At 41.2% G+C, this 72,089-nt stretch overlaps 1 protein-coding gene across 3 annotated transcripts; it reads left to right on the top strand.

Annotated features, from left to right (window-relative positions):
- The first annotated feature begins 13,020 nt into the window (after nt 1-13,020).
- On the top strand, nt 13,021-64,192 carry Ire1 (serine/threonine-protein kinase/endoribonuclease Ire1). 3 transcript variants are annotated; one of them, XM_076210459.1, is made up of 20 exons: nt 13,021-13,602; nt 25,143-25,263; nt 25,401-25,443; nt 26,505-26,653; nt 30,124-30,351; nt 31,313-31,438; nt 31,696-31,819; nt 33,294-33,493; nt 34,069-34,248; nt 34,824-35,002; nt 37,998-38,197; nt 39,234-39,369; nt 39,819-39,966; nt 40,078-40,271; nt 40,978-41,096; nt 41,406-41,556; nt 41,790-41,981; nt 49,740-49,925; nt 56,218-56,238; nt 58,965-64,192. In XM_076210459.1, the coding sequence occupies exons 1-20, from the start codon at nt 13,459-13,461 to the stop codon at nt 59,697-59,699; spliced, it is 3,576 nt and encodes a 1,191-aa protein (XP_076066574.1). In that variant the 5' UTR covers nt 13,021-13,458; the 3' UTR covers nt 59,700-64,192. The 3 variants fall into 3 exon arrangements, with proteins under 3 accessions (XP_076066574.1, XP_076066591.1, XP_076066582.1); XM_076210476.1 differs by having other exon boundaries at nt 56,218-56,272; nt 58,965-59,026; XM_076210467.1 differs by lacking the exon at nt 56,218-56,238.
- The last annotated feature ends 7,897 nt before the right edge of the window (nt 64,193-72,089 follow it).

Below are 72,089 nucleotides of genomic sequence, written 5' to 3'. Positions count from 1 at the left end.
GTTTCCCTCACCACGTGGAACATCTGTCTCTCACACATCAATATATATATATGTGTGTGTGTGTGTATGTATATATATGTGTGTGTGGGGTGTGTGAAGGTAGATAGGTAGGTGATTAGATAGGCACATCAGCTAAACACCTGGATATATTCTTTATGGCGCGATTGCGTGTTTCACACGTGTTAGATCAACTGCGTACAACTGTTGAGTGATGGTGGTGCCAATGGTGGGTGTTTAGGGAAGCAATGAACAGATCCACGTGTACACTTTTCCTTTCCATAATTTATATTTTGATATTTATTAAATTGTAGTAGTGTCAATAACTATAGTTAACCTCGGATATGTAAAAAAAAATGTAATCAGTACTTTATGAGTTTTTCTTTATTTTATTTTATTTTATTATTATTATTATTATTTTTTTACCAAATCACTCAATATGTTGGGTGTAGTTCATGAGTATTGACTGAAATCAAACGAAAACAATTAATTCGTTAGGAAAGAGGCGTTAGATGTTTGTATTACTGTATAAGTACATAGACACAGTAATACTTTAAATAGTAATTTTGTAGTTTATGTTCCGCAGAAAAAGTAAAAAACTTAAAAACAGATACGAAGATGAATTTAGTGATACAAATTCGCATTTCTTGTCAATACATGAATCAATTCTGGCAGCGTTAGCTAAGACAAAACCTATAAAGTGTGTCAACGCAGAGAAGGGGGAATTATATTTTATTTTCATATTTGTTGAAAGCCTCGTACCCTTGGAGTTAGATTAAACAAACACTAAACTTGACGTATGAATTTTGAAATTGTGACCATACCAACATTTACCACAAGAACTGTGGATTGGACTTAAATTCGTAATCAAATGATGGGACGATTAGACACTTTGCAATTTAATTTATCACGCACACGGAGCTGGAGAAGAGTAATTACCAAACAAATTTAGGTTTGTGAAGGAAATAGACAAGAACTTATTTACCAACAGAATGGTTAATTAACGAAGGGAACAGAAAGAACCACGTAGAAGATTAGATAAAGTTATGGATAGGGATGGCAGGTGGTAAGGGACTTTGAACTTGCCTCGTGTAGGCCTTATGATTTCTTGTAGTCTCCCGTTTTCTTTCTCTATGTTCAAACCAACGTCAATGGTAAGTTCGTTGCATTCTAACAATAACGTATCAGTCTGCTTTCGCGATATTTTGAAAGCTCTGAATGAGAAACATGACATTAGCTCTAAATATAAATACATTGCATTTCTTAATTTTCTACAAAAATAGTAATAATACAATGTGGGATGAGACTACACAGCATACTAATCTGATGAGATACAGATTGCCGTAGTGAGCAGTCGACAGCGTCAACGCCCCTGCAAACCGCGACCTCAGAACAGTTATCCTAATTTCGTTGAGGATCATGGGAAGCACCACTTCCGTCTTGTTCTCCTTGCTTTAAAACCATTGTTGTTAACGACGATGCTGAATAGAATTCAGAATTTGTGTTATTCGGAAACTGCTAGGAAAGAAAGAAAAAAATCAGCGCACAAAGTAATGCAAACGTGACAGCTAAGCTTAACATCCCCCGACGACTGGAGACGAAAATCCAGAATTACATTTTAGAGCTCAAGATAAAAAATAGTAATAAAATAGACATAGATAAACAAATAAATGAACAAATAATAAACAAATGAAAACCGAATTCTAGAAATTTGAAATTTGAGAAATTCAGAATTTAAGACGTTATGGATATTACAAAATTAAGACTTAGAAGTTCCGTTTTATTTTAGAGCAATTCCGAATTTTAGGAATTCATAATTCTTCAACTCTGAAATTTAGAATATCGAGTAAGAAAATCCAATTTTTAAGAATTCTGAATTTTGGAGTTCTACACCATTTCACCTTCAAGTTCAGAATAATACTGATGATAATGATGATGATGATTATGGTGATGATGGTGACTGTGATAATTATGATGATATGGATAAATAATAACAACAAAAATGCTATTGATAATATTAGCAACAATGATGATAATAATAATTTAATAATGATAATGATAATAATAATATTAATAATAATAATAATAATAATGATAATAATAATAACAATAATAATAGTAACAATACGTACATATACCAAGGCCTTTTCCCCCTTGCAAGGGAGGTAGCCAAAAAGAAAAAGGCATAAAATCATTCCCACCCATTCCATCCCTAATTACACTCCACTCCCCTCCACCCTCCCTCTTATCTTAGCATCTCCTGGATGACGGGTCATCCCTGCACCTTGTCCACTGCCCTGGGTCAGAGGCAGTGTTGCAAGTCACAGCACATCCACAGCAAGGCCGCTTCATTAAATCGGCGACCCCCCCTCTCCGTCCCCCCATGCAGTAATAATAATAATAATAATAATAATAATAATAATAATAATAATAATAATAATAATAATAATAATAATAATAAAAATAATAGTAATAATAATAATAATAATAATGATAATAATAATAATAATAGTAATAATGACAGTAATAGTAATCGTAATAATACATACATACATATACCAAGGCTTTTTCCCCCTTACTAGGGAGGTAGCCAAAAAGGAAAAGGCATAAAATCATTCCCACCTATTCCATCCCCGAAAACACTCCACACCCCTCCACCCTCCCTCCCATCTTAGCACCTCCTAGATGACGGGTCATCCCTGCACCCTGTCCACTGCCCTGGGTCAGAAGCAGTGTCGCAAGACACAGCACATCCACAGCAAGGCCGCTTCATTAAATCGGCGACCCCCCCATATAAAGGAGAGGACGGGGAGACATCCCTTCGGGCTGCGTCAAAATTTTGCTCACACACACTACCTCACCCCCCATCCCCCCGTCCATTCCACCTCATGCATCACAACATCTTCCATACACAACCATTCTCCATTCACCCCTGTCTTCTGTCCTCTCCCGTCCTTCCTCAACAGACATTCCCCTCTTCCCCAAAGCCCCCTTCATCCCATCCATCCATCTCATCCTAGGACGTCCCCTCATGTTCACTCCCTCCACATCTGCCTTCCATCTGCTTGTGGCAGGATCGGAGGAGGGATTGAGGAAGTTAGTGACAGAGTTTGGGAGAGTGTGTGATAGAAGAAAGCTGAAGATAAATGTGGGTAAAAGTAAGGTGATGAGATGTACAAGGGGTGAAAGTGGCAGTAATCTGGAAGTGAGTATTAAGGGAGAGCAACTGGAGGAAGTGGATAGTTTTAGATATTTGGGTGCAAATGTGGCAGGAAAAGGTGGAGTAAAGATGGAGGTAGAATGTAGATTGAGAGAACCGAGTAAATGCCTTGGTGGATTAAAAAGTGTAATGAGGAATAGAAATTTGGGAATGGATGCTAAGAGGAGACTGTATGAAGGAGTGATTGTGCCAACAGCACTGTATGGAGCAGAAACATGGAACATAAGAGAGGAAGAGAGAAGGAGCTTGAATGTGTTTGAGATGAAGTGTCTGAGAAGTATGATGGGGGTTACTAGGCTAGATAGAGTGAGAAATGAGGAGGTGAGGAGGAGAACAGGGGTGGAAAGGGAGCTGGGAGATAGGGTTGATGAAAGAGTATTAGGATGGTTTGGACACATGGAAAGAATGAGTGAAGAAAGACTAGTAAAGGAGGTGTGGAAGGCAGATGTGGAGGGAGTGAACATGAGGGGATAGTAATAATAATAATGATAGTAAAAATAGCAGTAATAATAATAATAATTATAATAATAATAATAGTAATAATAATAATAGTAATAACAACAACAACAATAATAATAATAATAATAATAATAATAATAATAATAATAATAATAATAATAATAATAATAAAGAGCACATAGTCTAACAGCAAATTTTTAGATTGGATGTAATTTAGTCTTATATGAATATCATATTTTTTAAACTAGTATTTAATTATTTTGAATATAAGTTCATGTGTTTGACTGATGAATCCACACACTATGAATTATAGTTATTTTCATTTGGATTTCAGGTTATTTGTTATTTAATGTTATTCAATTATTCTGCATATAGCTTCGACTATTTTAGACTGAAATTCATATATTTCATATTAAGACTTTAATTACTTTATACCATAATTCTACTTTAAGTTATATTTCATACTATACTTTATGTTTCAAATCTTTTATATACCATAATTTTACTCTGAAATAAAAAAAAGTATATAAAGATGAAAAGGTGTAGAACAATAATGAATAGATTAAAAACGGATACAATACGTTTTAAAATTTATATTTTCTATAAACTGTTTTAAAGATAAACTTAATCTTTACGGTGCTACTATAGCGTGAGGTCTACCTCCCGTTAGTATTAACCCATTCAACTCCGATGACAAGATGTCTTGTCATTTGGTCAAATAAAACAAAAAATCATAAAACACCAAAATGTTTGATCAAACACCAGAAAAATATGACGTCAGTCCTCGCTTCGCTGCGAGCGAAGCGAGGACTGACACATGTTTGATTGGACAGGTGAGGGGAGCGTCCCGAAGGAGGAACGCGGGTCACGTGGTAGTCCTCAGTCTGCACCTGGATAGGCGACATATGGCGGTAGACCTCACGCTACATCTTTACAACTTTTTAAATGAAAAACTGAATAAGAATAAACGAGAGAAACATGCACTGATCCTGAAGGTTAGAAAATAAGCATTTGTGATCGATGGTAGTTTGAGGAGAAATCACACAGGTTAAGACAAGTGAAGGGAATTTGGGGGGGATTTTATTTTGGCTAACGCCACGTAACTCTTCATCTGGTGCACGGCGAGGATGGAATGCGACCGTAGTGAAGAGGTCTAAAAGTCTTGTTTGTCGTCAGCGGCGACATGAGAGGTCTGGATTCACGTGGGCAGTTGATTCCGTGCTCTCGCTTTGCGGACAGCTCATATACAAGTGTGCAGAGACAACACCTGGACAACACCTGTCGGGTACAAAAGAGCGTACGTTGACATCACGCCAACCTCCCGTTCACGGGGATGGTGAAGACTGCACAGGTTCCTGGAAATATCACAAATACACGCATACGCACATACACGCACGCACACAGACAGATATGAGCTCTGAGCTCTCTTTCGGGAGGGAAATAGTTACCGATCATGAGTCCAACACGTGATCTAAGACCATGGTGGTGAATCACACACACACACCCACATCAGCTAAACACCTGAATATTCTTTTATGACGTCATTGCGTGTTCACACGTGTTGGACTTGGCATCATTGAAAGAAAGAAAATGGTGGTTTGGTAGTAGTGTTCTTGTTAGGGAGCAAATAAAACTGACATAAAACGTTTCTTGGTTTGGGACAGGAGAGACAAAAAACTAGATATGATATTTGAAAAAAAAAAAAAAAAAACAGAATTCCACTGGCGTACCTCCTTTCCTGTACATCGCAATTATGCAAATGAAAAGGTACATTCATGAGAGTTCATTACATGGTCATTGGCCTGTCTCGTGAGGACGATACAGTCTTTGTGAAAATAAACAAATAAATAAATAAATAAATAAACAAGTTAATTAATTGATAAATAAATAAATAAATAAATAAATAAAAGGTGTCAAGAAATGCAATTTTCCATAATGATGGTCTAACTCCTGGAATAGCTTGGAGGCTAATATGGCCCAAGCTGAATTTATAACCGATTTCAAAGCTAAGTGTGATAGAGAAAAAGAAATAGGATTCTACAAGTATATACCCTTTCATGTTTATTACGATTATATAAATTGTGAGAGAGGCAGAGGGGAAAGCACACAAATAGAACGAAAGTTTATTCTTTAACTAGTTTCCCACTATGGTGCTTCTTCAGAAGTGCGAAACTAGTTAAAGAATAAACTCTCGTTCTATTTGTATGCTTTCCCCTCTGCCTCTCTCACAACCTGTCAAGATGTCGTCAGATTATATAAATACATATAGTAGGAAACACACACACACATTACCCATAGATCGGTCATATATGAGCTCTGAGCTCTCTTTCGGGAGGGAAATAACTGTCAATCACGAGTCCAACACGTGATCCAAAGACTATGGTGAATCACACACATATCACTGGTGTAGCCTCCTGTATAAGGAAAAAATATATACGGTTGGGGGAATACAAAGAACAGCGACCTAGTTGGTTCGTAACCTTGCAGATAGAACGTGCAAAGAATGATTGAAAATTTTGACCTCATCACTGGAAAGCACATGAAGGAGGAAGAGGTAACGGCAGCAGTGCTCAAGAGACTAAAGGGAATAGATTGAAACGGACCGAGTTCGTTGCTCGTGGGAACAATTTAGATGAATAAATGAATGATTAAATGAATACATAAGTAGATAAGAATGTAGATAGATAGATTATAAACAAATACATAAATAAATGCATAAGCAAGTGCACAAATAGATACATAGATACTTAATTGCATAAATACATAAATACATAATTACATATACATAAATGAATAAATTAATAAATGGATACATGAATAAATGAATAGATGAATAAACGAATAAGTGAATAAATGAATACACTAATAAACGAATAAATGAATAAACGAATAATTAAATAAATAAATACCAGTGCACTAGTTATAGAGGACTTGTCTATTACTCTGCGCTTCCATCCACGAGGTGGAAAGGATATGGAAAGGACGATGAACGGTTTTTGGATAGGTGTATACTTTGACTCAGTTATCCCCCTTATAATGATGAAAAAATGAAATCACATGCAGATTGGAAAATATAAATGTGGATGTCTTTTGGGAGGCCTGTTGAGGGCTATGGGAGTCAGTGTCGACCAAAATACCTCCGCCCAAAACCCAAACCCAAAATACCTCCTAAAACGCCCGTAATACCTCCAAATGAGACGTCCTTCACAAATCAAAGGATAAACACTAAACACTAATATTATCATCTTAAAGCATAGGCATATATAATAGACTGAATTAAGTATTATAGTTTTATATATTCAACAGGGATCACTGAAGCATAGAGATCAAATGAGGTCCTGAAATAATTTTCCTTCAAACGTATTCGTTGTTATCGACTGGTGGACAGCTGGCTCGGAGTCAACCATGATGTAGTTCGGTTCTGGAAACATTCCTTCTCTTCACATTATCTTAGCAGACAGCATCTCAACGTATATTTCTTTTTTTCTTTCGTTCAAGCAGTGCATTCACGATGGATATGGATGTTGTTGATAATGGCACGCGGATGACATATGATTATACTTGCTCGAAAAGTGAGGTTCATACTAATGGTATCATCTGTGAACTACTCTGATGTAGTACCCATTTTTTCGATGGCCGCATCTGATGAAAACACGACAATCCTCATCCCTTCTCTGTTGTTGTCGAACTGCAGGAATAGTTTTCTTTTTTTTTCGTCGCCTGTTGTGAACCATCTAACAATTAACACAAATCCTACGAGACTGCTTGGTTCTTTCGGATAGTTTATTTTTTTCACGTCTTATGGCTTTTTTACACGCATCTTTATTGTGTAACCGATCTTTCACATCATTGCTTCTGACTTAAGATATGACATCAGAGTATAGATTTGTACTGGCTTGTTGTGTGAAGTTGCTGCTTTCGTTTTCATCTCTAATCTGGGTCTTGATACTCGAACAGCTGTTGCATCCGGACAGTGTTTGTGCCACTTTCGACAGGATTCTACATTTCTGCGTTTGTCGTAATATTCCCTCTGCATTTATCATCTTTCTTTCTTACCCATGACCATCTTATTTTTCTATCTCTTTCATAGTGTTTGACATACATACGGCCATTCAAACATAATTTGTGGCCGCCTTACGCTGACTCTAGAATTTCAACCTGCACTGTGGACTTTGTTTAACTACAGTAAGATAAAAATCGGACCCATGTTCATCTTTATATACCCTGTACCCTAAATGAAATCTACTCATTCAGTAATCAACATTGTTTAATAACATCTACGGTCTATTTTAATCTTTATCTCAGTTGCCTTTTTGTTTAAAATTGATCCTTGTAGCAATGTGACTTAGGGTGATACTACTTTTTATCAAATTCATCTGTATTAATTATCACGCATGGTTATTTTTCTCAAAGGCCAATTTGAGATCTCATGCCATCTTTAGCGAGTGAACTGAAGTCAACATGAATGATATAATTTACTTATGTTCTAATAATACAACGCATTAATTAATAACTTTTGTTCTAATAATTCAACAAATTCATAAATAACTATCCTTTAACCTAAAAACTTTTTGCTTAAATAGATCAAAGCAATAAATACTTCAATTAATAGGTACACAAACTATTCAATATCATGCACAATTGTTTTTCTAAATCGCAGGTCAGCATGTGAACGTCAATAGATCGATTGTTTTCCTATAACCTTTGATCAATTTTTGCCATTGAGGAATAAATTAATCCTTTGATCAAAGACTGTCAAAATCAAACTTGATACTCCGATATTCTAAAGGATTAATGCACATTAAAATTAATAAATGTATATTGCAAAACATGTCATATGGAGGTATCATGGGCGTATTAGGAGGTATTATGAGTGTTATAGGCGGTATTATTGGCGTTTTAAGCGGTGTTATGTGCGTATTAGGAGATATTACGAGTGTTTTAGGCGGTATTATTGGCGTTTCAGGCGGTATTATGGGCGTTTTAGTAGGTATTTTGAGTGGAAGTATTTTGACCCGGATTCTATGGGGGTCCTCCTAAATCCTCCTATGCCCTGACTTATCTATATACATAAAAAAGAAATAAAGTTTTTCAGTTTTGAAAATTTCCTGACGTTTTTATGACCACCTTCCAAAATCAGGCAAAAATGTCCCATTGTGTAAGGATTCTGATTGGCTGAGAGACTGGTGACGTCATGGCAACGGAGATAACTGATTGGTCGAGAGTGGTGACGTCACGGCAATGGAGACGACTGATTGGACGAGAACACTGACGTCACGGCAATGGAGACGATTGATTGGCCGCGAGCGAAGGGCAGGAAGCACAAGAATAAGTTTCCTCAACTTTGCGCCTCACTCAAAAAACCTCAGTAACATCCACAATTAAGAGATTCCATAGGAAAATAATGGGGTTCAACAATATTCATGAGTACGATCTCATAATAGATTTCGAGGAAGAAATTAAAGAGGAAGAATCGGAAAAGTTTATGAAACATTATTTTGCAGGATACAAGAATTTTACTAAGAGTGGTGGTTATGACGAAGAAATTAAAGAGGAAGAATCGGAAAAGTTTATGAAACAAGATTTTACTGGATACAAGAATTTTACTAAGAGTGTTGGTAAAAGCTGTCACGAAGAATACCAAAAGTATTACATCGATCAGAAATACAATGATTATATCAAAAACCGCAAACTCAAGGAAAAACAGTTTTTTTTAAACTTTACGCCTCACTCAAAAAAAAAAAAAAAAAAAAAAACTCAGTAACAGCCACAATTAAGAGATTCCATAGGAAAATATTGTGGCTCAACAATATGTTACGAAATAACAAAAATTATGTGTACTCTTGGAAGATCTTTAAGTTCCCAAGCCATAGGAGCTTCCCACCGATTACTTCGCTCGACTTGCACTTGGAAAATGAGACAATTCCCCTTCAAATTAAGTTTTGCTATGACAATTAATAAGTCGCAAGGGCAAACTTTTGACAAATGTGTGTTATTGTTGGATTCGTCCGATTGTTTTGCCCATGGACAGCCCTATGTGGCATGTTCAAGGGTTACAAATTGGGACTCATTAATTATCTTTCGAGGTTACCATAAGGTTAATGGTGAATGTGAGGTGAAAAATCCGACAAACGTGGTATATAAAGAATTTTTTTCTTTCGGACATGCCATCCATTAGGAAGGGAGAGTCTTTAGTGGAAGGTATCGACAGCGAGCATGTAATTCCAGAAGAGGAACCTGAATTGGGATCCGTTGAGATTCCTGCTTCAGCTTACAATATTAGTGAAGAAGCCGCAACGGCAATGATCCTGTCTGATTACGACTATGCCGTCGACAAACCGGAATCAGATGTGTCGGTCCCCCTTAAGGTTTGGGAAAGGACTTTCCAAGAAAAAGAAGAATTGAAGAAGGAGCCTTGGGACATTTTCTATGTCTATGTCTATGTCCATGTCTATATATATATATATATATATATATATATATATATATATATATATATATACATATATATATATACATATATATACATATATATATATATATATATATATATATATATATATATATACAAAATTAAACCATTTCAAAAGTGACACATTTTAAAAATGTTACATGCCATGGACGATCATCGTTGAGCCGTGTACGATCATCGATGAGCCGTGGACGATCATCGTTGAGCCGTGGATGATCATGGTTCAGTCAAGGTCAAGAACGATCATTGTTGAGCCGTGGACGATCATCGTTGAGTCAAGAATGATCATCGTTGAGCCGTGGACGATCATAGTTGAGCCGTGGACGATCATCGTTGAGCCGTGGACGATCATCGTTGAGCCGTGGACGATCATCGTTGAGCCGTGGACGATCATCGTTGAGTCAAGAACGGTCGTCGTTGAGCTATGGACTATCATCGTTGAGCCGTGGGCGATCAACGTTGAGCCGTGGACGATCATCGTTGGGCCGTGGATGATCATCATTGAGCCGTGGATGATTATCGTTGAGCCGTGAACGATCATCGTTGAGCAATGGACGAACATCGTTGAGCCGTGGATGAACATCGTTGAGTCAAGAACGATCATCGTTGAGCAATGGGCGTTGTTGAGTCAAGAATGATCATCGTTGAGCCGTGGACAATCATAGTTGAGCCGTGGACGATCATCGTTGAGCCGTGGATGATCATCGTTAGGCCATGGACCATCATCGTTGAACCGTGGACGATCATCGTTGAGCCGTGGACGATCATCGTTGAGTCAAGAACGATCATCGTTGAGTCAAGAACGATCATCGTTGAGCCATGGACGATCATCGTTGAGCCGTGGACGATCATCGTTGAGCCGTGGACGATCATCGTTGAGCCGTGGACGATCATCGTTGAGCCGTGGATGATGATCGTTGAGCCGTGAACGATCATCGTTGAGCCATGGAAGATCATCGTTGAGTCAAGAACGATCATCGTTGAGCCATGGACGATCATCGTTGAGCCGTGGACGATCATCGTTGAGCCATGGACGATCATCGTTACTAATAATAAATTAAATTAAACCATTTCAAAGGTGACACATTTTAAAAATGTTACATGTCTTGGAGAGGGGGGTCTGTAAGTCCTCCGAGGTCGTAAGTTCTCCGAGGCAGTAAGCCTTTCGAGGCTGTAAGTTCTCCGAGGGTGCAAGTTCTCCGAGGGTGCAAGTCCTCCGAGGGTGCAAGTCCTCCCAGGGTGCAAATCCTCCGAGGGTGCAAGTCCTCCGAGGGTGCAAGTCCTCCGAGGGTGCAAGTCCTCCGAGGGTGCAAGTCCTCCGAGGGTGCAAGTCCTCCGAGGGTGCAAGTCCTCCGAGGGTGCAAGTCCTCCGAGGGTGCAAGTCCTCCGAGGGTGCAAGTCCTCCGAAGTTGTAAGCCCTTCGAGGCTGCAAGTCCTCCGAGGTCGTAAGTCCTACGAGGGTGCAAGTCCTCTGAAGTTGCAAGTCCTACGAGGTTGTCAATCCTCCAAGGTAATAAATCCTCCAAGATAATAAGTCCTCCAAGGTAATAAGTCCTCCAAGGTAACAAGTCCTCCAAGGTAACAAGTCCTCCAAGGTAACAAGTCCTCCAAGGTAACAAGTCCTTAGTGGTCGCAAGTCCTCAGTGGTTGCAAATCCTCAGTGGTCGCAAGTCCTTAGTGGTCGCAAGTCTTCAGTGGTCGCCATGTTCCCAGGAAAAAATGTCCCTTAGGTTCGGCCTCGGCCTCGGGGCGGAACCCCAACACGGGATCCCCAGCACGGGGATCCCTATCGTGGGATTAGAGCGAGGAGCGCTGCGGCCGAAGGCCGCTGTTTGCGCAGCAAGCCCCCGGCGAAGTCGGGGAGGGCGAAGCCCGCGGCTTGTCGCAAAAAAAAAAAAAAAAAAAAAAAAAAAAAACGAACAGCCTAAGGATCACCCTATTTGTAGTAGGATGATCTTTAGTCCCTTCACTACGTCTCATTTAGTCACCATCTGCGACATCTAGTGGACACTGTACTGGTATTTTTCTTCATCCATCAAAGGGTGATCGAACATGTTAGAAATGGAAGCCATAGATAAGGAAATTATGAATTCAAGTATTGACAATATTCATCTAACAGCGGGTATAATGCATATAGATAAGGAAATTATGAATTCAAGTATTGACAATATTCATCTAACAGCGGGTATAATGCATATTATGTAATAATTCACTGTGGATCTTTAAAGTGGATTTTACAGAAATTACATAAACTTTAACTTTATTTCGTCAGCTTTGTTTTTGTAAATTGCGTCAACGCTCGTAATCACTCCATATTTATTTGATATCTAAATCGCAAGTTGGGTGTTTTGGCTTTTAACATTATTTATTCCCTCATACTATGTTGATTGAAAATGTGTCATCGCCTACTAAGTACTGACAATCTGACTTATTCACATTATCGAAAAAAATCATCAGTTGCAGTGATTATCAAACCCTTTCGTGATTGTAAACTGTGCTTTGTAATTCTTCTTGTGACTTGTACTCATTGTCCTTTCCTATTTAACAACCAGATGAGTCTTGAACCCATGCATATATTTGTATGTGCAGAAATATGTTTGTATGTATACATATGACCTATCTTTTTTGAATAATCTTGTGTTTCTTTGAAGTACTTTCAACGATTCGGGAGAAGTAATGAAAGTTGAGATTTCGTCATGCATTAACTTCATAGTAATATTTCTTATTTGTACACTAAATAAATATTAAAAAAAAGAAATCATACATTAAATACAAATAAATGTATAAATACGATAATTATCATTGTATATATATTTTTTCTGTCATCGTAGTTACCAAACTTTTCAATAGATGGCACACTTAGTCTGACGTAGTACACGTACCACAGTAAACAATGTGCAGTTGAAGGGGCGCAGTGAGGTTCAGCGTTGCTAGGAGCGATAAATAATTAGCATTGCTTCAATTCTTCTGTGATCTGAACGTGTTATGAACAAATTATATCCCATGAGTTGTAAATGACACTTTAGAAGTGTAGTACGTACAACTGTAATCTAGAAGTTTTTACATCCTGTGTTTTACTTGGAGTTCAAATCATATCCGGACTGTTTGTTTTGAAGTTACACTCCATATTTTATTTCAGTATGTCACTTCATATGCCTTAGACAAAGCGATTGAGAATATGAAGTATGGAATTTCGATACTCACTGTTCAGTTTAGATATTCGAGAATGATAGAAACAATGCTTCATAAATGTTCTTTTATTCGATGAGTGTGCTTTGAATTAAGTAAATCGAAGTAGGAAACAATAGACATGATGCTCAAGAGAATTTTTAGTGTTCCCAAGAGGTGCGAAGGTCATCTTGGGAGACAAATGTCTTTCATGATTTGTCTGGTGCTCCTACTGGTTGCAATTCCAGTAGGAGTTTCTAGTTCAGCCAAACATATTCGAGAACAGGTGGGTAATTATTAATTATAGGCTATTTCCAAATGTATTGTTTTTATATGTTTTCTATGTATGTTTACTGCCCTACCATTTACCTTTATTAGTGTTGCTGCATGGTACTTCCTACAGTAACAATATTCTGCATGTGAGCTTATTTGGGTTTTTGGGTGGTCAGTTTTGGTAACAAGAACAGGTGTGCATTGTCTTTGAAGGTAGATTGAAGATATTATTTTCTTTCCCAGAATGCAAGAGTTGAGTAAACATGGTTTCTTGCTCCTAGGAAATCAACTTTTTATGACATAACTTGCAGTAGAATGCAGTTGCAAGCACTTACATAAGGCAGTAGTTGTGAGTTCCATAACTAGTCAGAAGGAGAATACTGGGCTTTAAGTGAGGGGATATGAGCTGGAATTGTAGTCAGTTCAGTATATATGATCATTAATTTAATTTAATGACTGTATAGAACCATTGTTCATGACTCACTTTTGATAAGTGCTAAGATGTATGTTATGTTTCTATAGATTGTTTTCCCCATTCATCACACAGACCTTATATTAATGTTGGTATGGGTTTTGTAAAATTAAGATTTAGGATAAACTTTTGACAACTGGTAGATGTGCACATGAAGGGGAAATTAGGATTTCAAGTAAGATTTAAATTTTATATAGAGAAATCAGTTTCATCTTTATGGCTTGTATATTTTTACAAAACAGTAAGCTAAAAATACATACTATCACAGTGACAGTAATTTCACAATTATTAATTCTGTGGTAGAACATGCACTAGGTCACCAGTATTGTGATAGTATCAACATAGAATAGACCTGGCCACAGATTCAAACTGCCCTCAATGCAACTACCACACAGAACACCTCATACTTCAATGCAGGACTTACCGTCCCATCTGGAGCCTGTTGCTGATTACCTGAAGGCTGTGGGTCGTACTAAATGCCGTCCAAAGCTGTCCAGGTATACTTGCTGTAAATTGAAGAATACACCATTTAAAGGCATTGTGATGAAAAAAGATGGCTTAATTTAGAATTGGATGGCTCTGGACGGCATTTAGTATGACCAGAAGGCTGCAGATCCGCAGCAAGAGACCAGGGACAATAGCTTGATTTTTTTATCTACATATTGAAACTCATTTTTCATTCTTGGCTCCATGCAAATATAATACCTAGATCTTGCAACAGTCCTTTTTTTCATTCTTCTTATGGTCTTTACATTATCTGCAAAACTTTGCATAGGTTCTATTCATCATTAACATTGAAATATTATAGGTGCTAGCACTGAAGTGTATGGAACTCTGGTGGTCATTGCTCTATCTTGATGTCTTATCCTTTCCTACTGCCCTCATGTACCTTCATTTTGAAAAAGAAAATGTCCATTTAAATAGTTAACCTCTTAGCCCCCCAGTATGCTTCAGTTTCCATGTAAGATGTACTTTATCTTAAGCCTTCTTCTGTGTGATTTACCATGGTCATGAATCATGTGTTGGACTTACGATAGACAGTTATTACCTTCCCAGGTGAGAACTAAGATCTCATATATGGCCCAATTGATGCATACATGCATACACATAGGCACACACTCACACATGACTTGACAGTGCAATGGTAGTGTTTGCGTCTGCTACCACAGCGCTCTGAATTCAAATTCTGCCCAAGGCTGAAATAATTTCATTATCACTGTGCTGTGAGTCATTACTCCAACTCTTGTGATCAGAGATCATATATGATCTCTGAGCTCTCTTCCGGGAGGGTAATAGCTATTGATCATGAGTCCAATATGTGAGCCAAGACCCTGGTGAATCACACATACACACACGTAAGTCCTTGATAGAGAAGACTTACTAAATTGGGATACAAGAAATACAAGAGGACATAGAAAGAAACTAAAAAAAAGGACAGTTATAGAAGAGACCTGAAAAAGAACAGCTTTCCCCACAAAGTGGTGGATGTATGGAACAAACTGGACAAAATGATAGTGTGTGCAAATACTATACACAGATTTAAGAACAATTTAAGTACTGCAAGATACAGAGACGGGACACCACGAGCAAAGCTCCCCTTACAGTAAGATACAACTAGGTAAATAGATACACACACACACAAATTGGAGGGCTCTAAGAGGTAATGAGAGCAAATTAAGAAAGACCATGTGTCTAGAGGATGTGAAGAAATATAGTTTTCCAAATAGATGCATAAATACCTGTAATAGCCCAAGCTCAAACAATACACGAGTTAAAATCTAACTATGATTGGAAATCAAGGATATAGATTAAGTTAGAATGTACATGAATTTGAGGCTAGGTAGGATGAATAATTAGAATATAGGAGATGGGACCCAACAAGCAATGCTCCTTTTCCTGTATACTACAATTAAGTAAATACACCTTGGAAAATGAATGAAAGTTTCCAATTAGACTTCACAAAAGAGCACTTGTTCCGAAGAATACAAACTCTTCGGTACTCCTTACTATAGGATACTTTCGCGTAGCGCGAACATTTCTACTGCGAAATTAAAATCCTCACTCTGTGGGTCTGGGCAACGCTTATCCTCAGTAAGGGGCCCCATTGGGGCAAGGGGGGGGGCCCTTGCCCTCCACCACAAGTCTCGCACACTATAACCATTCTCTTCGCAGTAGCGACCGCGTTAACATCTCTCTACTATACAGTACATATTTAGTTTTTATCGGTTTCCCCCTTAATGGGCCGATTCTCAGTCAAACTCCATTATTAGCGCGGCAGCGAACCGTTAATTACTCAACGGTTCTATGTTTACGTGTGCCGAAAATCAAGCAACCCGCTTCGATTGTCGCCAGCTCACTCCCAGGACGCTAAGGAGTTCGTCGTCCTTCAATTTCATCGGGATTTCCCTACGCCATCCTGTGTCCTGGAATTTATTAATTGCTTCTCCCTTTCCTGTATTATTCCCTTAACCGTCACCGGTTATCCTACCCTTCACTGTAAGTATGGAATCTGGTTCCAGTATTGTTGTTGTTCAAGATGGGTTGTGTGCCTTCGCCGAAGGGAGATACCTTTGTCTCACCCCCTTACCGCCAGCCCAAGTGGATCCTCACATTTGGTGTTTCAAGTGTATAGCTCTTAAGTGTTCACCTTCATCCCCGTGTGAGACGTGCATTCAGTGAGATGATAGTCAGTGTTCCGTGTACTTTCATGTTTACAGGAAAGCACATGCAGGGGAAAAGGTGCGCAAGCATAGAAAATGGCTTCCCTCTTCACCCCCCAAAAACAAGAGAAGGCAGACTACAGCTTCAGAGGAGACGAGCAATTCTCTCCCTCCTCCACGACGTAGTAGACAGGAAAGTGGTACAACGTCCACCTCGAGTCATTCTCAAGCCAAGTTGTCATTTTTTCCTTAACCAGGACAGTTAGCGTAGACGGACATGCGCCTCAGGCCACCTCTAGCTACCGTTCCTGTACGAGATTTTTCCCGAATGAGGTCGCTTGCGGCTTGCCCTCGACCCATCCCGGAAACTCGACGGTCCCTCCTCCAAAGCGTAGTAGCCAGGAAAGTGGTACAACGTCCACCTCGAGTCATTCTCAGGCTAAGTTGTCCTCTATTCCTTCAACCAGGACGGTTAGCGTAGACGGATATGCGCCTCAGGCCACCTCTAGCTACCGTTCCTGTACGAGATTTTTCCCGAATGAGGTCGCTTGCGGCTTGCCCTCGACCCATCCCGGAAACTCGACGGTCTCTCCTCCAAAGCGTAGTAGCCAGGAAAGTGGTACAACGTCCACCTCGAGTCATTCTCAGGCTAAGTTGTCCTCTATTCCTTCAACCAGGACGGTTAGCGTAGACGGATATGCGCCTCAGGCCACCTCTAGCTACCGTTCCTGTACGAGATTTTTCCCGGATGAGGTCGCTTGCGGCTTGCCCTCGACCCATCCCTGAAACTCGACGGTCTCTCCTCCAAAGCGTAGTAGCCAGGAAAGTGGTACAACGTCCACCTCGAGTCATTCTCAGGCTAAGTTGTCCTCTATTCCTTCAACCAGGACGGTTAGCGTAGACGGACATGCGCCTCAGGCCACCTCTAGCTACCGTTCCTGTACGAGATTTTTCCCGAATGAGGTCGCTTGCGGCTTGCCCTCGACCCATCCTGGAAACTCGACGGTCTCTCCTCCAAAGCGTAGTAGCCAGGAAAGTGGTACAACGTCCACTTCGAGTCATTCTCAGGCTAAGTTGTCCTCTATTCCTTCAACCAGGACGGTTAGCGTAGACGGACATGCGCCTCAGGCCACCTCTAGCTACCGTTCCTGTACGAGATTTTTCCCGAATGAGGTCGCTTGCGGCTTGCCCTCGACCCATCCCGGATACTCGACGGTCCCTCCTCCAAAGCGTAGTAGCCAGGAAGGTGGTACAACGTCCACTTCGAGTCATTCTCAGGCCAAGTTGTCCTCTCTTCCTTCAACCAGGACGGTTAGCGTAGACGGACATGCGCCTCAGGCCACCTCTAGCTACCGCTCCTGTATGACATTTTTCCCGGATGTGGTCGCTTGCGGCTTGCCCCCGACCCATCCCGGAAACTCGACGTCGGCACGGACAAAGAACCCGGGTTCAAAGACAAAGAGCCCCTTAGTCTCTTCTACTCAGGAATCCCGCAGTACGCATAACACCCACCGTAGGAAGAACCGGGTGATCAACGGTGACCTTTCCATGCCCTTTGCTCACGAGGACAGAGATCAGGGACGAGGTTGCAGATGCGGTGTTTCTCGCTGACCGGACAGGCGCCAGCTACGACGGCGATGACGTCCACAGTGCCGGGGATGAGAGGGCAAGTTACCAAACTTCGCAGGATTCCCAGTCGGAATCCCCGATGGTTGTTACACCCTCCTGCTCAGAGATCCTCTCTAAAGTTAGGAGAGCTAATCAACTGAGCCTTCCACAAGAAGTGGAAGTCACGTTCAAGTCTGAAATCTTCAGGACGGGCAATTCTCAAACAACAAAACCAACTCCCATGGAGTACACAGACGGTACGAGCCATGAACCAGGCCTCCGACGCACTCACAAACCGGGCAACCGAAAAACCGTGCTGGCGCTCTGTTCCAGTGGAACAGCAAAAACGCTTCTACTTCCCATCAGGGACAAACCTTAAGCAGCCTTGATCCCGGCTCGGTTACCAGAGCTTGTCAAAGCGGACGTGGATTCACTGCTCAGAAGAAACGTCATCCTTTCCGGCAGAGAATCCAGGGACCTCGTTCAGGGCCTGGCTCTCTCTCTCGCGGTGCACTCCTGGCTGGAACGCGTCTTGGCTTCAGTAAGGGAGTTTTTACCCGGGCTGCAACCCCAAGGGGAATGCAACCTCCAGGCTCTATGGGAAAGCTCGAGCAGAGCTCTGAAGCATCAAGCGGCCTGCCTCTTAACGTCTTGGGCCAACATTGAGTCCCGCAGGAGAGACACCGTCCTAGGAGACCCCAGTGATCCCCTCCTCAGAGAAATTTATGCTCCATTAAAGAGGGCCCCCCTTCTAACCCGCATGCTGATTCCCTACCCCTCCACTCCAAGTCGAAAAGGCAGACAGGAAAGCCCCGTCCCTTTACGACTAGAGATCCTAGACGCAAACATTATAGAGGCTCCGGACTCCCCCACAGGAATCCTAGGAATTCGCCAGCCCCTCTGCACAAGATAGGGGGTTGCCTCTCCCTCTACTGGAGAGCATGGGAAGAGGCCGGGGCGGAAGACTGGACCTACTAAGTCATTAAGACAGGCTATTGTCTTCCCTTTCCCACTGTCCCAAACCTCTCCCCCTATCCCATCCAAGTCAGCAGTTTCCACCCGGACTCGGCTTGCGGGCGGGCCCTAGCGGAGGAATCCTCCGTTCTGCTCCAGAAAGGAGCTTTAGAGGAAGTCTCGACTCCGGACCCAGGGTTCTACTCAGGGCTATTCCTAGTAGAAAAGACAACAGGGGTGTGGAGACCAGTCATCTATTTGTCTCCACTCAACAAGTTCCTTTCCCTGACGCAGTTCCGAATGGACACCCCAGAGTCCGTAAGGGCGTCTATCAGGGAAGGGGACTTCATGGTGTCGTTGGACCTCCAAGATGCCTATTTCCACAAACCAGTGCATCCCTCCTCCAGGAAATTCCTCAGAATCATCCACAGGGGCAACACCTTCCACTTCCCCTGCCTCTGCTTCGGACTTTCCACAGCACCCCAAGTCTTCTCCAGTGTGTTCAACCTCGTTTCAGCGTGGTCCCACTCCAGGGGAATTCAACTACTCCATTACTTGGATAACTGGCTGATCCTTGCACATTCCGCCCAGCTATGCCAAGAACACCTGAGAATGGTCCTAACCTTTGTCCTGAAATTGGGCACAGTAGTCAACCCGGAAAAGTCAGATTTCTTACCAAGACAGAGAGTCACATACCTGGGTATAGTCCTGGACTCCTCCCTAATGGAGTCCTTCCCAGTAGAAAAGGGGATCCAGAATCTCGCTTCTCTAGTTGCACAGGCACTATCGACCAGGTTCCTGACGGCGACACAATGCCAAATCCTCCTGAGCCATATGGCCTCCATAGAGAAATTAATCCCCAGGAGTAGACAAAGAATGCGACCGCTACAGTGGCTCCTCAAGTCTCAGTGGGCCCCACAAGAGGGAGAACCCCTACAACACATCTCCCTCACCGAAGAAGTCAAGGATTCTCTTCTCTGGTGGAAGGCCCATGCAACCTTCTCATGGGGATGCCCCTCGGCCCATCTCCCCCCGAAGTCCTCCTGTTCTCCGATGCCTCCAAGGAGGGCTGGGGAGCCCACCTCAACGACGATCACATCAGCGGTTCCTGGTCCACAGTCGAGCGGACAGCCCATATCAATTGGCTTGAGTTGAAAGCAGTACTCCTGGCTCTCCGTCACTTCAAGGATCAAGTCTCAGGAAAAGTAGTGGGCATAATGTCGGACAATTCCTCGGTAGTAGCCTACCTGAACAAGCAAGGGGGGCACAGTCTCCCAGGAACTATGCCTTCTGATGATGGACATCCTCAACCTAGCCAAGAATCTCCAGGTGTCACTCAAAGCCCGCTACATCCCGGGGAAGAGGAATGTCTGGGCGGACCACCTCGGCAGGAAGAATCAGATAATCAACACAGAATGGTCCCTCTATCGAGAGGTAGCGAACTTCATCCTCAGCAAATGGGGCTCCCCTCTAGTGGACCTTTTTGCAATGAGATGGAATCACCAACTCCCAATATATTTCAGCCCTTTCCCGGATCCTCTGGCAGCAGGAGAAGACGCTCTTCTGCAAAGTTGGGACAACCTGGACTCCTACGCTTTCCCACCATTTCCCTTGCTCCAGAAGGTACTCCTGAGAGCAAGACACGCATCCTACCTTCGGATAACTTTGATTGCTCCTTGGTGGCCCGAAGCCCCATGGTTTCCAGACGCCCTCGAGCTAGCAGTAGAAGAGCCTCTGGCCCTTCAGGGAAGATCAGATCTTCTGTATCCACCCATCAATGGGCCTTGGCACAAGAACCCTTCAGCACTCAATCTTCACGCGTTCAGACTATGGTCCGGATCCTCCTAAAGAAGGGTTTTCCCAGAGAAGTGGCAGAGGACATGTCCGCTCCTATTCGCTCTTCCTCAGCTAACCTTTATCAAGGGAAATGCAATGCCTTTGCAAAATGGTGCCACTCCAGGAAGTTAGTCCCAGATCGAGCCACCATTCCTGAGATCGCCTCCTTCCACTTCCTCAGGAAGTCCAAGAAGATCTCCCTCTCGGCAGTACAAGGCTATAGGGCAGCTCTAAATCAGGTGTTTTCTCTGAAGGGCATGGTCCTAGCCCTTTCACCGGAAATTTCCATGCTCTTCAGGCACTTCAAAGATCATGCCCCCCAGGGAAATCAGTTCTCCTCTGCGGGATGTGGCATTAGTCCTGACCTCTCTGAGGGGTCCCCCTTACGAACCTCTCCGAGAGGCACATCTGAAGGACCTCACCTAGAGGACAGTTTTTTCTGCTAGCCCTGGCATCTTCCAAGAGAGTAGGGGAGTTACATGCCATCTCTTATAGAGTTGCCGATTCCAAAGGATGGAAAGAGGTCTCCTTCACTTTCATGCCTCAATTCATTGCCAAAAACCAAGATCCTGCCAAATCCGACCCTAGATTCTGGTCCTTTAGTGTTCCGTCCTTAGACGAGTTTGCAGGGGGAGAATAGACTGAAACAGTTCTATGCCCGGTACGAGCCATCCGGACCTACCTCTAGAGAACCGAACATCTTCGACCAGAATTAAAGAGGTTGTTCATCTCTACTAAAGGTAGCCCATCACTAAGAATTCCATTTCTTACTGGACAATGGAAGTCATCCGCAGAGCCTGCGACATGAACCACACAGAATGCCCATGACCTGAGGGCAGTAGGGACCTCCCTAGTCATCAGAAAGAATCTGTCAGTCAACCAGGTTCTTCAAGCAGGTATATGGAAGAGCCAGAATACGTTCACTTCCTTTTACCTCAAAGAAGTTATGCGGGAATCTTTAGGGAACTTATCTTTGGGCCCCATAGTGGCCGCCCAAGAAGTCCTGAAAATGATATACCCCTCTTCAAGAGCACACAGCCGACCCTGACAACTCATCCAGGTTCTGGCTCGGCAACTGCAGGGATAACTTTCCCAAGGTCCTTCTCATACTCTTACATTCCCTTACCTCACCCGCGGGCTCTCAAGCATTCTAAGGGAATCAATTCAAGCCCTTCAGTGGTACAAAAGTGATTATAACCTGTCTGTCTCCACTCCAGGGAACAGAAAGGGGTGCACTTCAAAGTGAGGGGAATGTATAGGAGTCTGGTCAACATAGTCTTAGCACACTAGATTTTCCTTACAGCGGTTTCCCAGGCTAGATAACAACTTCCTTCCCTCCTAAGTCCGAGTCTCCTATTGTAAGGAGTACCGAAGAGTTTGTATTCTTCGGAACAAATGTAATTTTCGCAGGAAAATTAATTTTTCCCTGATACCTCTAAATAGTTCCTTCTCCTTGCCTGACAAACCTTGTGCTTAATTCATACCTGGCTCAGAGAATGGTTATAGTGTGCGAGACTTGTGGTGGAGGGCAAGGCCCCCCCCCCCCCCTTTGCCCCAATGGGGCCCCTTACTGAGGATAAGCATTGCCCAGACCCACAGAGTGAGGATTTTAATTTCGCAGTAGAAATGTTTGCGCTATGCGAAAGTATCCTATTGTAAGGAGTACCTCAGGTTTGTATCAGGGAAAAATTAATTTTCCTGTGAAAATTACATTTTTTAGGAAAGTGAGGGGAGCAAAAATCCAGGTGTAGAATATATAAATGTAGAACTGAGGGAAGTGGTCATTATCTTGTGACAAAAGCTTCAGGACCTGATTTGATCTCAAACTGGATAATTAAAGAATGTAGGGAAAAACTAGCAGACAAGATTGACAGTTTTATTATATGTTCATTTAAAGAAGGTATTGTACTGCTTGATTGGAAAAGGGCAAATGTGATGCCAATTCACAAAGGTGAAATAAGGAGATACCACTGAGTTATAGGCAGGTATCACTGACCAGGATTGTGAAAGATCAAGGAACCAAATATCTTGAAAAAGATTAACATTTTGACAGTTTGGCTTCAGATCTGGAAGGTCCCATGTGTCATATCTTTTAAACTTTTACTCAAGTGATAGATGTTGTAGGTTGGATGGACTTTGAGTACCTCGACCTAGAAAAGTCGTTTGATAAAGTACCTCGCAATCGACTTGTGTGGAAATGGGAACACATTGGAGGACTGAGAGGCAAATTACTAGAATGGATGAAAGATCTTTTGAAGGAAAGATACATAAAAAAAGTAGTAAAGGATAAGATGTCAAGATGGAAAGCAGTAACAGAGTTCCACAAGATTCAGTGCTTACACCAATGATGTATCTTGTTCATGTCACTGAACCCAGTGGTAGGGGAGAAAGAATACTGCCACTGAGTGTTCCCATTTGAGTTGTAAAAGGCAACTAAAATGGGACAGAGGATAGGACTAGGTATCCTACTCTGTAGTCCAGAAAGGAGACATTCCTGTGAGAAGTCAAGTCAAGGTATTTACCTAATTGTTGTATATAGGAAAGGAGCAACACTTGTTGGGTCCCATCTCCTACTCTCCAGTTTTTTCACACCTAGCCTCGTATGTATGTATATGTGTGTGTGTGTGTGTTCCCTAGATTGTCTGGCTGAACATTCTCACCTCCCTGAGAAATGCCATGACTAGAACAAGGTTTTCCCACAAATCCCTTATGGAGTGTATATCGTGTTGTTGGCATTCATTATTGTGTATAGTACAGTCTTCCATAATGTGTTGTATAGTATGGGGTGAAGTGTTGCATCCTGGACAATTATCTGCAATAAGGTCATCCATCCTCTTATGGTAGCTTAGAAGGGCTGGATGGTGACTGCACCGCAGTCTGGCCAGGTAGACTCTGCCCTTTCAAGGGAGAGAGGATATCAGGGGGTCTGGCATGCAGCAATGCATTGTCTCTCAGTTTGTTGATGGAGCAGTGAATGATGTAATTATAGATATGGTTCTGGAGGCTGGTGTCTGGTGATTGTGGAGGATGAGAAGAGAATATTTGTGTCCATTTAAGTAGTTGACATCATAGTCCCCCAGTATGCTCCAGTTTCCATGTGTGTGTGTGTTTAGCTAGTTAGAGTATACAGGGTTGCAGCTGTGCTCATGGGGTCTCTACTCATCAAACTTCTGTAAATTTATTTTTGGTGTTGGTTTGGATTACATGATCATCCGTCTTGTTCCGTAAACCTACACTTCTGTGTGGAAAGCTATACTTCTAAACCTCTTTCAGACGGTTTTGCTTTTGCAATTTTTACTATGACCTGTTGTTGGTTTTTGTGTATTGTATCTGGCCTTGTTATGGATCAATGACTGAAATGTCTCCTATAAGGATGCTCTCCATACACAATTTGAAAACTACCTAAAACAGGTTAATTTATTTTCTAAAAGGCGAAGACTCAAGGAGGACTTAGTACAAGCCTTTGATATTCCAAAGGGAACTGATGACATCATGATTGAAAATGTTTTCACAATGAATATTAGCAGGATGTGAAATAATAGTTTTAAGCTGTCAGGCCATAGATTTGATAGAGAAGTAGGTAGAAACTATTTTGGCATCTGTATTGTCATTGAATGGAATGAGCTTCCAACCAAGGTTCTTGAATGTATCAGATTGAAGGTTTACATTCACTTGAATACACATGTAAGCAAAGAAAGAAAGGTATATACAGTATATAAATCTTATGTGCATATACTTGTAATGATATGCAGTATTAGGAATAGATAGAAAGTTGGATATGGATATATATTTATTTTTATATCACTTTGTAGTTTATATGTTGCAAATAATATTTAAAGCTATTTCGTAGAATCTGTCAGTCTTGGGCATAGTTTTCTGTCAAAAGTTTTTTTTCATATTGCTTATAGTTACAGATGACCCATTTGTTTAATTTAATTACATGTTTTGATAACTAACATTATATGCTGTATATATATCTGTAAGTGTGCAAATTGAACCCCTTGCTTTGTGTTTCATCCATAGATTCTTAGTACTGGTCTCCTGGGAGAGTCAGATGACTCTGTGCTCTTTGTATCAACACTGGATGGAGCTCTCCATGCTGTCTCAAAATCTTCAGGAACTATCAAGTGGAAAATGCAGGAAGGTAAATGGGACTGCATTTGATATTTTGAAAATTTTAGCTTGTTAATTTGTAAACAGGGTTGGTCTTGACACAAGTACTACTGCATGTATGTCTCAACAGTATGTATATTACTCTTTCTACCTCTTTTTATTCAATAGATCCAGTGATCAATGTCCCAACAGACCCAGAAGAACCAGTTTTGTAAGTTTTTACTTCTTCTTAATATTGTAATTTATGTTATTGTTTTTATTAGTGTTGTTGATCACCTTCTCTCTTCTCAGGAGATAGGGATGAGTGGAGAATGGTTGTGTATAGATGATACTGTGATGCAAGGAAGGGAAAATGTGGGGGATGGGGGCTTGGGGAGTGGTTGTGTGTAAATGATATTTTGACATAGCCTGAAAAGATTTCTCACTGTCTTCTATTTTTCTGCATGAGAGAATAGAAAGGGGGTCGCCAATTAAGTGAAATGACCTTGCTGTTTATGTGCTACTGGTATGTCTTGCTGCATTGCTTCTTACCCAGGGCAGTGAACAGAATACAGAATGACACATCATCCATGAAGAGCTAAGATGAGAGGGGAGAAAGGGTGGTGGATGGGAGTGGGTATATGCCTTTTGACTTTGGCTACCTTCCTGGTAAGCAGGAATAAGCCCTTGGTATATAGAATAGAATAGTTAATATCCTGCCACTTTTTTCATATGCAGATCTTAAAATGTGACTGAGACAGGGTGAGAAGATGGGAACCCCATTTCGTATTTTTCACCTGTAAAGAATAAAGAAAAAATTGATATGGTCAACCCCCTTGCAAGAGGAGAAAAGGCCATTGATGTATATACAATATAATGGGATACAAATTGGATTTGGTGAAAGAGACAAGCCAATTTGCAGTGATTCAAGTATAGGAAAAAGGTGTGAGGGTAGATATCTGCAGAGCATACATGAATCAGTGGCACTGGAAAAGAAATAAGCTGTAATAATTTAGTGAGGATGTTAACCAAAAGAAAATGTCCATGGGTGACACTTGAAGAATATATAGGCTAAGGTGGTGACCTGTTGAGGGATGGACCAGGGATAAATGTTTTAATCGGGTAGGTTTGAAAGGTAAACACATAATGGAAGTGAAGTTGTTCCTCATTCTTGCTGTGCCACCTCACTTTGCCAGAAGAGCTAATTAGTTGGTACAAATACAATAATTAAAAAAGTTCAAGAGCATAGTGACAGATTTTAATAGTTTACAATTATTTTATTCATACATACAGGCCAAAATTTTTCCCCAATCCTCAAGATGGTTCATTATATAGATACACAATTGGACAGGGACAGGATCCACTCAAGAAACTTCCTTTCACAATTCCTCAGTTGGTATCCAATGCTCCTTGCCGTTCTTCAGATGGCATCTTCTATTTTGGTAAGTTGAAATTCTACATTTAGTTTAATGAAACAACTATTTTTATGAGTATCTGTGTTGTTCTTGTTATTGGGTAGCTCTTGGTGTGTGCGAGTTGTGGAGGAAGCTGATCACCCTCTCAGGTTATCTCCAGTGATCCTCTACCTCAGATTGTTATGGTCATGTCTGTTGCCAGAGCTGAACAGTTTGTGAATATGTGTTTTGTGATAGTTGCAACTAAGTCTGGTTAGATGGACTTGGTTCTGTTTAGCTTAGTTTTAAGTTTGTGTATTGGTGATATGAGATGTGTGAAAATGTGTAAGAAATGCAGATGAAGTTGAGAGAAAGTGAAGAGTGTAGAATGTAGAAGGAAATGGAGTGAGCCGAGAGGAAGACTTGTGTAATGTGTATATATATATATATATATATATATATATATATATATATATATATATATATATATATACATACACACACACTGGGAGACCTTAATGCTAGGGTGGGAAATGGTCCAATCGATGGAGTGGTTGGGAAGTGTGGAGTTCCAGGAAAGAATCGTAGTGGAGAGTTGATGGTGGAAATGTGTCTAGAAAGAGAGTTGATGATAGCAAATACAGTGTTTCGGAAGAAAGTCAAGCATAAGTACACATGGGAGAGGGTGGTGGAGGGAAGGGTGGTAGATAGAGCGCTAATGGATTATGTAGTGGTAAATAGGATTATGATAGGAAGAGTTAAGGATGTACATGTGCTAAGGGGAGAGGGTGGGGGAATATCAGATCATTTTTTGGTGGAAGGTAAGCTGAGAGTGGAGGATAGATGGAGAAAGAGGAAAGGGACAAAAGGTAGGGAGGTTCTTAGAGTGAACTCCTTGAATGAAAAGGAAAAGGAGAAGGAGTACGAAAAGAAGCTGAAGGAGGAGTGGGAGGGAGTAAAGGATAGAGCAGAGATGGGTGTGGAGGAGGAATGGGGATGGTTCAAGGAGGGAGTCTTAAAGTGTGCAAGGATGGTGTGTGGAACAAGAAGGGCAGGGGGAAATAGAAGAAAGGGTAGTGAATGGTGGGATGAGGAAACGAAGAAGGTTGTAGAAGAGAAGAAGCGAGCATTCACAGATTGGTTACAAAAGAGGACGGGGGAGTCGTATGAGACGTACAAAGAAAAGAAAAGAGAAGTAAAGCAAAAGGTAAAGGAGGCAAAGAGGAGAGCAGATGTGAAATGGGGTAGGAGTATGACAGAAAATTTTGAAAGTAATAAAAAGATGTTTTGGAAAGAAATTAAGAGAGGAAGAGGAGGCGAATCAAGTAGGGAAGAAAAGGTAAAAGGTACAGATGGAGAGATGATAATGGAAGAGATGGCAGTAAGGGGAAGATGGGCAGAATATTTTAGGGAGTTGCTAAATGTGAAGGAGGATAGGGAAGGAAAGATAGTTGCAGTGGGAAATGCGAAGAAAATGAGAGTGATGAGTGAGGAGAATGGAGGAGAAATAGGGAAGGATGAGGTGAAGGCAGTTGTAAAGATGATGAAAGTAGGTAAGGCACCTGGTCTGGATGGATGCCATGCAGAATGTCTGAAAAAGGGAGGTTCAGTGATGGTGGACTGGTTGGTGAGGTTATTTAATGTTTGCTGGAGAGAGGGTAGAGTACCGGAGGACTGGAGAAGTGCCTGTATAGTTCCTCTTTACAAGGGAAAAGGGGACAAGTGTGAATGTAGTAGTTTCAGAGGGATTAGCCTGTTAAGTGTAGTAGGGAAGGCTTATGGGAGGATCTTAATTGAGAGGATTAGGAGAGGAACAGAAGGAGTAATTGGTGAGGAACAGTGTGGATTTAGGACAGGTAGAGGTTGTGTAGATCAGATCTTTGTGGTAAGACAGATATGTGAGAAAGCTATAGGAAAGGGGAAGGATGTTTTTTGGGCTTTTATGGATCTGGAAAAGGCTTATGATAGGGTAGACAGAAAGGCACTGTGGGAGGTTATGCAGATTTATGGGATAGGAGGAAAGCTTTTGGGAGCTGTCAAGAGTTTTTATGAGAGTAGTAGAGCATGTGTCAGGATTAGAAATGGAGAGAGTGAGTGGTTTGAAGTAAAGGTGGGACTTCGTCAAGGATGCGTTATGTCGCCCTGGCTGTTCAACTTATACATGGATGGGGTGGTGCGAGAGGTGAATGCTAGGGTAGTGGGTCAGGGATTGGAGATGGTTAAAGAAAATGGAGAAAAGTGGGAGGTGAGCCAGCTGTTGTTTGCGGACGACACTGCGCTTGTGGCAGGGTCAGAGGAGGGATTGAGGAAGCTGGTGGCAGAGTTTGGGAGAGTATGTGATAGAAGAAAGCTAAAGATAAATGTGGGTAAAAGTAAGGTGATGAGATGTACAAGGGGTGAAAGTGGCAGTAGACTGGAAGTGAACATTAAGGGAGAGCGACTGGAGGAAGTGGATAGTTTTAGATACTTGGGTGCAAGTGTAGCAGGAAAAGGTGGAGTGAAGGTGGAGGTAGAATGTAGATTGAGAGAAGCGAGTAAATGCCTTGGTGGTTTAAAGAGTGTAATGAGGAATAGACATTTGGGAATGGATGCGAAGAGGAGACTGTATGAAGGAGTGATTGTGCCAACAGCACTGTATGGGGCAGAAACGTGGAATATAAGAGAAGAAGAGAGAAGGAGTTTGAATGTGTTTGAGATGAGGTGTCTGAGAAGTATGGTGGGGGTTACTAGGCTGGATAGAGTGAGAAATGAGGAGGTGAGGAGGAGAACAGGGGTGAAAAAGGATTTGGGAGATAGGGTTGATGAAAGAATATTAGGATGGTTTGGACACATGGAAAGAATGAGTGAAGAAAGACTAGTAAAAGAGGTATGGAAGGCAGATGTGGAGGGAGTGAACATGAAGGGACGTCCTAGGATGAGGTGGATGGATGGGGTGAAGGGGGCTTTGGGGAAGAGGGGAATGTCTGTTGAGGAAGGAAGGGAGAGGACGGAAGACAGAGGTGAGTGGAGAATGGTTGTATATGGATGATGTTGTGACTGCATGAGGAGGAATAGGCGGGGGGGTAGTATGTGTGAGTAAATTTTGACGCAGCCCGAAGGGATTTCTCCCCGTCCTCGCCTTATATGCAGAGGGGGACGGAGAGGGGGGGTCGCCGATTAAATGAAGCGGCCTTGCTGTGGATGTACTGTGTCTTGCGACACTGCTTCTGACCCAGGGCGGTGGGCAGGGTGCAGGGATGACCCGTCATCCAGGAGGTGCTCAGATGAGAGGGAGGGTGGGAGGGGTGTGGAGTGTATCTAGGGATGAAATGGGTGGGAGTGTTTTTATGCCTTTCCCTTTTTGGCTACCTCCCTTGGAAGGGGGAAAAAGCCTTGGTATATGTATGTATGTACATACACACACACACTTACATGAAGAATAATCTTGGCTTTAAAAAAAATGCTGCCCGTATTGACTTTATGTACATTTACTTTTTTTTACCAAGTGTATTTAAAATAGATGTCCTCTTATTTTGCAGGGAAAAAGATTGATTCTTGGGTTGGTGTTGATGTTCAAACTGGAGTGAAGCAGGTTGTGTTTGGTACAGACCATATACGCCACATGTGCCCAAAGCCATCAAAGCATACTGTTTATATTGGCCGTACTCACTACAACATCATCCTCTTTGATTCTGGAAATAACAGAAAGTGGAATATCAGTTATTATGATTATTCCACCACAGCTGCTGCACCTATCAAGGAGTATGGTAAGATTTCTGTTTTTGTGAGGTGTAGTATGCATTGTACTGTACTCAGGTAGTCTGGGTTCAGTTTAATTTTTGATGCATGGGTATCAATACCAAAGGGCCTGCCCCTCTTATAAGAAGGTGGCCAAGTGTTCCCACCCTTGTCATATTCACTGAAAGATTACTTAACCACCCCTGCCATCTCGGCAGCTCTGGGATAGTATCATTGTCCATTGCTTGGGTCAAAGGCAATGCAATGAGGCCTGGAGCTCCCACAGTAGGTGCCTGACAACCAGTGGTGGTTTGTTATCACCAGTTCATCATTCGCAACCCCACCCCCACCTTGTTCTCTCCAAATCATTTATGAAGCAGATGGGCAAAACATCCCTTTGAGCAGTGTCATTTCATCAGTTCACAATCTCCTTACATTCACTCTTGTCTTTTGCACTCTCTTTTCAGTTTAACAGCCATCCTTTGTACTTTTATTGAATTTCAGTTGCTCTGAATATAATCCCTCCTTCACACAACCATAGCATTGCATTTATTCCCAGATATCTATTCCTCTTTTCACTTTTCATTTCACTCAAACATATTTGTCTCTTTTATGATTTACTTTCACATCCATTCCTTGGTTCATTGCCATATATGACTTCAGATACTTATGATTTTTTTCCCCCAAATACTTCTCACATATCTGTCTGACCACAAGAACTGTCTACATGTCCTCTTGTGTTCCCCAATCTGCTTCTTAGAGGAGTGGGTATTGAGGTGGGGTCACTGCAAGGTGAACAAGTATGGAAGTCTGATTTGACTGCCAAACCCTTATATAAGAGGGGTTAATTCTTTTGTGCATTATAATGTATACAATTGATATATTTCTTCCTGTAAATGTTTAGGAAAAGTTCATGTCATGAATAAGGCTCTTGTGTAGCTGAAATGTTTAGCTTAGCATGAAGTTAATTTGAAATTATTAAATTTCCAGATCTTGTGCACTACACCTCAACTGGAGAAGGTTCAATATTGACAGTTGACAAGAAAACTGGCTCTCTGATATGGAGTCTGAACCTTGAATCTCCTCTGGTTGCCATGTACCTGTTGAATTATGATGGTAATTTTTTCTGATGTTGAAATTTATTTTCCACTTGTGATGTTACCTTGAATGAAAATGACAATAGAATTCTCTTATTATTCAAGATTAATGTTCAAATATGTTCCACAAGCTATTCTCTACAAACTGAGTATGCACAAACTTTTCAGGTGTTTAATGTATTGCATACATGGATGATAGCAAAATTGTATACATAATTATACTGTGCATGGGACGCTTGTTAAAGTTTGTCTAAAATGTCTATTTTCTACCTTCAGGTGCCTTGTTGTCAGTGCCTTTAACAGTAGTTGCTCCGCAAACCTTAGGCCACTTCATTGAAGAAACAACAGAAAATTCTTGGCATTCTCGTCATGGAGAGGATGCCCCGCTGATTAAGTTAAAGTTAGTACAAATAGTTTACTGCCATACATATCCAATAGATTATATTTGCAATGTGGTTTGCCTTTGTATATTTCACTATAAGGTTAAATGGATTATTTATTATGATGTTTGTGCAATGCAACTTTGGTTTGTCTTGGGTATTTATTCTAATTTATGTTTAAAGTATCTGGTCATGTAGGTAGAACACTTCAAAAAACTTGACATAGATGACAGACTTATTGACTGTTGTTGGTTTTTAATTGGGAGTTCCTGGTGTAATGAAGTGTAGACTTGGTAGTATCAGATAATTTGAATCAATGAATTGAACACAGGGAATTCCCCTATTTGTATTTTCCTCCTGCTGAGAATTGGAATTAAAGAGAGGGTTCTTTGAGGACAGCTCAACCAGTACACTAGTAATTTTATTTCTTAATGTCTCCCCGTCTTGTCCTTTCTGCATGAGGGGACGGAGATCTGGGAGGGGGTCACTGATTTGATGAAGTGGCCTTGCTGTGGATGTGCTGTCTTGTGACACTGCTTCTGACCCAGGGCAGTGGGCAAGATGCAGGGATGACCCATCATCCAGGAGGTGCCAAGATAAGAGGGTGGAGGGGAAGGGAGTGTGATAGGGATGGAATGGGTGGGAGTGGTTTTTATACCTTTTTTTTTTGGCTACCTCCCTTATAAGAGGGAAAAAACCTTTTGGTATATGTATGTATGTAACATGTGTATTTTGCTATGCCCTATCATCAATGATGAAGAGTAGAAGTATTAGCAGAAGAATCAAGCTAAGAACATATAATAAATAAAGCCATCTGTCTTATGTGAAAGTGAGACCTGGACACTGGCAAAGCAAAGAGAGGAGAATAGAAGCCTTTGAAAACAACATCTTCAGAAGAATCCTCAGACCAGTATATGATTGTATGATAACGAAGAAGGTAGCTGGAGATGTAGGCACAGCTGAGAAATCAGAGATATAAGAGGCCAACCATATATAGTATATACAGTGCAAAGTGTGGGGAAGAAGATTAAGTTAGGCTGGTCACAGTGCCTGAATGGATATAGACATACTACCAAGAAAAGTTATAGAAGGTGTAGTACAAGGCAGATGACCACTTAGGAGATCCAGGTAGAGATGGGTAGGTGGAATAAAGAGGGACTAGGAGCAAGTAGCACCAGGAGATGACTGGAGGGAATTAGCAGAAGACAGGACCGTCTGGAGAGGCATAGTTAAAGCGGTGAAGGGCTGTGTGGCCTGACAGCCACCAGAGAAACAAAGAAAGAAAAAAGAAAATGTGTGTATTTTGCCATATTGCTTTTTACCCAGGCAATGGGTGAGGGGCAGAAATGACCTTTCATCTAAGATAAAAGGGGAAAACAAATAGGTGAAGGGTGGATGCACACCTTGGCTGGTTACTTCCTTCATAAGGAGAAACAGCCATTTTGATTTATGTACATGTGTGTGCTTGTGGAACTAACAAGAGTTTTTTTTCAGTCCAACAATGTATGTAGGTGAGAGCAAAATGGGTACATATGTCCTTCCTGCACTGGTTGATGAAAACACCGTGACTATATCAAAGCAACGTCAATGGCTGCTGGAAGGACCAAAAGGCAAGCAAGGAACCATCTCCCCAGGACCCAAAAAGAAAAAGGATAGTGATGAAGAGAAGAGTAAATCAGATGTTATTGTATTAGGTAGGTTGAGAAAGAATTACCTTGGGGATTTTTGTACAGATGTTCAAGAAATCTATTTTTTGTTGTGTATGTTGATGTGTGTAGGTTAAGGTTTGTTTAAAAAGGTGGAAATTAAGTATAATCAGCTAAGTTTATTTTCATAGTCATTTATTTATATTGTTCAGTCAGCCATTGCACTTGGTCTATCTATATATAGATAAAGATTAAATTGAATCAGCTATATTTCTTTACAGTTTGATTGTATTGTTCAAAGTAAGTCATTGTACTTGGTCTATCTATTTATAGGCAGAAATTAAGTATAATCAGCTAGGTTTCTTTATATAGTCATTTGTTTATATTGTTCAAAGTCAACCATTGTACTTGGTAAACTGACTAAAAGAAAAAAAAAATCATCATGCTATGTTAGCATTTAATATGTGATTCTGAAATATTTAGGGCTAGAAAAACATGTTATCAAGGGAATGATTAAGTTAGAAGTAAGAAAATTGAACAAATAGAAGAGAACAAATGAGCTGGTGGTGTAGTAAGAAAATATATGATGTCATTTCTCTATTGTAGTTATATTGTTTCTACAGGTTACTACAATATGCCTGAAAGCACAGATACACACTTAACCAAGTTAAGTCCAGGAGAATTTTCGGAGGTTAATGATCGTATAAGACCCCTTGGTATTACATATGAAAATAAGACCAAAGACACTGTCATGTCCAGCACAGGAGTCCAGACAGATTGGACTGAAAATGAACATTTTTGGGGTAAGTGCAAGTGGTTTGTTCTTTGGTTAAACAAATGTGATAGATGTTCAGTTGTTTTCATATATGGTTAAATCCTTCAAATCTGGAGCATACCATCACATAGATGAAGTGGCCCCCCTTCTCCTCCTCCTCCTCCTCCTCCTCCTCTTCCTCTTCCTCCCTGCCCACTGCCTGGGTCAGAAGCAATGCAGCAAGATGCAGCACCTCCACAGTATGGCCCAATAACTGAAGTTTGTTTATCCACACTGTTTCATTACATTACTGACCCCCTTTGTCCATTCATGAGCAATTAGAGAAGACAAGAGAAATCCCTTCTGGCTGCATCATTTTATCCTTTCACAACTACTTTCCACTCACACCCATGACTTGCCTTCTCCCTTCATTACTTTTTTCCACCATGTCTCACTAATACTTCTCTATTTTTGATACTCACAATATACTGTATATATATTCACCCCTGCATTATCTTGTTCTTCCTTTCTCTGGTGTATGTATGTATACTCAAAAACAATAAGATATAATGACTAAGTTTCATATCTTTGTGGATACTAATATGTAATATTCCTCATTTACAGATGGCTGTCATCAGGTCCTAAGTATGAACACAACATTCTTAATGTCTAGGGATGTTCTTCAATGGATGCAGCTTGGAATCAGGATGTCCTGGGCTTGGGTTTTCTCAGATATATTGAACATCTTTGTCATCTTTCTTATGTTTGGCTTTGCTGCAATCATTGTTCTTCTGTATAAACAGGTATGTGATTTTCCTACTTTTTTCCCCTTGTAATTTAGCATAAAAGTCTATACAGAAATCTAAGAGTGTCTTGGTGCTACAGTCTTGGAAATCTACTTTTAAGCCAATTTTTATGTTCAGCTTGAATCCTAATGGGAAATGCTACAAAATAGTTCCGCCAACTTCTGGTAACTAATATCAAGTATCCATAGTCACTGCTGTCCCACCACCAGTTCTTTCACTAAATGCATACACATAGTAATTTATGTTGTTATGAAATGTTTAAAGTAGGATACAAGTCATAGGTACAACCTCAAAGTAAACCTTATGGATGAATGGGCTAGGCTAGGTAATGTGGGGCATGTTTGGGCTGTAACAGCCTCAGGTGGCTACTCCACATATTCATACATCTGTATGGAAAACTGTATTTCTTCACATCATTACGGCATGTGCTTTTTCTTAATTTACTTCCATGACCAGCCCTCCCATCTTTACTTACAAGATCTCTTCTATCTAGTGATCACATATGTGTCCTTCTTCTTTAGAGGCACTACTCCAGTCCTCCATTTACATTTGATGTTTTTCTTATATAAAATTTTAGAAGGGTATATCTTATGTCTGTCAAGATATACTAATGGTTATATGTGAAGGCAAGAAATGCAAAGTAACATTTCACTGTGTATTGCTAAAGTGTTGATAGCTTATCCCTAGTGAAACAAAACTCTGGATTGGGGTAATGCCCTGGTAAAACCCAATAAAAATTTTGGGATAAAATAATGTTAATGCTGCACTTCATTTATGATATCTAATCTATCAGTATCTATGCATTTTTCATCTTTAACTTCTTCAATATGAGTCACATACTTGTGTGCACGATGACGTATCACAATACACACGTTATAAAATATAGAGTTACAGCTGTTATACTTGGTCTCTTTTGCATAGAATGTTTATTACCACAATATGGGGGTCACTCAGCTACAACTACAAAATAAATATAATCAGGATGCTGACACCTGCATCCTCACATACCCACTCAGGGCTCATGAGACCTATGTAGGCGTCATTGTATTCTAGGGGACATTGCTAATAGTGTTTTCATGCAGAGGGTGAAAATTTTTGTTTTATCTTTTTGGCTCAATATCTCACTAACAGTATTTTTGTCATATATGCTTATAACTCAGAAACTTCTTTCTTTATATAAATTATTTTTTGTTTATGTAATACTTATACTTTTGTCTAAATTGTCTTGTTGAATTATGTTGCTAAGAGTGAAAATATAGCTTTTAGCAATACAATTATATGAAATTTTGTGTATTCATAAAGAAAAATACAGTGTAGTTTACCTTTTAGACATAGAGTAATAAGTTAACAAGATAACCTTTATCAAAGCTTCTCATTTCCTAAAAAGTCAACAAATCACAATTTCTCTGTTACAAAGATATAAGAAAAATGAAAGTCATCAAATTATTCAATTTCTTGTTTTTCCATTTTTCAATGGCTTTCCATAAAAGTTGGCACAGATTGTTTTTACAGTACCATTTACAAAAAAAAAAAAAATTGTCAGTCTAGCTTACTTATTTTGATATACATGTATTGACGACCTTAGATAATCTCACTAACCAGTTCACTATTACTGTACCTCCTTTCCTTAGACACTCTGCATGACACCCATCCATCCCAGGTACCTTACCTACTCTCATCATTTTCAAAACTACTTGTACCTCATCTTTTCTTATATCTCCTCAGTTTTCCTCTCCCATCATTGTCATTTTCTTAGTGCTTCCCACTGCCACCACCAATCCCTCCTTCTATTCCTCCGCATTCAACAGCTCTCTAAAATACACTTCCCCTTCCTTTCTTAACTTCCTACCAAAACATCCTTTTCTGTTGTACTCCTCCCCCATTTCACATCTACTCTCAATTTTGCCTCCTTTATCTTATGTTTTACTTCTCTTATTTTTTCTTTGTACTTCTCATAAGTTCCTCTTGTCCTACTTTGCAGCCAATCCCTGAATGCTCGCTTCTTCTTTTCTACAATTTTCTTCACTTCATCATCCCACCAATCATTACCCTTCCTTTGATTCCTTCCCATTTTCTTTGTTCCACATACCATCTTTGCACAACTTGTCACTCCCTCCTTGAAACACCTCAATTCCTCCTCCACTCCTACCTCTACTCTATCTTTTACCACCTCCCACATTTCTCTCAGCTTCTTGTACTTCTGCTCCTTTTCCTTCTCATTTAAACAATTTCCTCTGAGCACCTCCTTACCTTTTGCCCTTTTCATCTTTCTACACCTTTCCTCCATACTGAACTTATCTTCACTACAAAATTATTTGATATTCCTCCATTCTCTCTCCAAAGAATATAGACATCCAGAACTCTTCCTACTCTTCTCCTGGATACCACTACATAGTCCATTAATACTTTATCACTTGATACATTCTGTAATCTCTTATTCCTTTCTTTTCTACTTAATGTACCTTCTCCAGATTCACAAAAACAAGTACAAATCCTTCCATCTCTCACATGTGCTCTTACAAAGCTGTCTTACAATGAATATCTGATCAACACCCCACTATGAAAACTAGTGCTCCTTTTCAATCTCATGCTTCTCTTATTGTTCTTTGTATTATGATTTTGCCATACAATATCCAATATACTCAACAGGTCAGTACTGCTCAATTGAGGCAAAAATTAAATAAAATAATTTCTCCCTTTTAAGACTTATCTCCAATGTTTGTAAACCTAGATATTTACCTTAGATCATACATTTGTTCCCAATTCTTTATTGTAGTGATATGAGACCTTTATTAATTGTGTTGAGTAGCTTCATTTCATATCAATGTCTTCTCTCACTTTCAAAATATTTTCATAATATAGAAATTTTCTGTTGTGTATCTTTTTAGATTTCTCATTTACTCATCTAGTTTTGTCTTCATCAGAGTAGTCTGAGAAGTAATTATGTACTTTTTGTACTAAGTTTTGTATGTATGTGCTTTGAAACATCCAGGCCCAGGAATATGCTCGCCTCAGTAGAGAAATGTCATCACGTCAAACTTGGTCAAGAGGTTCCAATAAAAGTTCTGGGGGATCCTCAGTTGTCACCGCCATGGCAGAAGAACTGGATGATGGTAGCATTCGTGTCGGAAAAATTGTCTTTGATCCGCAGGAGCTGCTGGGAAAGGGTTGTGATGGCACTTTTGTGTTTAGGTATGTAGTTATATGATGGCCTCACTTTTTATTTTGTTTGAAGGAAGGAAGAAGGAACAGTAATACTTTGTTAACTGTTGGCACATATGCATGTTTTTGTGTTCCCAGTTTGATTTAAGTGGTTTGTTCTTCCTATGTATGCTTGCTGGCTGAATGGGCTAGAGAATCAATACTTGCGGTGGAGGTTGAAGTGGAGACAGTTTGAACCCTGTCCCCAGTGAGTTGGACCAAGGGCATGGTTCATTATGTTCCATGCTAAAAAGTCCTTTGTAAAAGGCACTGTCCTAGCCTCCTGATAAAGGGTGATTGTGACATTAAACCAAATAATTCTTCCCATTATTATGCTGAGGCATTTTAGGCATATGGGAAGATTAGCAAAATGAGTACAGAAGGCAAAGACAAATGGATAGAAATTTAGAGGATGACCAAGAATGAAGTTGATGAATGGATTAGATGGAATCTTGGATGCATGGGGGAGTGTCCATCAAGCAGAGAAGAGAAGGCAAAGAATAGGAGTGAGTAGTGGGAGATTGTGAATGGGTTGTTCTCATCTCCCGCTTAAAATATTTTCATCATATGAGGAAGGGAAGGGATATGGTAAATGAAAGCACATACATGTATGTATTTACATACTTGCATTTACCTGTAATTATCATAGCTTCAAACTCATGTATGGTTGCAACTTAGGTTATGTCTTGTTTTCTGTTTATCATAGATTTAAATTTGTATATTTTTCCAGATGTTCCCCTTTTACTCAAGGCCCCCATCACCCCATACATCCATCTCATTCTCAGTTTTCCACTTAAGGTCATTCCATCCACCACTACCTTCCACATTCTTTTGCTAGTTTTTTTCTCATTTATTATTTCCATGTGCCCAAACCATCCTAGTATTTTTTTCATCAGTCCTACCTGTCACCTCCCTTTTCACTCCAGCTCTCCTCATTTCATTTCTCACTTTTTCCATCCTGATAACCCCCCCACCATACTGTGTTTGCCACCACTACTACTACATCTATTATCTTTACTATTTTCAGAGGCAACTTTGATGGGAGATCAGTGGCAGTGAAAAGGGTGCTTCCAGGTTGCTTCTCCATTGCTGATCGAGAAGTAGATTTGTTGCGGGAAAGTGACCAACATCCAAATGTTATTCGTTACTTTTGCACAGAACAGGTAACTTTAACCCTAATGTAGTAGGGGTTTCCCTCAAATGAATGAAAACATTTACTGATATAATTAAATTATACAAGAACAATTAATGTCATGTATTAATTATGTCCTATCTGCATAGTGCACTTCCCCAGTTACTCTCTCCATTCCTTTTGTAATTTTCTCAAATAACACACACCCATACACCTTGTTGACCACACAGCAAATAGAATTATACATGTACACTTATTTCTTTAAGACAACATCAAAGAGCCTTATCATCATTCCACCATAACCATTCCATCGATTGTCAGACATTCTACATGAAAACCATAAAATTCAGGGACCTTACAAATGCTCATTTCATTCAGTATGGATCTTTTATTGTGCTACAGCCTAATCATTCTCCTGTTATTCATTTGTTTTGTAAATTACAGTTGACATAAGTCACATGATAAATTCTGTTTTTACAGTGCAGGCAGTTTCGTTATATTGCCTTGGAGTTGTGCAGTGCTACTTTAGAGGATTTTGTCATGGGACGCTTTGAAGCCGATATATCAAAACTTACCATCCTAGAGCAGGCCACTGCTGGGCTGAATCACCTCCATAGTCTTGATATTGGTAAAGAAATACTTTCAGTATCTGATTGTTTTGAGTCATTTGTTTTCTTAAGCTGTTTTTTCCTAGAACTAGCATCTTTTTACTAAAAGAATTTCATGTTTTCGTTTTCAGTTCATCGTGATATAAAACCCCACAATGTACTGCTGTCACTACCAAACTCCCAAGGAAAGGTCACTGCCATGATATCTGATTTTGGTTTGTGTAAACGCTTAGAAATGGGTCGCATGTCCTTCTCAAAGAAATCTGGTATAACTGGGACTGAAGGCTGGATTGCTCCGGAAATGATGCTTAATACTACAAGACCGGTAAGCATTCATGTTATCTCTATAATCTTTGTTTATATCTTGTCATAAATGGTCAATGCACCCCATTGGTGCTTTTCAGTCCTTTGTGAGATATATAAAGAATCATAGCTTTCATGTGTAGTATTATTTTTATTTATGCAATGTTTTGTATTGACTTGTTTTTGTAAATCTAGATAAGACAGAAGATAGGGGTGAATGGAGGATGGTTGTATATGGATGATGCTGTGATACATGTAAGGGTGGGTGGTGGAAAGGGGAAGTGAAGGAGTATGTGTGAATGATATTTTGATGCAGCCCAAAGGGATTTCTTCCCGTCTTCTCTTTTTCTGCATGAGGGGATAGAGATGGAGGTTCGTCGATTAAATGAAGCGGCCTTGCTGTGAATGTGCTGTGTCTTGCTGCATTGCTTCTGACCCAGGGCAGTGGGCGAGATGCAGGGGTGACTCATTATCTAGGAGGAGGCAATAAAAGAGGGAAGGGGGGGATGGTGAATGGGAATGGAGTATGTGGGGATGAAATGGGGGTGAGTGTATGCCTTTGACTTTGGCTACATCCCTTGTAAGGGGAAAAAAGCCTTTAATATATGTATGTATAGATAAGAAAAGTTAAAAAAAATTTAGGTTACATTATGCATTAGAATTACTGTTATTATTTAATTTATTTATTATTATTTTTTGTCTAATCAACTTGTTTATTTACAATTCAGACCTGTAAAGTGGACATATTCTCACTTGGGTGTGTCTTCTACTACACACTGACAAAAGGAAAGCATCCATTTGGCCCAGTGCTGGACAGGCAACCTAACATCATATCTGGCAGTTACGAGTAATGTCTATTATACTTTATATCCCTTATCATTGTATAGTGTGTTAGATGATGAAAAATAGCTTAGATTTGGGTATATAGATAATTTAAAGAGCAGCATATAGTTTTGTTAGACTTATTTTTGGATTGGAAATTAAATACCCTTCATGGTTTCATATTGAATATTGGCCCTTATCTAATAGTCATTACAATTAATTCATCTTTAGATATTAGATGCTTTTCAAGGATATATATGTAATGTGTTAGTGTAACCAGTACATTAGTCCAAGATATTGAAGTACATTATGGTTTAATTGAATGATATTTCAGCTTGGATGGTTTGGATTCAGAGGTCAATGTGAATGAACGAAGTCTTGTTGAAAAAATGCTCAGTGGTCGACCAAGTGAGAGACCACCAACAACAGCCATACTTAAGCATCCAATGTTCTGGAATCCTGAAAGAATACTAAACTTTTTCCAGGTGAGGTACTCTTTAGGTTTTGAACTTGTCATATCACTAGTCATGTAATGTCCTGTTGAAGAGGCTGAGAACTACAAGTATTACTAGCCACTGTGAGGCTGTGGGTTTCCATTCATTGAATCTGAAGACAATAATTATTAGGAATATTTATTGCTATGAATGTAATATATATATATATATATGTGTGTGTGTGTGTATATATATATATATCTTTTTCTTTTTTTTTCATCTAGGATGTCAGTGACAGAGTTGAAAAGGAGAGTGGAGACAGTTATGTGATGATGTCTTTAGAACGAGGAGCCTTGGATGTTGTGAGGGGAGAGTGGCATCTTCACATGCATCCTGCTGTTGCTCAGGACCTTCGCAAATTTAGGGATTACAAAGGCAGATCTGTTCGTGATCTCCTGCGGGCTTTTAGAAATAAGGTAGGTGAAAACTTGTTTTCGGCAGTTTTAGCTAGGTACAGTATCCCCACAACAAAACCTGACAGCACAATTTAGTTAACTCACACTGCTTCATTATATGAAAATGATAACCAAGAGAAAAGATAAGACTTCATGGTAGTATGTATAATCCACCTCTCCCCAAAAAAAGAGCATGGAATGAGATTGAATGTTGAGGTGTTACCAGGCATAATTACTTATCTACAGAAAATTAATCAGAAAGGTGGTGGTAAGCCTTTTGGATAACTTTATAAATATAAATTGGAAGGAGTGAGAGGCAGGTGGAAGTGAAGCTTCATGAGTTGGTATACATTTGATTATAGTGATGAAAAAGTATAATGACCCAGTGGGTTGAAGAAATGACAAGATTCAGAAGACAACACACCTATGGGACTGGATTTACTACTTATTAGAGAACTTTAAGTGTATTTATATACCAAATGCTTCTTCCCCCTTATAAGGGAGGATGCCAGCCAAGGTACATGTCCACTCCCACCCATTCCATTTATTAATCTATCAATTGGTTCTTTGAATTACATATGGTCCATAGGAAGAAGTGATAATATATTAGAGTTTCAGTCAACAGAAGGAAATGTAGAGCTAAGAAATAAGTTATATAGACAAGGCATACAATTCTGGGTGAGCAAATTTTGCAGTTTTGAGGAACTTCTTTAGGGAAATTGGAAGTTAGGATTTCAAGGAAGCATGAGAAATATGAAAGAAATGGAAATCTAAACTTTTACATCTTGGATGGTGGAAAGAGTTGTGGGACATGTCTGTGCCAAGAGTTAGTGGGAAAGGAAATTGAATTCAGTCAATTGTCCCTGGTCTCTTATGAATGACCTGCACCCTTCAGGTGTTATGACACCAAAAAGGAAATTGAAAAAAAAAAAATAATAATAAATACATAAATAAAATAAAAAAAATAAACAGAAGGTGCAAGACACCCAAGAAGAAAGAGATATGGCTTGTAATAAATTGGGGAAGAGAACAAGCAATATAACAAAGGAAAATATTACATAATTAGAATTTAATTAATAGAAATGTATATTCCATTGCTAATAAACAGCACTTCAGTTTTTGAAGAGTGATAATTAATGGAGAAAAAAAAAAAAAAAAACTTCCAGGAGCAAGAACCACACTGGCATACTTCATTCAGGCTATGATCTAACACTAAAGTGGTTTAAGAAACTGCCCCAGATGCAAACATCACACAGAGGACACTGAACACCTAAATTTACAATGTCTCACCTTAACCATATCCAAACAAAAACACATTTTTTCTTCTTTGAGTAATTTATGGGCTATTCTTGTCTATTGCCAGGTACTTAACAGCTGTGGGTCTTCTACAAGAGAAACTTGAGGCAATAGATTAATTTGAATAAACATAAGAATGTGCATATGTATTTGTTCCGAAGAATACAAACTCTTCGGTACTCCTTACACTAGGATACTCTCGCGTAGCGCGAATATTTCTACTGCGAAATTAAAATCCTCACTCTGTGGGTCTGGGCAACGCTTATCCTCAGTAAGGGGCCCCATTGGGGCAAGGGGGGGGGCCCTTGCCCTCCACCACAAGTCTCGCACACTATAACCATTCTCTTCGCAGTAGTGACCGCGTTAACATCTCTCCATGTTTACGTCGGTGCCGAAAATCAAGCAATCCGCTTCGATTGTCGCCAGCTCACTCTAAGGACGCTAAGGAGTTCGTCGTCCTTCAATTTCATCGGGGTTTTCCCTACGCCATCCTGTGTCCTGGAATTTTAAGTGCTTCTCCATTCCCTGTATTATTCCCTTAACCGCCACCGGGTATCCTACCCTTCACTGTAAGTATGGAATCTGGTTCCAGTATTGTTGTGGTTTCGCCGCATAGAAAATGGCTTCCCTCTTCACCCCCCCAAAAACTGGGGAAGGCGGCCTACGGCTTCGGAGGAGACGAGCAATTCTCTCCCTCCTCCACGGCGTAGTAGACAGGCAGCCAAGTTGTCCTTTATTCCTTTAAACCTGGACGGTTAGCGTAGATGGACATGCGCCTCAGGCCACCTCTAGCTACCGTTCCTGTACGAGCTTTTCCCGGATGAGGTCGCTTGCGGCTTGCCCTCGCCCATCCCAGAAACTCAACAGTCGCCAGGAAGGTGGTACAACGCCACTTCGAGTCATTCTCAGGCCAAGTTGTCCTCTTCCTTCAACAAAGGACGGTTAGCGTAGTCGGACATGCGCGTCAAGCCACCGCTAGCTACCGTTCCTGTACGAGCTTTTCCCGGATGAGGTCGCTTGCGGTTTGCCCTCGCCCATCCCGGAAACTCAACAGTCGCCAGGAAGGTGGTACAACGCCACTTCGAGTCATTCTCAGGCCAAGTTGTCCTCTTCCTTCAACAAAGGACGGTTAGCGTAGTCGGACATGCGCGTCAAGCCACCGCTAGCTACCGTTCCTGTATGACATTTTTCCCGTATGTGGTCGCTTGCGGCTGCCCCCGAAACTCGACGCCGGCACGGACAAAGGGGGGGGGGGCAAAGAGCCCCTTAGTCTCTTCTACTCAGGAATCCCGCTGTACGCACAACACCCACCGTAGGAAGAGCTGGGTGATCAACGGTGCCCTTTCCATGCCCTTTGCTCACAGGGACAGAGATCAGGGACGAGGTTGCAGACGCGGTGTTTCTAGATGGCTTCCCCCCTCACCCGACACAAGGAGAAGGCATGCTACGTCGGCGGAGGACGCGGGCAGTTGTCTCCCCCCTCCTAAGCGTAGTAAACGGAAAGGTTGTACAATAGCCGCCCCGAGTCAGTCTCAGGCCACTTGTCTCCTGTTCCTGCCCACAGGGTGGTTAGCTACGACGGGCACGCGCTGGCCCCCGCGAACCCCCCCGGGTACGAGATTTTTCCCGGATGCGTCCACCGGCCCCGCGACGCTGCCGGCGGCTCCGCCCCCCCACGGACAAAGGAGCCGAGTTCGGAGATTCGGAGCGCGTCGGCCTCTTCTCCTCCTCGGGTGGCCCCCACGTTCACCTTCCACCCGTCGTCAGACGAGCCGGGTCATCGCCGGAACCCTTTCTATGCCCGGTGGGCAGGAAGCCCGAGATGTGCCCACGCGCGCGTTCGTCGTGGGTGACTCGGCTTCGTCCAGAGGAGGCAGTCTCCCATTGGCGTCTCCCGGACCATCCGCACCCAGGCGGGACTCAAGCGGACATTCCCCGGACCTCCTCCCCACTCTGTTCACTCGTCACTACGTTGAAGGAACAGATGGAGGCCCAACGGGAATTTTTCCGCGCTTCTCAAGCGCGGTTCGTGCACCGCACGGAAGCTCGTGAGGAGTCACCGCCCCCAAGGGCCCCCCTCGACCATCTTCCACTTGCTCGGCCCCCCTCTGTACCCATCAGTGACCGGGATGGTAGCGTGAGGTTCCTCTCTGCCCGTCCCGACCCCTCCTACGCCGACGACGATGTCCACAGCTCCGTAGGGGGGGGGGGGCCACGCTCCCTTTCCCCTCCCGTTTCCCAGTCGGAATCCTCGATGGTGGTCCCACCTTCCTTCTCGGACGTCCTCGCGAGGGTTCGGAGGGCGAATCGACTGGGGGGCCGGAAAGAAGAGGAAGCCACATTCGAGTCTGACATCTTCATGACGGCCAACTCTCAGAAAGCCCAGCCTCCTCCCCTCCACCTTCCATGGAGTACGCAGACGGCGAGAGCCATGGCCCAGGCCTCCGACGCTCTCGCAACAAGGACGACCGAGAAGACGCGTTGGCTTCCGGTCCCATTGGAACACCAGAAGCGCTTCTACACCCCATCGGGGTCAACCCTCGGAGCAGCCTCGATCCCGGCGAGGTTACCAGAGCTGGTTAAGGCGGACGCCGAGTCGCTGCGCAGACGAAACGTCCTCCTCTCTGGCAGGGAAGTCAGCAACCACCTTCAATCACTGGCTCTGTCCCTGGCGGTGAACTCCTGGCTAGAACGCCTCCTTGCCTCGGCGTGGGGGTTCTTACCCGCACTACAACCCCAGGAAGAATGCGACCTCCAGGCTTTTTGGCAAGCGCGAGCAGAGCCCTGAAGCATCAGGTTTCCTGTCTCTCAACGTCCTGGGCCAACTTCGAGTCCCGCAGGAGAGACACCATCCTCGGGGACCCCAGTGACCCCCTCCTCAGGGAGATTTATGCTCACCCACACGCTGATTCCCCCGGATATGGTGGACTCCGAGATCCTAGACGCAAACATTATAGAGGCTCCGGACTCCCCCACAGGACTCCTAGGAATTCGCCAGCCCCTCTGCACAGGATAGGGGGTTGCCTCTCCCTCTACTGGAGAGCATGGGAAGAGGCCGGGGCGGAAGACTGGACCTACTGAGTCATTAAGACGGGCTATTGTCTTCCCTTTTCCACTGTCCCAAACCTCTCCCTCTATCCCATCCAAGTCAGCAGCTTCCACCCGGACTCGGCTCGCGGGCGGGCCCTAGCGGAGGCATCCTCCGTTTTGCTCCAGACAGGAACTTTAGTGGAAGTCTCGACTCCGGACCCAGGGTTCTTCTCACGGCTATTCCTAGTAGAAAAGACAACAGGGGTGTGGAGACCAGTCATCTATTTGTCTCCACTCAACAAGTTCCTTTTCCCTGACAAAGTTCCGAATGGCCTCCCCAGAGTCCGTAAGGGCGTCTATCAGGGAAGGGAACTTCATGGTGTCGCTGGACCTCCAAGATGCATTCCGCCCAGCTATGCCAGAACACCTGAGAATGGTCCTAACCTTTGTCCTGAAATTGGGCACAGTAGTCAACCCGGAAAAGTCAGATTTCTTACCAGAACAGAGAGTCACGTACCTGGGTATGGTCCTGGACTCCTCCCTAATGGAATCCTTCCTAGTAGGAAAGGGGATCCCGAATCTCGCTTCTCTAGTTGCACAGGCACTATCGACCAGGTTCCTGACGGCTACACAATGCCAAATCCTCCTGGGCCATATGGCCTCCATATAGAAATTAATCCCCTGGAGTAGACAAAGAATGCGACCGCTACAGTGGCTCCTCAAGTCTCAGTGGGCCCCGCAAGAGGGAGAACCCCTACAACACATCTCCCTCACTGAAGAAGTCAAGGATTCTCTTCTCTGGTGGAAGGCCCATGCAACCTTCTCATGGGGATGCCCCTCGGCCCATCTCCCCCCGAAGTCCTCCTGTTCTCCGATGCCTCCAAGGAGGGCTGGGGAGCCCACCTCAACGACGATCACATCAGCGGTTCCTGGTCCACAGTCGAGCGGACAGCCCATATCAATTGGCTTGAGTTGAAAGCAGTACTCCTGGCTCTCCGTCACTTCAAGGATCAAGTCTCAGGAAAAGTAGTGGGCATAATGTCGGACAACTCCTCGGTAGTACCCTACCTGAACGAGCAAGGGGGGCACAGTCTCCCAGGAACTATGCCTTCTGATGATGGACATCCTCAACCTAGCCAAGAATCTCCAGGTGTCACTCAAAGCCCGTTACATCCCGGGGAAGAGGAATGTCTGGGCGGACCACCTCGGCAGGAAGAATCAGATAATCAACACAGAATGGTCCCTCTATCGAGAAGTAGCGAACTTCATCCTCAGCAAATGGGGCTCCCCTCTAGTGGACCTTTTTGCAATGAGATGGAATCACCAACTCCCAATATTTCAGCCCTTTCCTGGATCCTCTGACAGCAGGAGAAAACGCTCTTCTGCACAGTTGGGAAAACCTGGACTCCTACGCTTTCCCACCATTTCCCTTGCTCCAGAAGGTACCTCAGAGCAAGACACGCATCCTACCTTCGGATGACTTTGATCGCTCCTTGGTGGCCCGAAGCCCCATGGTTTCCGGACGCCCTCGAGCTAGCAGTAGAAGAGCCTCTGGCCCTTCAGGGAAGACCAGATCTTCTGTATCCACCCATCAACGGGCCTTGGCACAAGAACCCTTCAGCACTCAATCTTCACGCGTTCAGACTATGGTCCAGATCCTCCTAAAGAAGGGTTTTCCCAGAGAAGTGGTTGAGGACATGTCCGCTCCTATTTGCTCATCCTCAGCTAACCTTTATCAAGGGAAATGCGCCTTTGCAAATGGTGCCACTCCAGGAAGTTAGTCCCAGTTCGAGCCACCATTCCTGAGATCGCCTCCTTCCACGTCCTCAGGAAGTCCAGGAAGATCTCCCTCTCGGCAGTACAAAGCTATAGGGCAGCTCTAAATCAGGTGTTTTCTCTGAAGGGCATGGTCCTAGCCCTTTCACAGGAAATTTCCATGCTCTTCAGGCACTTCAAAGATCATGCCCCCCCCAGGGAAATCAGTTCTCCTCCGCGGGATGTGGCATTAGTCCTGAACTCTCTGAGGGGTCCCCCTTACGAACCTCTCCGAGAGGCACATCTGAAGGACCTCTCCTAGAGGACAGTTTTTTCTGCTAGCCCTGGCATCTTCCAAGAGAGTAGGGGAGTTACATGCCATCTCTTATAGAGTCGCCCATTCCAAAGGATGGAAAGAGGTCTCCTTCACTTTCATGCCTCAATTCATTGCCAAAACAAAGATCCTGCCAAATCCGACCCTAGATTCTGGTCCTTTAGTGTTCCATCCTTAGACGAATTTGCAGGGGGAGAATAGACTGAAACAGTTCTATGCCCGGTACAAGCCATCCGGACCTACCTCAAGAGAACCGAACATCTTCGACCAGAATTAAAGTGGTTGTTCATCTCTACTAAAGGTAGCCCATCACTAAGAATTCCTTTTCTTACTGGACAATGGAAGTCATCCGCAGAGCCTGCGACATGGACCACACAGATTGCCCATGACCTGAGGGCAGTAGGGACCTCCCTAGTCATCAGAAAGAATCGGTCAGTCAACCAGGTTCTTCAAGCAGGTATATGGAAAAGCCAGAATACGTTCACTTCCTTTTACCTCAAAGAAGTTATGCGGGAATCTTTAGGGAACTTATCTTTGGGCCCCATAGTGGCCGCCCAAGAAGTCCTGAAAATGATATACCCCTCCTCAAGAGCACACAGCCGACCCTGACAACTCATCCAGGTTCTGGCTCGGCAACTGCAGGGATAACTTTCTAAAGTCCTTCTCATACTCTTACATTCCCTTACCTCACCCGCGGGCTCTCTAGCATTCCAAGGGAATCAATTCAAGCCCTTCAGTGGTACAAAAGTGATTATAACCTTTCTGTCTCCACTCCAGGGAACAGAAAGGGGTGCACTTCAAAGTGAGGGGAATGTATAGGGGTCTGGTCAACATAGTCTTAGCACACTAGATTTTCCTTACAGCGGTTTCCCAGGCTAGATAACAACTTCCTTCCCTCCTAAGTCCGAGTCTCCTAGTGTAAGGAGTACCGAAGAGTTTGTATTCTTCGGAACAAATGTAATTTTCGCAGGAAAATTAATTTTTCCCTGATACAAACCTGAGGTACTCCTTACCTTTAATGGCCCTCCTCAACCACCCCTCTAAACAGTTCCTTCTCCTTGCCTGACAACCTTGTGCTTAAATCATACCTGGCTCAGAGAATGGTTATAGTGTGCGAGACTTGTGGTGGAGGGCAAGGGCCCCCCCCCTTGCCCCAATGGGGCCCCTTACTGAGGATAAGCGTTGCCCAGACCCACAGAGTGAGGATTTTAATTTCGCAGTAGAAATATTCGCGCTACGCGAGAGTATCCTAGTGTAAGGAGTACCTCAGGTTTGTATCAGGGAAAAATTAATTTTCCTGCGAAAATTACATTTTTGTTCAAAAGGAGATTTTATGTAACATCTGAATTAACATTTTTCCTCAGAAAAATCACTATCGGGAGTTGCCAGAGAGTGTTCAGATAGTTTTTGGTAGAATACCAGAAGATTATGTTGCATACTGGGTCAAAAGGTTCCCGAAACTTTTGCTGCATGCTTGGTATGCTATGAATTGTGTCAAGGCTGAGCCCATCTTCTCCAAATACTATGATAGTTCATATCATTTTGTACAGGTAAGTCTTGTGTATGGCTTTGTTTTACATTTTCACTAACAATGTACACAGATGTACATGTTTATATATTTTTCTCATATATGGATGTGTTCTCAAATTTGTACTGCAATTGATAAAAGATTTTTCACTTGAAATAGTGGATCACAGTTGTCTTATGTGGATATAGAGCATATTGGATGACTAACGGTTGAATTCTTAAGAAAACAAAAACTTTCCTTGTGTAAATCTTATATAAATCCTTGGAATTTATATTTATATATATATATATATATATATATATATATATATATATATATATATATATATATATATATATATATATATATATATATATACATACATAAATACATATACCAAGGCTTTTTCCCCCTTACAAGGGAGGTAGCCAAAAAGGAAAAGGCATAAAATCATTCCCACCCACTCCATCCCTGAATACACTCCACACCCCTCCACCCTCCCTCTCATCTTAGCACCTCCTGGATGACGGGTCATCCCTGCACTTTTTTTCTATACCATAATAAGAATTTTACAGTGGTATTCTTTAAAAAAAAAAAAAAAAAAAAAAAAAAAAAAAAAAAAAAAATCCTTATATAAGTATTTCCCTTCCAAAGATTAATGTACATACATACATACATATACCAAGGCTTTTTCCCCCTTCCAAGGGAGGTAGCCAAAAAGGGAAAGGCATAAAAACACTCCCACCCATTTCATCCCTAAATACACTCCACACCCCTCCCACCCTTCCTCTCATCTGAGCACCTCCTGGATGACAGGTCATCCCTGCACCCTGCCCACCGCCCTGGGTCAGAAGCAGTGTCGCAAGACACAGTACATCCACAGCAAGGCCGCTTCATTTAATCGGCGACCCCCCCTCTCCGTCCCCCTTTGCATATAAGGAGAGGACGGGGAGAAATCCCTTCGGGCTGCGTCAAAATTTACTCACACATACTACCCCACCCCCCCTCCCATTCCTCCTCATGCAGTCACAACATCATCCATATACAACCATTCTCCACTCACCTCTGTCTTCCGTCCTCTCCCTTCCTTCCTCAACAGACATTCCCCTCTTCCCCAAAGCCCCCTTCACCCCATCCATCCACCTCATCCTAGGACGTCCCCTCATGTTCACTCCCTCCACACCTGCCTTCCATACCTCTTTTACTAGTCTTTCCTCACTCATTCTTTCCATGTGTCCAAACCATCCTAATATTCTTTCATCAACCCTCTCTCCCAAATCCTTTTTCACCCCTGTTCTCCTCCTCACCTCCTCATTTCTCACTCTATCTAGCCTAGTAACCCCCACCATACTTCTCAGACACCTCATCTCAAACACATTCAAACTCCTTCTCTCCTCTTCTCTTATGTTCCACGTTTCTGCCCCATACAGTGCTGTTGGCACAATCACTCCTTCATACAGTCTCCTCTTCGCATCCATTCCCAAATGTCTATTTCTCATTACACTCTTTAAACCACCAAGGCATTTACTCGCTTCTCTCAATCTACATTCTACCTCCACCTTCACTCCTCCTTTTCCTGCTACACTTGCACCCAAGTATCTAAAACTATCCACTTCCTCCAGTCGCTCTCCCTTAATGTTCACTTCCAGTCTACTGCCACTTTCACCCCTTGTACATCTCATCACCTTACTTTTACCCACATTTATCTTTAGCTTTCTTCTATCACATACTCTCCCAAACTCTGCCACCAGCTTCCTCAATCCCTCCTCTGACCCTGCCACAAGCGCAGTGTCGTCCGCAAACAACAGCTGGCTCACCTCCCACTTTTCTCCATTTTCTTTAACCATCTCCAATCCCTGACTCACTACCCTAGCATTCACCTCTCGCACCACCCCATCCATGTATAAGTTGAACAGCCAGGGCGACATAACGCATCCTTGACGAAGTCCCACCTTTACTTCAAACCACTCACTCTCTCCATTTCCAATCCTAACACATGCTCTACTACTCACATAAAAACTCTTGACAGCTCCCAAAAGCTTTCCTCCTATCCCATAAATCTGCATAACCTCCCACAGTGCCTTTCTGTCTACCCTATCATAAGCCTTTTCCAGATCCATAAAAGCCCAAAAAACATCCTTCCCCTTTCCTATAGCTTTCTCACATATCTGTCTTACCACAAAGATCTGATCTACACAACCTCTACCCGTCCTAAATCCACACTGTTCCTCACCAATTACTCCTTCTGTTCCTCTCCTAATCCTCTCAATTAAGATTCTCCCATAAGCCTTCCCTACTACACTCAACAGGCTAATCCCTCTGAAATTACTACATTCACACTTGTCCCCTTTTCCCTTGTAAAGAGGAACTATACAGGCACTACTCCAGTCCTCCGGTACTCTACCCTCTCTCCAGCAAACATTAAATAATCTCACCAACCAGTCCACCATCACTGAACCTCCCTTTTTCAGACATTCTGCATGACATCCATCCAGACCAGGTGCCTTACCTGCTTTCATCATCTTTACAACTGCCTTCACCTCATCCTTCCTTATTTCTCCTCCATTCTCCTCACTCATCACTCTCATTTTCTTCGTATTTCCCACTGCAGCTATCTTTCCTTCCCTATCCTCCTTCACATTCAGCAACTCCCTAAAATATTCTGCCCATCTTCCCCTCACTGCCATCTCTTCCATTATCAACTCTCCATCTGTACCTTTTACCTTTTCTTCCCTACTTGATTCGCCTCCTCTTCCTCTCTTAATTTCTTTCCAAAACATCTTTTTATTACTTTCAAAATTTTCTGTCATACTCCTACCCCATTTCACATCTGCTCTCCTCTTTGCCTCCTTTACCTTTTGCTTTACTTCTCTTTTCTTTTCTTTTCTTTGTACGTCTCATATGACTCCCCTGTCCTCTTTTGTAACCAATCTGTGAATGCTCGCTTCTTCTCTTCTACAACCTTCTTTGTTTCCTCATCCCACCATTCACTACCCTTTCTTCTATTTCCCCCTGTCCTTCTTGTTCCACACACCATCCTTGCACACTTTAAGACTCCCTCCTTGAACCATCCCCATTCCTCCTCCACACCCATCTCTGCTCTATCCTTTACTCCCTCCCACTCCTCCTTCAGCTTCTTTTCGTACTCCTTCTCCTTTTCCTTTTCATTCAAGGAGTTCACTCTAAGAACCTCCCTACCTTTTGTCCCTTTCCTCCTTCTCCATCTATCCTCCACTCTCAACTTACCTTCCACCAAAAAATGATCTGATATTCCCCCACCCTCTCCCCTTAGCACATGTACATCCTTAATTCTTCCTATCATACTCCTATCTACCACTACATAATCCATTAGCGCTCTATCTACCACCCTTCCCTCCACCACCCTCTCCCATGTGTACTTGTGCTTGACTTTCTTCCGAAACACTGTATTTGCTATCATCAACTCTCTTTCTAGACACATTTCCACCATCAACTCTCCACTACGATTCTTTCCTGGAACTCCACACTTCCCAACCACTCCATCGATTGGACCATTTCCCACTCTAGCATTAAGGTCTCCCAGTACTATTACATTGACATTTCTTCCTAAACCCTCTATGCACTCATTTAAATCTATCCAAAAGGCCTCCCTTTCTTCCATGCTCTTCTCACTGCCCGGCCCAGTTTCACCTTCATCCACATTATCCTTGAGGAAACCTCCTTCCACTCCACTACCCCTTTACCTATCTCCTCACTTACTAGAATAGCCACCCCTTCCCTCCCTCGCCCTCTCTTCACTCCTGATAACCTCCCACTTACACTCCCAAACATACACTCACCCTTCCCTTTCAACTTAGTTTCACTCAAAGCCAACACATCCAACTTTCTTCTCACAAACATACTACCTATCTCTTCCCTTTTACTCTCATCTGTACCACATCCACGCACATTAAAAGACCCAAACCTTAGGGTGCTGGCCCGAGGCCCGCCAGCACCCCTTATGCCTTTTCTTTTTGTTTTAGGAAATTGCCCCTTGGGGCTACAGGGAGAAGGATGCCTAGTCCCTCTCCCCGTCCCTTTCTTCTCGCCTCTTACGATCCAAGTGGGAAAACTTGGTGGCAGTATTCTTTTCCCCCACCACAGGGGGAAAATTTATATAAGGAAATAATTTTCTCTAAGAATACCACTGTAAGAGAACTACTTGAATGGATGAAAGATTTTCCGAAGGGGAGGTAAACAAGGACAGTAGTAAAGAATAAGATATCAGGGTGGAGAACAGTGACTGTTGGAGTCCCACAGGGTTCATAGTTGGCACCTATGATGTTTCTTATCTGTTTTGTTGACATGATGGGAAATATAAACTTTACCAACACATTTGTAGATGATGCAAAGGTCATGAGAAAAGAGGAGAATGAACTCTGTTAGCTGTTGCAGAAAGATCTAGATACTATATTTGCCTGAAGCCAAGAATATTAAACTAATTTTATGGCGAAAAAATGCAAAGTATTGGGAATGAGGAATAGTTTGAAAATCTCATCCGTGAACTATTCCTTGGGAAGGGAATTGATTACAAAGGCAAAAAGAGAAAAATTGGAGGGTTGATAAGATACAATCTGTCACTTGACAGACCTATTAGCAAGACTGTGGGAGAGACATATGTATCACTGCAGAATATTAAGGTGTCATTTCACTGCATGGATGAAAAGATGATAACAAGAACTCATAGAAACCCCAACCTGTCTAAGACTAAAGTATACATCAGGGATATGCTTTCCACACTGAAAAATATAAACAAGATAACAAGGATACATAGGTCAGTAACCAAAGTGATTCCCAGCCTGGCAGATAGTCATAAAGGAGAGGCTAAAACCTTTAGATCTGTCAACATTGAAATATTGAAGAGAAAGAGGTAACTTGACTACACTCTTCAGGTTGCTAAACGGGATAATTTACACTGAAAAAAGAGGTCTTTTGATTAGAGATGGGAGAGCTTTACAAGGTCATGGGAATAAGTTTAAAGGAAGGGAACCTATGTTCTTATATATGCATATTGACCCATTGCTGTTGTTAAGTTTTCTAAAGACTACTTCAACAATGGTTCATAATTGTTGGGTATTCATTGGCTATTACTAGTTTTTGGTTTGTGTCTCCATTTGTCAAATTCTGTGGCCTTGTAGGGATCCATGAACCCCACAGTGAGAAGCACTGGTCCAAGGAATGTCATGAAGTTGGGGAATTGGGAGTGGGATCTTATGTGGAATAGTTTTTGGCCCCTTCTCATCTAAATCTAGAACTGCCACACAGCCCTTTCTTTTTGGCTTCCTCCCTTGTAAGGGGGGAAAGGGCCTTTGGTGTATGTATGTATAATCAACCACTCTTGAGTAATGGTGGGATGAAGAAATGAGTACACTAGTAGTAGAAAAGAGGCAAGCATATGAGGAATGGTTGCAAAGAGGAAACACAGAAGAGGTAGAGTCAAGGAGATGCAAGGTGAGGAAGGACAAGAGGTGAGTTGGGTTGGAGAGACTTGTGAAATGAATAGAAATTATGTGGGTGAGAAGAGAAAACACAGGATTCTTATCCGATTTTATTCCTGACTGGTTTTGCAATGAAGTTTCTCAATCTATCAGAAAGTCTCCACATTAATAGAAGTGTTTTGGAAGAAAGTGGAAAAAGGGAAGTTAGTTGAAGAGGAGAAGGGATTAATGGGCAATTTTGAATGTAGAAGGCTGTGAGAGGGATGTTCATAAAGTATTTCAGTTTCTTAAATGTAAAGGAAGAAATATAAAATTTGTGACTGTAGGAGACATGGGTACATACATATATACATATACCAAAGGCTTTTTCCCCCTTACACGGGGGGTAGCCAAAAAGAAAAAGGCATAGAAATCACTCCCACCCATTCCATTTCCTATATATTCCACTCCCCTCCACCCTTCTCCCTCCCTCTTATCTTGGCACCTCCTGGATGATGGGTCATCCCTTCATCCTGTCCACTGCCCTGGGAGATATGAGTAAAATAGCAAAAGCTATTACAAAAGTTATACATACAAGTGGCATTGAAAAAATTAATTCTCTTTCGATAAATAAAGGTGGCATTATTTTTCTAGTGTATACAATATATATGGGCATATAATATATATCAATAATAATAATATATGGACATATACAAGCATTATTTTGGATATATTATTGGTAGAACTAATATCATTACACTGGCCCGTTATTATATTGAATTATCGTGCCATAGATAAAAGTTATGCATGGTAAATATTGCATCAAGATATAAAGGTGGCTTTTTTGTGTAAATGTCGACATAAACATTATTATAGATATCCTTGTGTCTTGCACTTCAGGGTGAAGACCTTCATGAAGAGGTACGAGTATTCACTCATGTACTACAGTATTTCTGTAAGAGTTTTGTTGTGTAATATTGTATTTGTCAAGTATTTTATGTTTGAAGACAAAGTTGTAGAATGATTTGTTTTCAGCCTGAGTTCTGCTTTTGCTTGTCAGTGTGTTTTGCTTTCTTATATCCAGCAAACTGTATGGTGCATGGTTTCTTGAATATACTATATGTAATAAAGGCCTCTTCCCTCCTGTCTTAGCACCTTGGAGGGTAAAGGTTTCCCTGCCTGCTGCCATACTATTTTAGTCAAATGCAATGCAGAAAGGCATAGCTTCTCCACAGAAGGGCCCAGCAACTGGTGCTGGTTTACCCCCACTGCTTTGCTATTTTGTCAACCCCATCACCTATCCACCCCATCCTTGATCCCACCTCATTCATTAAAATTTAATTCTGAAGCAAATAAGAACCTCTATAGGCCATTTCATCCCTTCATCCAGCCATTAATGTCTTTTGCATTCCCTGGGAACAATAATTATGAGTACTTGCAACTTATGGTCTTGTGAAGTGGATGTTGGAAGGAATCTTCTCCTAGCCACCCATCTTCAAAATTCGTTATTACCGTCACCAAGTTCAACTGTATTTCATCCATCTTTTGACAGAGACCTGACCTGCTACCTTCCTCTTGCCATTCTAAGTCACTAACATAGAAAACATTATACTAATACAATGCAGACAACAGTCCAAAGTTCCTTCTCAGAGAGATGTATGGGAAGGCTCAGAAACTGTTGTCATCTAATGTGGGATTGTGTGTCTAGTCAATGAAACTTGAGGCAACAATTATTATTTTGTACATTCCTTGTGCATGCAAAGCCCCCTTCACCCCATCCATCCATCTTTTTCTCCAACTTTCTGTTTTTGCTATTTTCTCTCATTCTTTCCATGTGCCCAAGCCATGTCTGTATTCTGTTTTACCCTATTTTACAGTTCCTTTCTTAACCCCTTTCTCCATGTTTCTCACTTTCTATTTTACACTTATCTTAGTTCTCAAACGCTTGATCTCAAATGCATGTAGTCTCATTCTCACCACCTTTTATATATTGTAAGTCTTTGCTTCATGCAGCACAGTGGCTATAATCATTCCTTCATACTCCTTCATTCCTGTCTTTGGATTCATTCCCAGATATCTTCCTCTTGTTACACTTTTCATTCCACCCAGACCTTTTGAAAAGAAATGACAAGTAAATTTCTGGGATGATTTCATGGAAGGTATGTGCATATTTTTCAGGTATGTTCTGCATAATGGCATTGTGCTTTTCACTTGCATATTTGATAAATTGCCAGCAATGGTAGTTGAAGGTTAGACTATTAAAGAAATAAGGAAGAATGGATATCAGCAAAAACAGAGAAAATAGGAACCTATAATAATGTATTGCGTTGATTTCACTTACAACCTTCAACCTCACAGTGGCTAGCAGCATACCTTGAGCTTTCCTATAGATCTAATAAAAAAAATAAGTCAATTGTTGCTTCACATCTCACTTGGTGGATAACCCACAGCACCACAGTGGCTGGCAGTGGTCCTTAAAACCTCTTGCAGATCTCTCTGGGAAGAAACCTTGGACTTGTCTGTGTTGTATCAATGTGGTGCTGTATCCATGTCACTGGCTGAAAATTGTAAGACGAGGAGAACAGACACCAGTTTCGTCCAGCCTCTTCTGGTAGCTTAGAAGTGCTGGGTGGTGACCGCATCGCAGTCTGGCCAAGTGGACTCTGTCCTTTCGTGGGAGAGAGGATTCAGAAGGGTGGATATCAGGGGGTCTGGCATGCAGCAGTGTGTTGTCTTTCAGTGTGTTAATGGAGCGGTGAGTGATATGATTATGAATATGTTTCCGGAGGCTGGTATTTGGTGGTTGTGGAGGAAGAGAAGAGAGTATCTGTGCGTAATAAAGGTCTTTGGGTGTAGTTGTCAGCTCTCCATGTGTGACAAAGTGTAAGAAATGCAGCCTCTCAGAGTTGCACCTTGGAGGTGAGGGTGTTAATGGGTTTCAGAAATGGGCAGTACTGTATTGCTATGCATCTTAGAAGACCATCATATGCAGGTACCCATCATTGGTCCCCAAAGCATACAAAAACAGGTGAAAATATTTGAACTCGTTCTCTCAAAAAAGTGGAAACTGAGTGAGTGACTTAAGATTTTAAAAGGAATTGATAAGATTAAAATTGAAAATATTTTCACACTAAATACTAATTGGATGAAAAATAATGGTCTCAAGCTGGATGAAAATTTCACCTAGAAGTAGCTAGAACCAATTTTGTCAGCTGGGTCATATAATCTTGTGGGGAACTTTAATTGTAAAGAGTTGAATTAGGAGGAATGGGAGGCATGTGGTTATGAAGATTCCTAGAATTGTATTTTGTTAAGTATTGCAATGATTAATACAATGGTTCAGTGGGTATAAAGACATAACTCAAGTTAGAGAACACACTATAATTCACCTCCACTTTCCACTTCCTCCAGCCACTCACCTACAACTCTTCACCATCATCACTCCTTGTACATATCATCTCCTCACGTTTGCCCTCACAGATGAATACAGTTAGGAAAATGCACAGTCCAATACCTATGTTTACAGATATTGATCAATTAAATTTTTAGCTTGAATGATTTGATAATTATTCTTTTCCTCTTATTTCATGTATTTTTAATGTTTTGATTGTTGTCCAACTAAAAAAGGATTTTTATTTTTTTTCCAGGAATATAAGGTAGAAAATTATGCTTTTGCTCCTTCTTACCATAAATGGCGTCTGCCAAAGCCAACGGATGATGAAGATGCCACTCCTGCATGGAGGGCAGTAGAACCCATGTGGAGGAGGACCTCCCCATCGAAAGGAAACAAGAGTACAGTACAAGAGAACAAAGCTTCTTCTCCTGTGTGGATTGTGAATAAACCAAGCAGAACCTCTGAGCCTAAATTGGCTCCCAGCACATTTATTAAAGAAACTCCTCTTCAGAGATTACAAGAAGATAAATTAGATGACGAAGACAAAAATATTTCGGTGCAGCAAAAAAGTGTTGTGAATGTAAGTGAGGAGAATAAGCCTGAAAGGGAAGTGCCCAAACAGTGGGATGTTGAGACATGTGACAGTGAACAAGATATAAATCTTACCAGACTCCAAGGAACTAGTGTAGTTGAACAAGTGCCTACAGTTGCAACAAGTACTGATGAAATGAAATGTACTTCGACCAAAGATTTAGATTTAGCATTAGAAAATCCTAAGGCTGGCCTTGGAACTATAAGAGATGCGAGCCCTGTTTCCATGGATACTTTAAGTAGTGACAGAGAAAAAGATATGCGGCGAGATGCATCCCAGCTCAAATTTAGAAATATCAAGGCAGCACCCAAACAGAATAATGAAGAGTCTCCCATGCAGCTTAAAGTTGTAATGGGAACTGGGAAGAAAAGGAGAAAAAAGCATTTGGTTATGTAAAATATTTGAAGATCTTAAAAGAATATATTAGAATTTGTGTTCCATTGCTATTTATGTAGTTGCCCGTTTATGAATTGAAATCAAAGTTCATGTGAGAAATGTTACATGTTTGAGTTTCAGATTGTTTTATTTGTCTTGTATCAGAGACAAGGAGAGTGGTTGTGGACATTGAAGACAATTAAGGTGATGTAAACTTTTTATAACTATTTTTAGAAATTAAATTGTTAAGAAAATTTATTTATATGAAGGAAACCATGAGAGTTGGGGAGGAGTAATAGTAGAAAATGGTGCCTTGAGTTTCAATGATGGGAAATCTGCAGTGGTCTTTGGACCCTTCTTTAAATCCCTCTGGGGAAAAATATTGGGCTATGAATCACTCCTGTGATATCATAGATAATAATTATTTGATTTCAACATCCAGGAATAAAACCTGAGCATCCAGAGACATGTCTAGTAATTTGGAAGCCTAGGTTCCGTAGTTGAATGTGGAAGTCAGTAATAATGGACTGTTGGCTTGTGTTGTATTTGTATGGGTCTGTTTCTATGTCACTGGGTAACATGGAAGAGGAGGGGAACAGTTACCCATTGTTAGCTCTTATGTGTAAGGTTAAAATGAAGAATATCTAAAATTGATAGATCATGAACCCAGTCCAGAGATCAAGTGCCAGCCTTTTGGGACTGCACCTCTATGTGGAGATGGTGATATTGACAGGTTTTGAAGATGGGTACCATAGTGTGGAGATAGCTCTCTCCAGTGTCCATTTTACAGGACTTTCATTGTCGAATACCTATCATTGGCTCATTTGGAGGAGATAAATCTTAAAGTGTATTGAATCTAAAGTGAAATTTATATTAGAATAGATTTTTTTTCTCCAATATATGACAAGTGGTCATATAGTGCATTGTTACTTAAACATGTCACTGTCTCAGGTATGGAACATTTGAATGCAGATATGGTCAGAAAAAATAGAAGAATAGCCTCAGCTAAATCATGCACTATTTGATTATTAGGATTGGTGCACACTTGTATATCATACACCACAAAATCTTGTGAAAGTAAAATGAATATTATGAGACTTGTAGGAATATTTGAATTTGTTGTTGTTGTTGTTCCTTAGATTGTCTAGCTGGGCAGTCCCAAATTGTTTTCATTGTTGTACACAGTCATCATCTTATTTTATAATAAAAATATTTTGTGAAGATCAATTGATTGGAGAAATTAAATAGAGAATATGATTTGGTATTACAGTATGATGATGTGACAGAAAGTTGATTGGTTTCATGACAAGTTCTCCAAGTAAAAGGTTGGAAAAAGTGCTTTATTTGTCAGTGTATCCTGATGATTCTTCAAGTAGTTGCAATGTTTTAGTGAGGCTAGAAACTACTTAATAAGCTGATGCTTGAGAAGAACATATTGAAGTGCTATGATAATGAGTCTAATTGTTAATTGGTGCATATTTCATGGACCAACAATCATAAAGTTAGTAACACAAAATAATGTAATCTATCTTGATATTGAGGATATTTTTAATGGTTCCAGATTGTTATAGGCTCTCTTTTGTATTAGGTTTATATTTTATACCTTTTATAGATATATATATCACCTTGATATAGGTAATCCACTCTGTCCTCTGCTCTTACTAAAGAAATGCTTTCTTTCAGAATGTAATGGTACTATCATATATTTCTGCCTATATCCATATATGTATTTTTTGTATAAATGTATATGTATATATTTTTTCATCTACAGTGCTTTTATTCATAAAGAGGTTTCGAAGCCATCCATTACTGTTAGGTTATTACCACTGCGAAAGTAAAATCATGGGGAATTGCAAGATACAGTACTACCTCTCATTAACGGACGTTAATTAGCTGTGTTTTTGCTGTTTTTGGTGCTGTTGTTTAGTGCTGTGCAATCACTATGCCACCCAAAAACCACTACAAATCAACGGATTATTCACATCAACGGACACTGTTACCCCCTTTTAGTCCGTTAATGAGAGGTAGTACTGTATATATTGTTTTCCTTTAAACTTGTAATAATAATTGTTTACTTGAGTTTCCTTGATTGGAAAACTGTGGCCCCATAGTATTCAGTAGTTGTCCATGGGCTCTCACATACATATCTGTAGGAAGAAACATTAGAATTATTTGTACTGTGTCAGGTTAGAGTGGTTCTGTGTCTGTCACTGGCTAGTAAGAGTAGGAGAAGGGGTACAGCTCCAGATTTTGTTTATTTATATTTTTTAGGGAGGTTTTAAGAAAATGACAGCGATGGATGAGGAAAATGGGGAGGAAAAAAGAAAAGATGAGGTGAAACCCGTTATGAAAATTATGAGAACAGGTAAGGCACCTGGGTTAGATGGGTGTCATGTGGAGTGTCTGAAAAAGGGAGGTACAGTGATGGTGGACTGGCTGGTGAGGTTGTTTAATGTTTGTCTAAAGAAGGGTAGAATACTGGAGGAGTGCTTTGTATAGTGCTTTACAAGGGAAAAGGGGACAAATGTGAGTGTAGTAATTTCAAAGGGATCAGTTTGTTGAGTGTAGTTTGGAGGGCTGTGATGGAGAGGATTAGGAAAGGAACAGAGGGAGTAATTGGTGAGGAACAGTGTGTGTTTAGGAAAGGTAGGGGTTGTGTGGATCAAGTTTTTGTGGTAAGACAGATATGTGAGAAAGCTTTAGCAAAGGGAAAGGAAGATTTTTGGGCCTTTAAGGATTTAGAAAAGGTTTATGATAGGGTAGGCAGGAAGGCACTGTGTGAGTTTTTGCATATATATGGTATCAGGAAAGCTATCAAGGGCAAGCAAGTTTTTATGAGAGTAGTAGAACCTATGCTAGAATTAGAAATGGAGAGAGCACGTGATTTGAGATGGTGGGTCTTCACCGGGGATGTGTCATGTCACCACAGCTGTTCAATGTATACATGGATGGGGTGGTGTGGGAGGTTGATGGACAGGGGACTGAAGATGGTTAAAGAAAATAGAGAGAAATGGGAGTTTACCCAGTTGTTTGCTGACGATACTGCTAGTGGCAGGGTCAGAGTGGGGATTAAGGAAGTTAGTGATGGAGTTTGTGTGTAAAAGGAGAATGTTGAAGGTAAATGCAGGTAAAAGTAAGGTGATGAGATGTACAAAGGGAGAGTATGGCAACAATTTGGGAGTGAGTATTAAAGGAGAGAGGCTGGAGGAAATAGATAGTCTTAGATACTTGAGGTTGCACGTAGTGGGAAAGGGAGAAGTGGTGGTAGATTTAGATTAAGAGAAGCAAGTAAGTGCCTTGAGGATTAGGAAGTGTAAAGAGAAACAGGTTAGGGAGTGGTTATGCATGAATATTTTGATGCAGCCTGAAAGGATTTCTCCCCCATCTTCAATGTTACTGATTGAAGGGACGGAGAGGGAAGAGGGGGTTGCTGATTGAGTGGAGCTGCCTTGGTGTGGATGTGCTGTGTCTTGCTGCATTGCTTCTGATCCTGGATGATGGGCCAGATGCAGGGATGACCCGTCATTCAGGAGGAGCCAAGATAAGAGGGAGGGAGGGAGAGGAGGTGAATAGAGATGAAATGAGTGGAAGTGGAATTGTGCCTTTTGATTTTGGCTACATTTCTTATAAGGGGGAAAAACCCTTGGTATATGTATGTGTATATATTTTTTTATTTATTTTTTACTTATTTAATTATATATATATATATATATATATATATATTTTTTTTTTCTGCAACCAAGGGCACCCACAGGTAGGTGCATTAGATGCATATGCATCCATTGTGAGCCTCCACAATGTTTACCAAAAATAAGAAACAGCATTGTCTAGTACAATATAGGTTATACTTGACCAGGTGACAGAAGCCCCTCCTGGGGATAGGTGTCACCTGGGTAAACCTGGTTGTCAGGGATGTTTGCTGCAGTTTAGCCTCCAGCTCTTGGGGTTGGGGGGTGGTCCCATGACAAAGACGCTGCCGCAGCTACAGTAACACTTCTTATCAACTGGACAAAAGAACACAAATACATATCTCATCTCTATATCAACAACACACTAATACCACACGCACACGCACTGAAAATTCTTGGTGTAACATACAATACATCCATGTCATTCAAACAACACATCACAAACATAATAAATAAATGCACACCTAGATTTAACTCACTTAAATCAATCAGTGGAACAACATTTGGACAAAACAAAGAAACTAATACTACAATATACAAACAATGCATACTTTGATGAATTATGAGTCCTGCATGGGCACCTAATCTCAGTGAGACACACCTCAACACCCTTCAGACCATACAAAACAAAGTCCTAAAAACAATTACAGGCTGCACAAATACAACACATACAGACCATCTACACTATGAAACAAAAGTCCTCAAAGTAAAGGACCACCTTGACATGAGATGCACACAAACACTGCTGCAGCCTCCACAAACACAGCACATCCACCACACTACATAGCAGAACACCCACACACACCAAGAAACATAAAAAAATAACACCCAAATACCTATGTCACACACAAATACTCTATTCTCTTCCTCCATAACCACCAAATACCAGCCTCTGGAAACGTATTCATAATCTCCATTAACACACTAAAAGACAACACATTGCTGCAAGCCAGACCCCCTTGATATCCATCCCTCTGAATCCTCTCTCCCACAAAAGAACAGAGTCCACCTGGCCAGACTGCGATGTGGCCACCACCCAGCCCTTCTAAGCTACCAGAAGAGGCTGGATGACTGCATTGTGGGCAACTGCCCTGGATGTAACACTTCACCACATACTATTCAACACATAATGGAAGACTACATCAATCATGCACACAAACAACACAACATACACTCTATAAAGGATTTGTGGGTAAACCCCATTCCGGCCATGGCATTCCTTGGGGAGACGGACTCCTCAGACAGTCTAGGGAATGACAACAACAACAACAATATGTGTTAAAAATGCAAAAAAAAAACTTGTTCAAAACAAAACAAAAAATTCTTTGGGGAATGCCCCCAAGCCCTAAACCCCTTAGGTAACAAGGTTCACTTCACTGGTGGTAGGGATAGAGGTCTCTGAGGTTTGTCTTACACAGCCACCTCATGTTCCCATCATTAGTTCCTCATTTTCCCATACATTGTGCAAAACTACATACCTTCTTTGTCCCCTCACTTGTTTCAGTATGTGTGCTTTCCCCTTGAAGAATTGCTCACTTTTTATTCTTTCCTTTCTGCCCTCTACCCTTCTTTTTCTCCTCCTCCTTTTCCTCTTCCCAGTTCCTCCATCAAACTTTCTAGGTTGTGTTTGCAATGATTCTCATATTGTACATATAGATTCTCATTTCTAGGTTGTTTGATGTCCAAGACTTGGTTCACCATGGTCAGTACTTGCACACATTTAGTTGCCCACTGCCTGAATGCACATGAAGCATTGCAATTGGACCTTGAAATTACAAGGATCCAACAGGTATACATGTGATGTTAGTTGAGAGTTTGTGGCAGTATTATCTTGCCTTGTTGTCACACAATTTTTGGTGATGTACGTTATTGCTGACACCTCGTGCCCACTGGTCTATACCATCATTATAATGCTACCCTGCATATATACACATACTGAAAGGCCCCATTCCCCTTATAAGGGAAGTGGCCAGCCAAGGCATGCACCCACCCTTCTCCCATCCAGCACTTGTTTGCTTTTCCATTTGTCATAGCTCATTGTGGATGAAGGACCATCCCTGACCCTTCATTACATAGGATTGAGTATTAATTCAACCTTATGTATTTGAGAGAATTTCTGTTCAACATCAGGGAAGTGCTAGTTAGCAGCTGCGAGGTATTACTTTGAAGCAGAAACGGTCCCACACTAATACAACTCGGACACCAGAGAGGTCAGGTGGAAGGCCTGAGGAACATTGCCAGTTACTGTGGGGCTGGAGGTTCCCAATCAGTGAAGCTCGGCCATCAATTATCGTAATTTTTTTCTATTCTCTTTCAACCCTCAGCTTTATACCTCAGTTCTCTTCTATGCTGATGAATTAGATTGTTTAAGAAATGTTTCTTTAAGTATGGATTGTGAGGGTCCTTACAGAAATTCATGTGGTTGGAAAGAAAAGGTTTATCAGTATTTTAGTTAAAATTAAGCTTCATTGTTGGTCCCAAACCTAGATGAGGAAAGAGGATTTTTTTTTTTTTTTTTTTTTTTTTTTTCTTGACAGGTCAAACTAGCTGGCAATGTAAAAAAGAAACTGCTGTAGGGTCACACAGAAAACCTCAGACTAGAGGCAACCTAGGATCACTCTGTCTAGAGGAAATAATCAGTCATGGCTGGCAGACTGTGAAGGTCTGCAGGGATTTGGGCAATGTGAGGTGTTATGGCTCTGGGTTTGGAATTTGAGTGGGAGGAAGCATTTGGATCATGGAGATAAGTTTAAGGCACACTAAGGAGTAGTGTTATTTCGAGAATGAACAGGATACTAAACCAGGGCATATGGGATAAATGCAAGTGAAAATAACATGAACAATGCCATAACAGATGATATGGACATAATGAAGGAAAGCCATGGAATAGACTAGTCAAGAATGGTTGGAAGAAAAAAGAAAAAAGTATAATGGAGTGCCTGGATAGGAAAGGAATAGGAAATAACAAAGTCGACATTCTGGTGCATAACATTAGAAGGGAATATGTGTGGGAGAATTATTGGTAAAGCTACTGGAATCTTTGAATAGGTGTACATAAAGAGAGGGAAGTAAGGAAACAAAACATTTTGGAGGTTAGGTTCTCATTACACGAGGGAGGGACTAATGACAAGTACCTCCAAGTGGTCCTGTGATAAACACTTCAGAGAGAATGGTCTCCCTGCAATCAGTTTTCAAAACTTCAACACTTGCTTCTATCTGAAGTTAGCACTGTCTCAGGAAAGGACCCAATATCTCTTAACTGTTTTCTACACTATTTTACATAAGGAAAGATGACAACTAGTGACTACTTCTATCCTATTACCACAAATTGGCAGCACAAAGGCACTAATACAGTACAGCTCTGGTAGGTCCTGAGGACTTGCCAATCACTGTGGGGGCTACTGTTTCCAGTTAGCGAAACTCAAAACAGTTATAGTTACACTAGGGATAAGGAAAGTAGTTACACTCTTTCCCTTTCTTTTAGGGACTAAATTATCTGATTGCTATGAACAGATACCTCTCTGTCATAAGTCTGCGGTAAGAGAGAACAGAGGCCAGAGATTGAATAACCTACCAGTGATGGATAAGGTGGTGATGCTTGTTTGTAGACATAGCCTAAAGCACAAAAAATTGTCATTTCTGTTTTTAACTTCAGGATCACCTACATAGGAATCCTGCACCAGTGACAGCCATCAGCTGGATCCACTATTGTATATCTCTTATTCAAGATCTTGGCACCAAGTGTTAGCCTCCCGAGGGATTTGAAGGTGAAATGGGATCACATGTAGGCACCTCCATTTGCCACACACTGTAGATGAAATTTATATATAATGTACAGTACCATGCTTTGGTTCATTTTTTGACTAGGTGGGGGTTAAGCATCAGTCCTCAAAGGAAATATTTAATAAATTCCTGTAAGAGGATATATCCATATATGACTACATCAACAATATGTATGTGTGTGCATACACACTAAACAAATACTATGAACCCAAAATATATCTCGGCTTTAATACATGCATGTATGCCTTTGTAAGGGGTCGGCTGAAGAAGACCTACATCATAAATAAAAACCTCCCATCTCCGCACCTCGAGGAATGAAAGAGACGGATGACCCACCACCACTTCACTATCACCATGTATACAAATATATTCAGATTAATGTTAGAAAAAGTTGTTAGTGTTAGTATGAATACATTTTGATGTAACTATGTGATGAAAACACTGTGCCATGCTTCCTGCATATATAAGAAAATAATACAGTATATGGATGCCATCTCATTCATGGTACAATTCCCTGCCATCTTCCATCCAAAATAACTGTTTGATTTTGTTTTTTTGTGAGTTTCATTTGTTAGTGATTTAATGTCATGTCCCTCAAAAGATTTATCTAATGAACTGATGATACTATACTTGCAGGTTATTACACATTTGCATCAGTGTCCTAAACATTTTCTCAGTAGAAGGGCAGAAAATTTTGTAAGCCAACTATGTTTCTTTTGGTCATGTTATCTGTGACGTTCTGAATGGATATTGATCATATTGTATTACTTTGCAGTCAACTTCTTCCCACTCTGCTAGTTCCTAATATGTACCTCCCTTTCACATTTTTCTCTCGTTTTCTCTCTTTCATTTTATGATCTCTCTTAATAAACATATGACAAATATATTTTCATTTTAAATAATGTGAAATATAAATGGAGTTAAGAATTTTAAAGTTACTCGACCTTGGCCTTTGTTTGTTGTCCAGAGGGCTGTGTACAAATTGTGATATTTCACCAGAATGTAGTCACTGTTGAAATAGACTGTTTTTAGCACAAAGTAGTTGTATTTTTTACCTCAGTTAACAGGGGGCTTTAGACCTTCCTCCAGTGTACACATATACAATATACATATAATATTGATTGGAAATATAGAAAATATCATTGCCATTAAGGTATGTAATTATTGACAACCAAGTTGACTTTGTTTAACAAGTTTACCAAATCTGGCATTCGTTTTCTTAACTACACTTTTTTAATGAGAATAGCAGGCAATTGGGGGCTGCTCTTTCTAAAACAGACACACAAGCTCAAAGCAACAACTTCTGGAAAGGTCACGTAATGCTAAACAAGGCAATTTTGTAGGAGCCCAAATGATAAGTAAGGGTTAATGATTGGGAGGATAACCTATGCAAAGCAAGAAAAAGAAAAGAAAGAAAAAATCTGGCAAGAGAAAAAAAAAGTACTATTAGGTATGGAAGTAGTTAACACTTATTTTCTAATGCATGGATGGGTTATTGACGGTTGTCATAGGGCTTCAGGTTTTGGAAACCTAAGGCAGGAATAAATGAAGTTACACAAAAATACAAGTAGGCTAAAATAAGACTACTTATATATTTGTGTGGCTTCAATGTAGGTAATATATTTTATTCTACCAATACACAAGTCTCATCCTCCCTTGTAAGGGGGAAAAAGCCTTGGTATATGTATGTATGTATGTTTTTAACTTAAGATCAGTCCTTGGAACAAGTGTGAGTGTAGTAGTTTCAGAGGGATAAGTTTGCTGAGTGTAATTGGGAAGGCTTATGGGAGGGTTTTGATTGACAGGATTAGGAGAGGAACAGAGGGAGTAATTGATGAGGAACAATGTAGGTTTAGGATAGGTAGGGGTTGTGTGGATCATATTTTTGTGGTAAGACAGATAGGTGAGAAAGCTTAAGGAAAAGGTAAGGATGTTTTTTTGGCTTTTATGGATCTGGAAAAGGCTTATGACGGGGTAGACAGGAAGGCACTGTGGGAGGTATTGCAGATATATGGGATAGGAGGAAAGCTGTTAAAAGTAGTCAATAGTTTTTACAAGAGTAGTAGAGCATGTGTTAGAATCAGAAATGGAGAGAGTGAGTGGTTTGAGGTAAAGGTAGGACTTCACCAAGGATGATCTCAACAAATTTTTCACATGCTCGGTGAAATGGCAAATGAACTTCAATATCTCCAAGTGTAGCATGTTAAACGTAGGTCTACACAACCCTGAAAATAAATACAGCTTAGATAACACACTTTTAGAGAAAACCAAGTGCGAGAGAGACTTGGAAGTTCTAGTGAGTCCGGACCTTGAAACCAGGAAACAGTACAATAGTGCCAGGAATAAAGCTAACAGAGCATTAGGTTTCATTGCTAGGATGGTAACAAATAGAAGTGCAGAGGTAATCATTAAACTCTATCTAGCAATAGTTAGACCTATCCTTGACTATGCGGTACAGTTTTGGTCTCTGTCCTACAGAATGGACATCAATTCACTAGAATCAGTACAGAAAAGAATGACCAAAATGATACATGGACTCAGAAATTTGCCTTACGAAGAGAGGCTTAGGCACCTTAACTTACATTCTCTGGAAAGACACAGAGTGCTGGGTGATCTAATAGAGGTGTTCAAGTGGATCAAAGGCTTTAACAAGGGTGATGCAAACAAGGTCATATTAAAACAACAGGGCAGTAACGGTTATAAACTGGACAAATTTAGATTTAAAAAGGAAACAGGCAAGAATTGGTTTACTAATAGGGTGGTCGATGAATGGAATAAATTTACTAACCATGTAGTAAGCACTGACACTATCAGTTGTTTTAAGAGACGATTAGACAAACTTTATGGATGGGGATGACAGGTGTAGGCCTTATGGTCTCTTGCAGTCTCCTTCATTCTTATGTGTTATGTTGTCTTGGCTTTGCAATCTATACATGGATGGGGTGGTGCAAGGGTAATGGGCCGGGGATTGGAGATAGTTAAAGAAAATGGAAAAAAGTGGGAGATAAGCCAATTATTTGCTAATGACACTGCACTTGTGGTAGGATCAGAGGAAGGATTAAGTAAGTTACTGACAGACTTTGGGAAAATATGAAAGAAGAAAGTTGAAGATAAATGTGGGTAAAAGTAAGGTGATGAGATGTACAAGGAGAGAATATGGCAGCAAATTGTGAGTATTAAGGGAGAGAGACTTGGGTGTGAATGTGGTGGGAAAGGGAGGAGTGGTGGAGGTAGAATGTAGATTGAGAGAAGCAAGTAAATGTCTTGGGGGATTATAGAGTATAATAAGAAGTAAACATTTGAGAATGGATGCTAAGAGATTATATGAAGGAGTGATTGTGCTGACAGCACTGTATAGGGCAGAAACATGGAACATAAGAGAGGAGGAGTTTGAGATGAGGTGCCTGAGAAGTATGATAGGGGTTAATAGGTTGGATACAACGAAAAACAAGGTGAGAAGGAGAGCGGGGGTGGAAAGGAAGTTGGGGAATAGGATTGGTTAAAGAGTATTGAGATATTTTGGACATATGGAAAGAATGAGTGAAGAAAGATTAGTAAAAGAGGTGTGGAAGGAGTGAACATGAGTGAAGAAAGATTAGTAAAAGAGGTGTGGAAGGAGTGAACATGAGGGGGTGACTAAGGATGAGATGGATGGATGGGATAAAAGGGGCATTGGGAAAGAGGGGAATGTCTGTTGAAGAAGGAAGGAAGGGAGAAGACTGAAGATAGGGGTGAATGGAGAATGGTTGTGTAAGGATGATGCTGTGATGTATGGAAGGGAGTGGGTAGTGGATGGGGGGTTGATGGAGTGTGTGTGAATGATATTTTCATGCAACCTGAAGGGGGGGGTGCCAATTAAATGAAGCAACCTTGCTGTGGATGTGCTGTGTCTTGCTACATTGCTTCTGACCTAGGGCAGTGGGTGAGATGCAGGGATGACCCATCATCCAGGAGGAGCCAAGATAAGAGGGAGGGAGGTGGGGAATAGGACTGGAGCACGTGGGGATGGAATAAGTGGGAGTGGATTTTATGCTTTTGTTTTTTGGGTACCTCCCTTGTAAGGGGGAAATAGCCATTGGTATATGTATATATACATTATTTTGGAGTCTTTGAAGAGCAGGGGCCCCAATTGCCCCTTCTGAACAATAGAGGTCCCAATTCTGCCCTTTTGAAGAATAATGATCCCATGTAAGAAATAAAGAATACTGAAATGAAATGGTAAGGTTAGGTTTTTAACATTATTGGTCCCGGTTTTGCCCTCTTGAAGATCAGGGACCCAAATCAACCAGGACCATTATTCTTCAAAAGCTCTGTTATTTTGTATCTCAGAAAATAATTTAGTTATTCTGTTTCACTACAAGTATATATTCTGTACCACATTGTATAGTACATACTGTACAGACTATTATTGATGAAATATTTCGTCTACAACAACTGTTTCCTTCCTATAATTTTGTTTCACATACTTTAATCTTGGCCATTGCAACTTCTTAATGAAAGTGTGAATGTATTAGCTCTGTAGGAAATATATTTAGGGAGTTTCAGGTGTAATCTAGGGGAATTTTAACATTTGACCAAGGATTTATCTGGTTTAGTTTAATGACTTTGTTAACCTACTTTTACTTTATTTCATTATATATATATATATATATATATATATATATATATATATACACATATATATATATATATATATATATATATATATATATATATATATTGACAGATGCAGGATTGCATATGTTTTTTGAGGGCCCTTTTTTAAACTGTTTACATCTGAAATAAAGAAAAGGGAAGTTAAGCATAAGACAAAGGAAGCAAAGAGGAGAGCAGATGTGAAATGGGGTAAGAGTATTACAGAAACTTTTGAAAGTAATAAAAAGATATTTTGGAAAGAAATTAAAAGAGGAAGAGGAGGTGAATCAAGTAGAGAAGAAAA

The sequence above is a fragment of the Oratosquilla oratoria genome, chromosome 2 (assembly GCF_046742065.1).
Source record: "Oratosquilla oratoria isolate Oo_2021 chromosome 2, ASM4674206v1, whole genome shotgun sequence".
NCBI lineage: Eukaryota > Metazoa > Arthropoda > Malacostraca > Stomatopoda > Squillidae > Oratosquilla > Oratosquilla oratoria.
This window is presented reverse-complemented; position numbering and strand designations above follow the sequence as displayed.

Bases quoted from the DNA above. Each gene is read 5' to 3' on its own strand.
- Ire1 (XM_076210459.1), top strand. From the start codon at position 13,459: ATGATGCTCAAGAGAATTTTTAGTGTTCCCAAGAGGTGCGAAGGTCAT. The intron at 35,003-37,997 runs GTATGTGATTTT...TGAAACATCCAG, and splicing joins TTGTTCTTCTGTATAAACAG to GCCCAGGAATATGCTCGCCT. The intron at 39,967-40,077 runs GTAAAGAAATAC...TTTCGTTTTCAG, and splicing joins CCTCCATAGTCTTGATATTG to TTCATCGTGATATAAAACCC.